Here is a 70034-nt window from a genome sequence, read left to right on the forward strand (position 1 = left end):
CATCGTCTATGCATTATCGAGCACATACATTACAATGAATGATGGCATTCGTTCCTTTTATTATTTTTTATTTTCTTTCAAATTTAATTGGTAGTTCCATTTCCGGTTTAGAAGGGGGACATAGGTACATAAATAGATATGTATTGGGTACACAAGGTTTGCAGGGAAACGCAGAATTCAGACATTTTCCCACAACACCGAGTCTGCGCTGATGCCCTTTGAGGTGAGGACGAGGATGAGGGGAAAACGAGTTTAGAGACTGGTTGGAGACCCCAAAATACAGTCGAGCAATCGTGTGGAGCATTGAGTTCCCATTTGCTTGTGAGCTGCAATAGCGTATCAGAGAATATCATCAATCTTCCCTTGATTACCATGTGATCCCAATCACCTCAGAGATTTTGAAACACCCTTCCAAAGGGAGGAGGAGCTCCTTGTGAGCCAACGGCCATCCATATCTAGTGCCCAACTGTGTCTGCGGACGTCCTCCTGCAGTTGGGTTACTTTTTTATTAGGAGGTTGGTGGCAGGATTTGCACTCCAGCCACCGTAAAACCCTTCATTCCGCAAAACACAAAAACGCAAAAAAATCTGAAAACCCACTCTGTGGGAGTACCTTCTGTGAGGCTTCCCTTCGCAGGGCAGCTCACCGGATGATGGGATTGGGGCAAAGCCTTCGGGATCCCCAATCTTTGATGATAGGAGGGAAACCACGGGGTAACATCCCTGGGTCAGATTGCGGGAGAGTGTGTCGGAGTGGTGCTGAGGTGTCGTCCACCAGACGGCGGTCTCATTGGTTTAACCTGAGGCGGTCCCTTCGGGTGGGTGCCTGGAATGTCCTATCCCTAAGAGAGGATGATCACCTGTCTCTGTTATCATCAGGGCTCAAGGGTTTGGACATCGGGATTGCAGCTCTCTCTGAGGTTCAGAGACCGGATTGCGGCGACATAATGGTGGGTGGTTACACCTACTATTGGTCTGGTTGCTCTGATGGTTACCATACCCAAGGAGTTGCTGTAGCTGTGTCCAATAAGCTGACCCCAATGATAATTGAGGTAACACCGGTCAACGAGCATATCATGAGATTAAGGATTCGTCACTCCTTAGATGCCATTTCCCTGGTCTCTGTTTCTGCTCCTACTGAGGCGAGTGATCTCACCATGAAGGATGCATTCTACGCCACACTCGAGTCTGTGGTTGATCAGTGCCCCAGACGAGATACACTTCTAGTCTTGGGGGATTTCAATGCTTCGACTGGAACTGATAGGGATGGTTATGAGATGTGTGTTGGTCCCCATGGGTCAGGAACTATGAACCAAAATAGCACTAAGTTCCTTGACTTTGCAAGAAGCCATGGACTTAGGGTGGCTGGTTCATGGTTTCAGCGCCCACAACCTCATCGCTGGACTTGGTATTCCAATGCTGGTGGTGTGGCAAAGGAGATTGACCATGTCCTCATTGACGGTCGTTGGAGGATGATCCAGAACTGCAGGGTCCACCAGAGTGCTCAGTTCCTCAATACTGACCACAGGCTTGTTGTAGCAACTCTAAAGCTGCACCTTAAATCCTGGAGAATGGTACCATCCCAGCCTAGGCTGGATGTTGGCAAGCTCAGGGATGAGAGAGTAGCTGAGGAGTTTGCGAACAGGCTGAGTGGACACTTGGGGGGTCTGGGTGCTTTGGGGGGTCCTGAAGAGTTGTGGAGTCCCTTCAAGACCACCGTCCTTGATGTTGCCGGTGGATGTCTTGGAACTCACAGCAGGGCAAAGAAGAATTTTGTCTCTCAAGGGACACTGGATACCATTGACCAGAGTCGCAGGGCCAGGCTGAATGGCAGAGCTGAGCTGTTCAGGGAGCTGAGGCTTAAAACTGTACGTGTACTAAGGGTGGACAAGGAGGCCTATGTGAGAGGAATCTGTGAGGGGGTAGAGCATCACCTGTGGACAGGTGATTCTCATCCCACTTACAGGGGAATTCGCACATTGCGTTCATCCAAGCCCATCCCTCTGAGCACTGCAGTTAGAGCAGAGAGTGGTAGGCTCTTGACAGAGGAGTCTGAAGTGAAGGCCCGCTGGGCCGGTTACTTTGAGCGGTTGTACCAGGCTGATCCCCCAGCTGTCGAGTTGGACGCCAAGGGTGTTACAATCCCTGTTGCTGACTCTCCAATCAACTGTGGTCCACCTTCGCTTGTGGAAACACGGGCTGCGGTGAACCGGTTGAAACGGGGCAAAGCTCCAGGGATCTGTGGCATCCATGCCGAACTTCTCAAGGCTGGTGGAAATGCTGCACTCGTGTCGTTGCATGCAGTTTTGTGCTCTACCTCGAACACAGGCATCATCCCAACTGACTGGAAGAGGGGCCTTGTTGTCCATCTCTGGAAAGGGAAGGGTGATCGCCAAGACTGCAACAACTACCGAGGGTTGATGCTGCTCTCAGTGCTGGGCAAGGTCTTTGCTCGGATAATTCTTGATAGGGTTCGCCACCATCTGCTTGAGCACCAGCGTCCAGAGCAGTCAGGCTTTACACCAAAGAGGTCAACGATTTACCGTGTCCTTGCTCTTCGTGTCCTCACCGAACACAGACGAGAGTTTTGGCAGGGGGTGCTTGCAGTCTATGCTGATCTCTGTAAATCATTTGATTCAGTGAATCAGGATGTCCTCTGGAGGATTCTTGGTCTTCGTGGGGTGCCACCAAAACTGATCGATCTGATGTCTGAACTCTACTCTGGTACTGAGAGTGCTGTGAAGTGTGGTGGTACCATCTCTGACTTATTTCCAGTTGTTACTGGAGTTCGTCAGGGATGTGTACTGGCCCCCACACTTTTCAGCACTTGTATGGACTGGATTTTAGGGAGGATGTCGGAGAGATCAAGCTGCGGTGCATCGTTTGGGAATATCAATATCTTGGTCCTTGATTTTGCAGATGATGCAGTAATCTTTGCAGAGACTTTAGATATCCTTTTGGGGGCCCTCGACGTGCTGAATGAGGAGTCGGAGCCGCTGGGATTAAGGGTTTCTTGGGTCAAAACTAAGATCCAGGCTTTCGGTGACATCTTGGATGCTGCTGTCCGGTCTGTGCCTGTTTGTGGTGAGGATGTTGAGGTCGTGGAGAGATTCACTTACCTTTGCAGTGATATTCATGTCTCTGCTGGCTACGAGTCAGAGGTCAATAGACGTCTGGGTCGGGCCTGGGGAGTCATGGATTCACTGGATCATGGGGTGTGGCGCTGCCAGTACCTGTGCGGGAGGACGAAAGTCCGAGTCTTCAGGTCCTTGGTACTTCCAGTCTTGCTCTATGGATGCGAGACTTGGACTGTGACCAAGGATCTGAGACGGAGACTTAATTCCTTTGGTACCAGGTCTCTTCAGAGAATCCTTGGCTATCGCTGGTCGGATTTTGTGTCCAACGAGCGGTTGCTGAGAGAGACTCGGATGAGATTTGTTACCTGCATAGTCCGTGAGCGTCAGTTGCGCTGTATGGACATGTGACTCATTTTCCTGATGCTGATCCTGCTCACCACATTCAGCGAGGAAGCCTCGTGAGTGGAGGAGGCCAGTGGGCCGACCACGTGCCTCGTGGTTGCAGCATGTTGGTCTGCATCTTACGGAGATGGGGATGGGCCTGGCATCTGCCTGGGGGATGGCCAAACGGAAGCCCCTGGAGTACCGGCGGAAAGTGGACGCAGCGACGCGCTGTTCTGGCACATGCTCCCATACCTGACCTGACCAATCACATTTTTGTTAGAGGTTCCACTTCCATCTGATACCCCCTTCTCCTCATTCCTTTTGATTTATTTTGATAAATCCTGTTGAGTGTTGATGTTTTGTTGAGGTGTTTACTTTCAGCAATTGAGTAAATGTGTCGATCATTGGGCGAGGTGAAGTCGACGGCATGAACAACCCCGCAGCAATCGGTTCATTGCCTTGTTAGGACATTGGAGGAGCCGCTTCATTGTGCTCCGTGTATGACATCACAATCAAAGTCGCTTGATACCTGGTCACTTACCACAAATGCTGCAAGGGTTTATTGATATTTCAGAGAAGCTGTGACGAATATAGGAAGTATCACCCAAGACACCACAAAGCCCACCAGACAAAGCAAGACACCACAAGATGGCGGTATAGGATAACTTTGCTGGAAGATGGTTGTAAGCTCAATTTGAAGGATGTTTCGACCTGCGCAAGTTGTTCGAGGTTTTTGTACGATTGCCGTTTCACCAGAGGCTGTTGGCAGTGCTCTTGAATAATTTTCTGACACATTATATCCCTCCATGATATTATCAACAACTTCACAGCTTCAAGCATTTCAGAGTTCATTCAGACAGATGCCCTTTCCCGTTCTGAAGAAATGTTTTCTCACAATCTGCATTCGTTAAAGAATAGAAGAAACTCCTGTAATATTTTGCTGAACATGTACCGAGATAGTCACTCTGATTACACAAGGCTTGTGCATGACTTACAATTGAATACATCTATGGACAAGAATGGCACTCAGTCGAGCGCATCCTTCCACCAGGCTGAACATTTAAATATTTTGTATACCACTGTTCGGCCAGATCAACATCAGGACCTTAAGCAAAATTGTTTCAGTTTGTTCTTGTCACCTCTCAAGCTCATCCACTAAGTTTCGTCCGAATCCGTCCACAACTTTTTGAGATATCGTACCAGATATCGTGTTTGGCTCAATCTCTCAACAGACCCAACTCAACAAAGTCACAGACCCAACCAGCCCACCAAGTTTTGTCTCTGAATCCGTCAGTAATATTTTGAGATATTCTGCTCACAGACAGACAAAACGGGTGAAAACATAACCTCCGTCCACCTTCGGTGGCAGAGGTAACCAGAGGTTGTGGAATGAGACAGAGGAATGCTGGACTTTGTCAAGGCGAGTCGTAGTCTGCGTCGCTGGACATATCGAATAACATTTTGTTATTATTTTTGAATTTTTTTTCAGCAAATGAGGGTCCACGGTGTACTAACCACCATGGAAAGCAAAGTAAAGCTGATGTTTCAGGTGTCAATCCTTTGTCAGAGCAACAAAGGGTTTGATCCCTCCTAACTCTCCAGTTCTTCGCTGTAAGAAAGTGACCCTTGGTCCTCTCACTGTTCATTCTGCTGAAAAATTGTTCTGCATTTATTTTGGAATTTCTTTCATTCTTCTTAACACCTCCATCAGATCCTGATGTAATCATTTCCTTTCCGATGAAGTTCTGTCTCCTTCAGCCGCTTCTCATAGTTTCTACACGGAACCCTTTCTACGTAGCGAAATCGTTCCTCAGATGTGGCGACCAAAACTGAACACAATATATTGCAGATCAGGCTTCACGAAATTCGTGTACAGAATTTACATGACCTTTTTTATTACAATAATAATAATAATTATTATTATTTTTTAAGAGGGGTGGGAGAGGGAAGGACAAAACAGTTGGAAACAGGGACATGAGGAGATCTGTGGAAGGGAGAGGGATGTGGTGGGGAACACGGGGTATACAAGACGAACACCACAGGGACATTGAGGAAGGAAACGGAATTTGAAGGAGTTGGGTTTGAGGTCGATTAACGAGGGTAGAAAAGATCATGGTTTTGGATAGGGGAAGATATGAGGTGGTGGTGGTGAACAGCTGTTTTGAATACCTGGTGGGAAGAGTGGGATTGAAGAGTGTGTGTGTGTGAGTTTGTTCCAGAACTGGGGGGAAAAAGAGGAATAAATGAGTGAAGGTGAGCAGTGATTCTCGATTTTGTCAGTTTCGCCAGAAGGGGGTTGCTGGTGGACCTTGAGAACCCTGTAGAAAAATTAGGGGGACGCAGCATGGGGTGCAAGACTGGAGAGGAGTTTGTGTAAGACAGAAGATCACCGACCTGTACACGGTGAGAGAATGAAAGACCCAATGACTCGGCTTCATCGCAGGAGATACCAATTATCCTAAAAGCCTTGGTTTCCACAGCATGAAACCGAGCGAGGGGTGAGGCAGGAGAACCAGACCAGAGGGGAGAGCAGTACTCCAAGCTGCGGATGGAAAACTTTGGAAGTGGTTAAGAGCTCAGGTGTGCCAAGGAAAGGACTTTGTATGACAATTGAAATGAGAGAGAGATAGAGAGAACAGAAGTTGTTCTGTGTTGTTTCTTTTGTTTTATCATTTGTCCCCCAATGAATACATCCTAAAACCCTGCAAGCTTTAACTATAGCTGCCTGGCTCTGATCTGTCGACTTACCCTCCGTATCTATTGCCATCCCCGATCCCTCTCCCTTCTCATGCTCCAAAATTGCCACAATTTTGATTATTCCTGTACATCCTCAGCACCTTCACTGCCTTACATTTCCTCATGTTGAACTGCATCTGCCAATCTTTTGCCCATTCTATTAACATATCGAGACTTTCCTGAATTTGATCACGTCCCTCTCTGCTATAATCTTACTTCCAAGCTTTGTGTCATCTGCAAATTTGGCAAATCACTGTTGACCTCACTGTCCAAATAATTGCTGTATGTTCGAAACAATAACATTCCTCGTACTCGACTTCACCTTGGCCATTGATCGGCACATTTACTCCACTGAGTTGCATGTATGTGTGTGTGTGTAGTGTGTACATATACATATATCGCATTACAGTACTTACAACCTCCCAGCCTGAAATCCTCCAACTCATAGCCACTCTTTGCTTCCTATCATGATAAACTAGTGTCCAATCCAGTTAGCTACCCATCCAGGCACTCCACAAGCCCTCATCTTACCAAACAGCCTTCTGTGTCATCCCTTTTTGAAGAACTTGAACTGATTTCACATTATCGTATTTTCTGGTGTAGAAACTGCCCTTTTTTATCGGGAAAAAAAAGGTAAAAGTGACGTGTTTCCTGCTGGGATTTTAGACACGGATTCCCAGGAGCATTGGCCACATGCATCTTGGTTGAACTTTTCTCCATTTACTCCCGGCGCTAAATTGGCTGAGCATTATGTTGACTGGGAGACTGCCGTCGTTCAATAGGAGGATGAGGAAGGTCGAGCTTCCGATGATCTGCGGCTGGATCATCAAGGTGTGGGAGAAGATACCGTCGGACATCATCAAGCGAGCATTTCTGAAATGCTGCATCTCCAACAACATGGACGGCACAGAGGACGACATCATTTGGGAGGAGGAGGCTGCGAATGACGGCTACAGTGACGTGGACTTGTTCTACCCTGATTCGGCCAAGGAGTGACGAGCCGTCTTCGACGAGGAAAGCATTGACGAGGATTTCCTCGGGTTTAGCTGCAAAGCTTCATCAAACCCAAACAGCCCCTTTTCAGGGCCACAAATGCACAAGAAATATTATGATACCAGTATGAATCCCTTTTCTTCCTTTTTTCTAGGAATTAAAAACAATCCTCTATAATATTGAATAATAAGAACGAAAATAAAAAAAAACTTCTTCGTATCCTCTCCTCTCTCTCTGCAACTTCTTGAAAATGAGAATAAGACTGTTTGACGAAATTAAGCGGACGTGGGAGTAAGCATGTTGATACCTCCATCACTTTGTTCCTTACAAAGTTAATGTACAAATGTATTTAGATCCAGATCGGAAAATAAAATGATCATTATATTCATTTATTTTGAGGATGAAAAACAGGGGTGCGGTTTATACACCAGAAAATACGGTATGTAGTAAACCGAGTTTTCTTGATTCCTTGATGCAAGTTCTGCCCCTCTCCTCATCAAGAGGGTGGGGCGGTAGCAAATTTCAGGCAAAATGGGCATGCGTAGTTCAAGCTCTGCCCTCTGCTGAGAAAGAGGTGAATATGTCTATTACTTGTGTTTTTTTTTTTTACCCAAGGTCATGCCCCCTCCCTGGAAAGAAAGAAAGAAAAAATCCCAAAATAAAACGAGCAAAAAAAACCACCATAAAATTTATTTTGCATTTTTCTTATTACCTCGACCACCGAAGGTGGAAGGAGGTTATGTTTTCACCACTGTTGGGTCGCCGAAATAGGTGACCCTTATTGTCAGTAATTCTGTCTGTTTGTTTGGATGTTTGTTCGTTTGTCATCAGCATAATTGTAGTAAATGTGGGCGGATTTTGACCAAACTCGGGTGGTAGGTACATCTTATGACCTCGTGCTTTGGAAATTGTGATGGTTGCTAGGGACGCTTTGGTTCCCTAGCAACAACCGAAAAACCTTCAAAATCGGTACCGTTCACGCGAAATCAATTCCGAAAGCCATTATCCCATTTAGGGTTATGAAATTTGGCATTAATGATCTACAGGTGATGCTCTATCAAATATATTCTGTTTTTGTGATATATGGAATACTTTACCCGCAGCGCCCCCTACAATTTAGGGTATGCGCAAAAATTGGCGAAAATTGAAGGCCCCCAAGGGACCAGGTGAGTGCATCGATACAAATGAAACTGCAGGTTCATGGTACTCAATGAGTACTACAACTTTGCCTCAGGACATATTGACCAATTTCGCTTCGGTTAGGGGTCAAAGGTCAATTCGTGCAAAAATCGATAATATGCGAGAGCTGGAGGTGCCTTCGCGCCAAATGCTACTCCTCCTCGGGTTATGGTCGGATGGTCATGAAAATTCACACTAATTGTCTGGAATACATTGTGCACAAACGATTGAGCTGGATTTTCGATTTAGATCTTTGTTTACCCACAGCACCCCCTCGAACTTTGGGGATTTCCGATATCAAACCGCATTTTCGGTACTTTTCATTTAAATGGATACCGAGTAGTTATCAGCGGATGGAACTGGATGAGATTTGCTATGCCTAATCTTAAGGTGATTCCCTATCCGCTATATGACATCCATTTTGCTCTATATCCTATAGTTTCCATGCTCGGCGACCCATCGCCGCCTACCGGCTTGTCTGTTTGTTTGTTACTTACGAAATCTAAAGAATTCGTAAGTATATTGATGACTTCCGTCATCTGTTTGTGTGTTTGTTTGTTTGTTTGTTTGTGTGTTTGTTTGTTTGTAGGTACGATAACTCAAGAACGGAAGAAGCTACCAATGTCAAATTACACCACGTGATTCAAGAGGGTGATGGCTAGCGCTGATTACATTTTGGTCAAAATCGGTCAAAGGTCAAGGTCACAGTGAGGTCAAACATTCGATTTTTGATGGTTTGGTACAGAATCATCGTAGAAACTTCTGGTTTGCGTCGCTACCTTCTCGAGAGACAGATATTATTAGACAAGGTCAGAGGTCAAGTTGACGATTTCGTAAGTACCAGTCTATGTCTGCTTGTTTGTTTGTTTGTTTGTGTGGAGGATATATCAAAAAGTTGTGGATCGATTTGGATGAAATTTGTTGGTCAGGTTGGGTGTGTGACAAGGACAAACTGATTAAATTTTGTGAAGATCTGGATCTGGCTACTGGAATTTTAAAAGTTATTTTTTACCATTGAGAGAGATAGGGTTAAACCGATACATATCAAGATATCTCAAAAAGTTGTGGACGGATTCGGACGAAACTTGTTGGACATGTTGGGGGTGTGACAAGGAAGAAGCGATTCAATTTTGGTGAAGATCTGGAAAAGAGATTTATTAAATTTTTTTAAGTGATTCTTCACCATTGAGAGCTGTACAGCATGATATTTCAACAAGGACAAATGTGTCCAAGAGCCGCGTCCTAAAGGTTTTGTCTTCACCAGAAGAAGAACAAGAAGAGGAAGAAGAAGAAAAAACAACAACAACAACAACTTCCGATATTTCGTCACGTGCCTTGATTGAGCCAATAGCGACACCCGTCATGGACGATCGTCGTTCATGACAAGAAAATAGTGTATTTACGAAATTACAATACATTAAATGGAATAATCTTTAAATAGTAACGTGAACTTTTCGAAACCTTAAAGCAAATGTCCGAATATATTTAAAAGTTCATGATAGACGCTCTCAAAAGGCACTGTCTATGTGAGGATGTGTACAGATGTTTAGTATTTAAGGAGATCCGGATCCTGTATATAAAAGAGCCGAGTCCTAAATGTTTTGGAAGAAGAAGAAGAAGAAGAAGAGGAGGAGGAAGAAGAGGAAGAGGAGGAAGAGGAGGAAGAGGAAGAAGAGGAAGAGGAAGAGGAAGAAGAGGAAGAGGAAGAGGAAGAAGAGGAAGAGGAAGAAGAGGAAGAGGAAGAAGAGGAAGAGGAAGAAGAGGAAGAGGAAGAGGAGGAGGAAGAAGAAGAAGAAGAAGAAGAAGAAGAAGAAGAACGCCGAGCTCTCTTTGAGCCACGTTCTCTACGTGAGACGTGGCTGAAAATGTATTGGGCCCGATATGTTCTCATGGATCAGACATTGCGTGGCAGAGGTACGTGCTCTACCAAGTGCCCTTCTAGTTTTTTTTTGATCTTGTGTTGATAAATTGGTGTGGTGTTGATATGGCACAGGCATGATGGGATGAATGGCCTCCACCTCTGTCTCATCTCCTTGTGATTCCTTGTGGTACGTAGTACAACAGGAGTATGTATATTAAGTACATAGGACGAGGACAAACAAGTAAATTCGATGCAAGAGGTGGCCATTGGGCCCATCATGCCGCACCACATTAACACCAGACCAATTTTATCCGTCAAAACCACACTGTCTAATTGGGGCAATGAGGGGAGGAATGTGGATGAGACAATGTGGCATGCCCAGGGATATCCCAAGGGTGCCAAAATAAAAATGGGCAAGTATATTTATTTCCATTATTTAAATAAAAGAAGAAGAAAGTGCAATATATATATATATATATATATATATATATATATATATATATATATATATATATATATATATATATATATATATTTGTTTTGTTATTGTTATTGTTTTTACTTTTGTGACAATGTGAGTGTACGTATCAAGTACGTAGTGGAGCGTAGTTCCACCTGTGAAAGGCGCTCTTGACACGTACAATGTGGCACACATATAGTTGTACATCGCACCCTCGGCCGGTTCTGGATGCAACTTGATGTTAGAACATGAATGTTGAGTATTAAACAGCTTAGAAATGCAAATAACGAGTTGAAAATTGTCAGTCATCGATTTTTCGATGAATAAGGATTCGCCTTTCATGAATTAAACAAAAAAGCCTGGTGTTGGTTTGACGGTTAAGGTGGCTGGCTTAAGATCCCCGGGTCTTCAGGTCAAGTCCTTGTTAACCCGTTGAATCGACACCAGATGGGTTGACTCAGCCTGCCATCCTTCTGAGGTCAGCAAAATGATTACCAGCTTACTGACACCGCTGTCCCCACAGAAAATGATGCAACCAAGCAGCCACAGGCTGCATACAAAATATATGAATAATTACAAAGTTGATGAAAAACAATTAAATGGAGCTCAAATGTGAAAATTGCTCTTTAAATATTTTGCACTATTATGAAATTCCACTAATCATAAAACTACTGTTAAGTTGATGTTCAGATATAACTTTTAAAAGATTTTTTTTTTCGGAATATACAAAAGAAAATCCAAAAAGAAAAAGGGATTTTTTTTTTGTTTTTATTTATATTTTTTGGACACACACACTTGGCACATGTTTGCTCCAGATCCACACACTATGTCGATATATCAGACTTTCAAAAGTTTTGATTTTGGCAAACACAAGGTTTGAGAATAAGAATGAGAAAAGGAAACGCTAACTTGTACTTCAATTTATTTTCTTCACATTTTTCATATTCTCAGCCCACGTCCTGTGAATGACATTTCAGTGGAACCAAGCAACTACATTACGCGATCTTATCGCTTGCAGGGTGAAACACAAAATGGAAGTCATTTGGTTCAAGATCATTGCTAAGACAAAGTCTTGTGTGATGAGACGGCACAAGCAGCAGGTGGGTGAATCATCGTAGCCTCGTGGCAGCACATCGCAGACGTGATAAGTTTGTACACCCTGTGCTGTGCCATGCATTGCAAGCTGATTTGGGGAAACGATATGGCTCTGGGAAGGTAATGGCAATGCATTCTCAATCACAGGGTTTTAACAAAGCTTACGCAATGTGTGCCGTTATCTGTTGGGGGGGGGGGGGTGTTGTGTTGTTCAGCTTATGCAGCCTGCTTGGGAAAAATCACCACCACAACAAAAACACCAAAAAAATCCTTTCACTGCAACTTTCTTTTGTAATGAAACAGTTCTTTTTATCACCTTGTGCTATTTTGCAGTATTGAATTGAACTTTAGGGACATTATATGAGCTTTGTCGTCTGGGTTTAATCCTTCACCTGGCGCTGCTCAAGCAACTGCAGATTCACAGCATGGGGTTTGAGCCCAAGTCCAATCCGACCTGAACTAATTTGTATGCTGTCAGGTATTCCCTTTTCGCAAGTCGGACTGGTTTTTATGTATGTGTACCGAGACTAATAAACTAGCGTGGTTTGGCTCGCTGTGCTCGCCTCTCCGCATGTAGTTGCGGAGATTGACGTTACAGATTTGCTGTGTTGGCATGACTTACACCAATCGTAATGCAAACATTTCTCTTCCACAAATTTATTTATAATATTGCTGATATTGTATTACTTTGAAATTTCATTTGTGATATATAAAGGTTGAAGTGGTCTAAGTGATCAAGGGTCGAAGCTGTCTTGTCTCTCTGAAGGGTATAAGGGGATGAAATGTTGTTCAGGTCTAAGGGGACTTTTGGGACTTTTGGGACTTTTGAGTCTTTGGTGACTTTTGGGTCTTCAGAGTCTTTTTGAGTCTTGGTTGTCTTTTGGGATCGAGGGAAGGAAGGATGGACGGACGCACGCCGAGACCGAGCTCTTTTTATATTGTTGCGGTCCGGGGGTCGGGTGAGAAGATTACTAGGTGGGGGAAGCTATCTTAGCTCCCACCAGACTCCCCGGAATTGTAGGCCGTCGCGCACGGATAATTCCGTGACGTGGCGGGTCGCTAAACCGACCGTGGACGCCAATAACTCAACCGCGTGACCTCATGTCCTCCCGTCTATGGTTTAATCGGGCTACCTAATTAATCATGTGATTTAATTACCAGGGAACACGCCCTCGGTACGCCTTGTCCGAACCGGATCACTCTACCGGATCGGATCATTTTTCCGGATTGGATGCAGCTGAGCGACACTGCCAAGGACGTGCCGGAGGAAAGGAACGGATCGTTGGGAATAAAGACCCGGCTAAACTAGGATTCAGACCCTGCTGGATCAATGGAAATAAAAGACAAAAACGAGCAGGGAACATTCCTAATAATGATTTATTACAATGGGCGAGGAAAGGTATGTGGCACGATCAGGATTTATTGGGGTGTGTTGTGCAGAGATAGGGGAGAGAGGTGTGGTGCAGCAAATAAACAAGCAACTTACAAAAGTGGACACAGAGCAGACTTAATGTGAAAATAATAACATTAATAACAAAAACTATCTTCTGCGGTCTTACATAGACAGGCGCCAGGACACACACACACGCACACACACGGACACAGAAAACCCGATGAAGAGAAAGTATTGAAACAGGAAGGGAAAGGAGTTGAGGCTACGATCTCTGTACCTTTGTAATTGATTGCACGATGCACCACCAATACGTTTTGGGGGGGAGGGGGAGGGGGTGGAGGGATGCTCCGTGGTGCAGTACCCGACAGCTGGCGCATCGTCTCTGGCTTCAGCAGCACGTGTGGAGACCGTATTCGTGAAGAAGGGGCTTCAGTGGAGAAGAGGCGGAGTCCAGATTTCATGGATAGAGTAGTAGGTGGGACCAGGTAGGCGGGTGGGGCTAATGTCGTGTGGGCGGAGATGAGGAGGTGGAGTCCAGGCAGCAGGAGGTGGGTCGTGCAGAGTCGAGGGCGAGGCGAGAGAGGCAGAGGGACTGCTCCGACCTTTATAGGACTTGCAGCGTAGGGCAGGGGGCCACCTCGAAGCGAAGCATCATCACCTGAATCGGGCGCTCCGATTGGCCCCGATCCCTTACGCGGCCCACTAACTTTGGCTGGAAACCACACCACTTAGTATCCGGCAAGGTCATCTCAGACAGCGAAAATACTCCCCTCCGACCCCACGACATGACACGAATCGCCCACACAGAAATTGGTGAGCGAATTGTCCCACAAAAACCCCTGGGCCTTACCTTGGCGACCGGCCGAGTGTCCCGCATGCCCGCTCGGGAATCCGACCAGCGCCAATCAACGCGCACCCTCCACGCATGCCAACGTGGCCTGCACTGTACAACATTCCCTTGCTCGATTGCAGCTTCGCTGGCCATAGAGACGAAAAGACGCTCACCATCCGTGGGGAATCCGCTGCTGCCAGCGAGGGCTGAAGGTACATGTTATGGATAAATCCATGCACGTTTCGTGAGCAGCATACGTGTCTGCCTTCGAGAACATTCCATACAGTGCACGTGGTTCGGCCATTACACATGTGGCCAGCGCTCACGTTCGCCCGATTCTACTAGCGTGTGCACGAGGCGAACACCGATATGGGTCAAATATTTGGTTGAAAAGGAACGCTCCGCTTCTACTTTGCACACTTTCATCCTGCCCAACGTGGCGTGGAGTCGCCTTTATCGGCCTCCGTACGCGTTTCGTGCAGCGTGGGCGTCGTGCTGGCTGTGTTTCCTGTGCTGTGAAAAACACCATTCGTGCAGCCTCTTAAGAGATATTCATTCGTATGCCTTTTTAATGCAACCGGCAATCTTCCCCAGATCATCAGAAGCTCGAGTCGGTAATCCCGCACTGCCAAGTGCACTGTATGACTCGCTGCACACGTTGGGTTTAGGGCTCGCTTGAACGAGGGCTCTGTGCCGTTAATGCCGCGCGCCATCGTTTCCTCACAGCGGCGTCGCACGCGCTGGCATCCGTGAGGGCCCACCTCACAGCGAAGGCGCACGTGGCTCAGATTTACCTCAGGAATAATCAGAAAAGAAGAGTAGGGACGAAATGAAGAAAAAAAATGATGTAAGCAAACCTAGTGTGAGATCATCGCAACACACGCCCCTATTGTCCCGCTAGACAAAAGGGAAGGGACTATCTACATGTATATTAATAGAATAACTGTCGTGGGACCACTATCTGTTGTATGCATGCGGTTCTGAGAACCGCAACAATATATATGTATATAGATGTCAGTGTGTCAGTCCGTCTGTCTGTCCATCTCCTCCATAACTCCAAAACTATGAAACCTAGTGGCCCCAAACTTTGCAGGCATATTAAGGGAACTCCAAGGGAGTGCATGAATGAAAATTGGGCGTTTGAATTAATTTAAACACTCCATTTGAAGATATAATTAATGGTCTTATTTAACTAACCTTCATCAAGGCTCATCCTTGGTCACCTCACTGTCCCTCGCTTCACCATGGTGGACACTTCACCATTTTTTTTTTTGGTCTGCTCAACAATGCCTTGACTTGGAACAGGCCACAATGGTTTCTTCATGATAGTTGTTTTTCATTATTATTATTTTATTCCCCCCCCCGCCCCCCCACTTTCCTCACTTGTATTATCGAATGCCTGATCATAATACCTACGAATCACTGCATACATTGCAATGCTTAATATAAACACCCAGACCGCCAGCGTTCGTGGAATCAAGAGTCCACATCGTCGCTGGATGCCCGCCCATCTGTGCAGTGGACCTGTGCTGCGCTATGATATTCTTGGTTTGATTTGATTTGATTTGCAATCCTCCGTGGATCTGTGCTACCTCATGATGTTCTTGGTTGACTTCCTTTGTAATGGTGGTTTTGTTATGTTCGTTTTGTAGCTTTGGTTGAAATGTTGAGTGTAATGTTGATTGTGGGAGAGGTTCAGGGAGATATGGAGGGAGAGAGATATGGGGAGAGAGATAAGAAGAGAGGGAAAGACAGAGATGATTTAGATCAAAGAGAATCACAAAGGGATTCAAAAGTTCTGTACAAACACAACATATTTCCCTTTCCACTGATATGAGAGGAGAGGTAATTTATCTCAACCAAATATTTGAGATTAAACTACACTCGGGATCCCTAATGTGTTTTGGCGCATTTCTCCCCATGGTCTCTGAAAACCGTAAACACACACACACACACACACACACACACACACACACACACACACACACACACACACACACACACACACACACACACACACACACACACACACACACACACACACACACACACACACACACACACACACACACACACACCTCAAACCAATTTACCCAATTAACTACGCGATTTCGACTACCGGGGAACCACACCCTTGGCACGTCTTGCTCGAACCGGGTCACTCTACCAACTGCGGTAGAGTTCCAACTACCGACTACCAACTCCGGTTCGGGTGCAATCGAGCGGAATTGCCAAAGCCGTGCCGGCTTGGATGAGCAGATTAACGGGAACCAAGAACCGGCTAAAACTCAGATCCAAACCATGCTGGACCAATGAAAGAAAGGACGGAAACGAACTGGGAACATTTCTACAGTAATTTATTTACAATAAAGAAGACACAGAGCAAGACTTATCGCGGAATATACAAGTAAGAATTTACAATGTTCAAAAACACTTACACAGTTTCTACTTACAAGACGGGCCCACACACTGAGACGCACACTCAGATGATTTATTAATAGACCCCCACAGCCAGAGAGGGAGAGATGAGCTGGGGGTCGCAGTTCGTTTAGGTACCTGCACGTTGAAGGGAGGGGGTGCTCCGCGGTGCGGCACCAGCTAATGGTCGTGCGGCTCGGCCCACAGTCACACGCATGGGGTTCGTGCCCGTGGAGGAATCCGAGCAGAGCAGTCGGATTCCCAGGGCAGAGATCAGGGTCGCGGACGGGACCCAGGAAAACTCCAACAAACGCCAGCCAAATGCAGAACTCCAGCTCAAAACCACATGACGCACACCAACCAACTCCACTCCTCCAAAAAACTCTCACTCTTGAGACTCCTCTCCACAGAACTCCTCTTGCACTGAGGATGGTGTCGTCTTTTTATGGACCTCCTAGAACGTGCGGGGGCTCCGAAACATTTCACCGTCCGCCCTGATTGGACGGGGCTCCCATGGGTCCACCCTTTTCTGTGCGGGGCCTCGGCCAGGCACCGGCGAGGCCCGTCCACTCCACGCGTGTGGACTCGACGAGAAAGAATTGGAGCGCTTGGAGAAGCCGAATAGGAACTGCGGACTGGACATTTTTGCCCCATATGTTGTGGCCAGCGAGGCGAGAGTTGCAAGCGCTGGAAGGTACCGTGGTTGGTTGTTGGTTTTTTTTTTGTTGGAGGGTTCGTTGGATGGTTTTTTGGATGGTTTGTTGGATGGCTGTTAGATGTAATAACCTACCTAAAAGGACATCGCAATGCACACCTTTGATTCTCCCACTAGACAAAAGGAAGGGACCTGTCTCACATGTACGTAACGGAATAACTGACTCTTGGGACATCTGTATGTTTGAATGCATATGGTTTCCAGATCCATAACAATATATACATACAGTTCCAGTTAAAAGTTTGACCACACCGACTCATTCAAGGTTTTTTCTTTATTTCTACTCTTTTTCTACATTGTCGAATAATAGTGAAGATATCAAAACTATGAAATAATATTGTGGGGCCGGGTCTCGGTGGCGAGCACGACCGCTAGGGGATGCAGTAGAGTCGGCTCCACCGAACACCCGGAATTTAGGTCGTACCTTTCAAATAAATCCGAAAGGTCACGGGTCCCTTATCGGACCGAAGATCGCCAATAGGTTGACCACGTGGGATAGGGTCAATTGCCAATTTCAATATACCTAAACACCCACGTCATCCAAACTGCTGGGGAAATTCACCCTCGGCAGGATCTGCGCAATCCAGGCCGTTACCGAGCCGGATCCGAGTCGTACCCCAAGCGGAGAGTACCAGATTCCTGCCGGACCGATTGTACAATTACGGCAATTAATGAAGCCTCCTAATTCGTGTTCGCAGCACGGCAAACCCATGGAAGAAAGGACAAGGACGAGCTGGGACATTCAACAAAAAGGGGGATTTATTTACAATAATCGGGGGATGAGGGGAAGAATAATCAGGAGGGGAACACAGAGCAGAGTCATCACGACTAAGCAAAGCAAATAATGTACAACAGAAGCACTTAACAATTCTCCTTTATAGATGGGGTCCATGGACACACACACACACACACACACACACACACACACACACACACACACACACACACACACACACACACACACACACACACACACACACACACACACACACACACACACTCACAGATGCCCAGAAATGGACCCCGTCGGGTCTTTATTGAAGGCCTCCAGCTCGAGGAAAGGTCAGCTGGAGACCAGAGCTAGCTTGGACCTGTCCACCTCGTGTGGTCTTTGATGTTCTTGCTTGGCGGGACTCGAACCCGCAACAACGATGCCACTCCAAGCTCCAGGGACGGACAAGGCAGCGAGCGCCAGCAGGCAAGGCGAGGCAATCCGAGACGGTCCGGCAGACAAACCCCTACTAACTCCAGTCGGATAGCGCTGATCAATTAATCTTTCACCGTCCAGGGGGGAGGGGACTCCCTCTTGTAACCCACCCCCCTTACTGCACGGTTTTGGTGTGCGATCCACTCGTTGCCCCTGTGATTGGCCAAAAGGGGTGCCAAGTCTGCTGATTGGACCGTGGGGGGGGGGGTGGCGGGCATCACGGCGGACCGCCCCTCAAACAGGAAGATGAGTAATATTGTTCAGCGTTGGCTCCCATTGGTCGAACGACTGCAAACTCGCTTGCATCTCTCTGATTGGTTGAGAGAGATGCCAAGTCCTTCATTGAACTCTGCCCACCACGAGCGTTATGGCGTCAGGATGGAGCGAGGCGAAGGTGTTGTTGTTTTTGAAAATCTAAAAGGAAACCCTGACTATTAAAATAACTCTGCAGTGCACAAACATTTAATCACCCATTAGACGCAGGGGATGGATTCTAACTATACACATATACTTAACGAAATAACACCTACGGGGACCTGTCTGTTGTGTGCTCATGGCTGCCAGATTCGTAACAACACATATGGAATGATGTCACCAAAAAAGTGTTAAACAATTCAAAATATATTTATATTTTAGATTCTTCAAAGTAGCCACCCTTTGCCTTAATGACAGCTTTACACACTATTGGCATTCTCTCAACCAGCTTCATGAGGTAGTCACCGGGAATGCTTTTCCTTCAACAGGTGTGTCTTGTAAAAGTTAATTTGTGGAATTTCTTTCCTTCTTAATGTGTTTGAGCCAATCAGTTGTGTTGTGACAATTTAGGGTTGGTGTACAGTAAATAGCCCTATTTGGTGAAAGACCATTATTGTGTCTGTACTGTAGTCATCCATATTATGGCAAGAACACCTCAACTAAGCAAAGAGAAACGACAGTCCATCATTACTTTAAGACATGGAGGTCAGTCAATCCGGAAAATTCAAAGAACTTTGAAAGTTTCTTCAAGTGCCGTCGCAAAAGCCATCAAGTGCGATGATTAAACTGGCTCTCATGAGAACCACCACCAGAAAGGAAGACCCAGAGTTACCTCCACTGCAGAGGATAAGCTTATTAGAGTTACCAGTAAATCCCAAGTAAATGCCTCACAGAGTTCAAGTAATTGACACATCTCAACATCAACTGTTTAGAGGAGACTGTGTGGATCAGGCCTTCATGGTCGATTTGTTGCAAAGAAACCACCACTGAAGGAGACCAATAAGAAGACGAGACTTGCTTGGGCCAAGAAATAAAAGCAATGGATATTAGACCGGTGGAAATGTATCCTTTGGTATGATGAGTCCAAATTTGAGATTTTTGGTTCCAACTGCCATGTCGTCGTGAGATGCAGAGAAGGTGAGCGGATGATCTCTGCATGTATGGTTCTCACCGTGAAGTATGGAGGAGGAGGTGTGATGGTGTGGGGGTCTTTTGCTTGTGATGCTGTCGGCAATGTATTTAGAATTCAAGGCACACTTAACCAGTATGGCTACCACAGCATTCTGCAGCAATACGCCATCCCATATGGTTTGTCTTTAGTGGGACCATCATTTGTTTTTCATCAGGAAAATTATCCAAAGCACACCTTCAGAAGGTGTAAAGGCTATTTGACCAAGAAGAACAGTGATGGAGTGCTGCATCAGATGACATGGCCTCCACAATCACCCGAGATGGTTTGGGATGAGTTAGACCGCGGAGTGAAGGAAAGGCAGCCAACAAGTGCTCAGCATCTGTGGGAACTCCTTCAAGGCTGTTGGAAAAGCATTCCAGGTGACTACCTCATGAAGCTGGTTGAGAGAATACCAAGAGTGTGCAAAGCTGTCATCAAGGGAAAGGGTGGCTACTTTGAAGAATCTAAAATATAAATATATTTTGAATTGTTTAGCACTTTTTTTGGTTACGACATAATTCCAAGTTTGGGTGTTGGTACTTCAGAATCTGGGCAAGGTTTTAAACTACCAGTTGCTGGCCTTGACATCTGTTTTGAGGCCACCAAAGGCTGCTATAAAGTGTATATTGGGATGTGGGGTCGGGCAGCTGCCTCTGGCCTCCAGGAAAAAGGTAACCAACATGAGGTCGATAACTCCATTGCTTTTCAATGCCCAACATGTCCCAAAACCATTGCCGGGAAAATGCTTCTCTAGCCGGGCAATGCCGGGTATCACCCCACCTCCCTCGCAATGTTGGTTAGCCCCTACAGATATATGTATATGTATATATATATGTATATATATATATATATATATATATATATATATATATATATATATATATATATATATATATATATATATATATATTGATGGAGATGGCTGTTTGTTTGTTCGTGATTTATGCTGATTGGATGTGTGAGGCGAGATGCAATGTGATTGGCTCCAGGCAAGATTGAATAATGCATTGTATCGGCTTATTAAAAGGTGATATTCAAAATCTAATTCAATATTTGACGATCAGAACTCGTGGCCGAAATAATTGTCAAAATCTGGAGTGAAATCAAAAATGTAAAGTGATTATTTTATTTTCTTTTAATTCCCTCCTCCCCCCCCCCCACCTGATATAATTAAATAATATGATCTGCAGGACGTGTTACAGAATACACGTGCCCTGCATGTTGGCGTGTACTCATTGTCTGGACGCACATGGACTCATTAAATGGAAGCGTCACTTCCGCTTGAGCTTAGCCTGTGGAGTTGTAAGAGGACATGGTAAAATATCTCCAGAAATCATTTTTTTCATTCTTTTAAAGGAAATGATTGTATGCCTGATTTTATGTTGCACCCCAGGGCACCAGTAGTGATCTTTTTGGATTTGGATTCTACTTTTTTTTTTAATTAACTTTTGTTGCTCCCGTAAATGCCATTGTCTGTTTTTTTTTGTTTTTTGTTCTTGCTCTTCTATGAGCCTCAATGGTGGATGAAACAAGAAAAAAACCCCCAGTATTCTTTAATTGTGCATCCTGTATTTCTCATCTTCATGTCTCTCAAGTAGGAACTTCAAAAGCTCTAATTCTGTTGGCTCCAAATGGGAGAACACAAAATGTTATTTACCCAGAAATCTTACATTTAATAATACCTACAAATGGTGCATATTGACTGTCTACCATATGACTGTCCAACACTGCAGCCAAGAGAAGCCAGCATGAGAATCCCGAAACATGAGAACTTGAACAAGCATTAGATACAGCTTGGAGGCAAAAGCGATGGTGAGAACAAGTCTTTGGATCTAATGAGCAGGTCCAGAACAAGCTTTGGATCATATGAGCAGGTCCAGAACAAGACTTTGGATCTCGTGAGCAGGTCCAGAACAAGCCTTTGGATCTCGTGAGCAGGTCCAGAACAAGCCTTTGGATCTAATGAGCAGGTTCAGAACAAGCCTTTGGATCATATGAGCAGGTCCAGAACAAGTCTTTAGATCTCATGAGCAGGTCCAGAACAAGCCTTTGGATCTCATGAGCAGGTCCAGAACAAGCTTTGGATCATATGAGCAGGTTCAGAACATGCCTTTGGATCTAATGAGCAGGTCCAGAACAAGCCTTTGGATCTCATGAGCAGGTCCAGAACAAGCTTTGGATCATATGAGCAGGTCCAGAACAAGTCTTTGGATCTAATGAGCAGGTTCAGAACAAGCCTTTGGATCTAATGAGCAGGTCCAGAACAAGTCTTTGGATCTAATGAGCAGGTCCAGAACAAGTCTTTGGATCTAATGAGCAGGTTCAGAACAAGCCTTTGGATCTAATGAGCAGGTTCAGAACAAGCCTTTGGATCAAATGAGCAGGTTCAGAACAAGCCTTTGGATCTAATGAGCAGGTTCAGAACAAGCCTTTGGATCTAATGAGCAGGTTCAGAACAAGCCTTTGGATCTAATGAGCAGGTCCAGAACAAGCTTTGGATCACATGAGCAGGTCCAGAACAAGCCTTTGGATCACATGAGCAGGTTCAGAACAAGCCTTTGGATCTAATGAGCAGGTTCAGAACAAGCCTTTGGATCTAATGAGCAGGTTCAGAACAAGCCTTTGAATCTAATGAGCAGGTCCAGAACAAGCTTTTGGATCTCATGAGCAGGTCCAGAACAAGTCTTTAGATCTCATGAGCAGGTCCAGAACAAGCTTTGGATCTCATGAGCAGGTCCAGGACAAGTCTTTAGATCTCATGAGCAGGTCCAGAACAAGCCTTTGGATCTCATGAGCAGGTCCAGAACAAGTCTTTCGATCTCATGAGCAGGTCCAGAACAAGTTTTGGATCTCATGAGCAGGTCCAGAACAAGTCTTTAGATCTCATGAGCAGGTCCAGAACAAGCCTTTGGATCTCATGAGCAGGCCCAGAACAAGCTTTGGATCTCATGAGCAAGTCCAGAACAAGCTTTGGATATCATGAGCAGGTCCAGAACAAGCCTTTGGATCTCTTGAGCAGGTCCAGAACAAGTCTTTGGATATCATGAGCAGGTCCAGAACAGGCTTTGGATATCATGAGCAGGTCCAGAACAAGCCTCTGGATCTCTTGAGCAGGTCCAGAACAAGTCTTTGGATCTCATGAGCAGGTCCAGAACAAGCTTTGGATCTCATGAGCAGGTCCAGACCAAGCTTTGGATATCATGAGCAGGTCCAGAACAAGCGTTTGGATCTCTTGAGCAGGTCCAGAACAAGTCTTTGGATATCATGAGCAGGTCCAGAAGAAGCCTTTGGATCTCATGAACAGGTCCAGAACAAGTCTTTAGATCTCATGAGCAGGTTCAAAACAAGTCTTTGAATCTCTTGAGCAGGTCCAGAACAAGTCTTTGGATATCATGAGCAGGTCCAGAACAGGCTTTGGATATCATGAGCAGGTCCAGAACAAGCCTCTGGATCACATGAGCAGGTCCAGAACAGGCTTTGGATCTCATGAGTAGGTCCAGAACCTTGGTAGCTTGGTCCGGCCTTTCAGTGGGATACAAAATGTAAACTGCTCAGCCTGGCAGAGGTAGGCGCTCTACTCAGTGCTGTTCTAGTTGTTCTCTGCCCCTCCAACAAGGTCGAAGACTGGGGACATAATACGAGCTCCGTCCATGACCAACCATCCATACATGTACTTTTGTGTACAAGATATTTCAAAAACCGTTGAATATTTGGCTTTCATATTGCAGATATTTATTCATCATGACATTATCTCAACCAGATTCGATCACAGTGGTGATTGGCTGAATCTTAACCTGATTAGCCATGGCAACTGTCTCGGTACCGTGTGTGTGTGTGTGTGTGTGTGTGTGTGTGTGTGTGTGTGTGTGTGTGTGTGTGTGTGTGTGTGCGCGCATGTGTTTGTGTGTGTTCGCTGCCACTGTTCACTTGTACAAATCGGAAATGGCAGGAACTTGACATCTCTCAACCACAGATAATTGTCGCATTTCCAGTACGAGCAGTTCACCCGCCCAATGGGCGATTTCGTTCCAAGCATGCAAGCATTCTTCTGACGAATATCTTTATTTGGGTGGTGTATCTCTGCAAGTGACAGCTCTGTATGTGCAAAAAAACAAAACAAAATAAAAAACCTTGGTTTTGTGCATGAAGCAAAAAGATACCTACTGCTTATAATTCAAAACACACAGCACTGGAAAATGTCCGGACAGGAATACTGCACTGGAAATGGTGGAGACTTGTAATACCCTCCCCTACCTGGAGGCGGTGCTACGAGAGAAGAGAGACGTTTGTTTCCCATCTGTTTCCTGTTCCATGGAGAATTGTTGCAAACTTTGTTTTTTGAGAAATGCACATTCTTTCACATCCGGAACGAGTGCACATTTGCTATCAACACCAATTTCACCTGCCAGTCTTGGGACTGTGAGGAGAAGGTGGATGTGGGAGAGTGGTGTAGAAAGAGCCATGCAGCTTGTGAGATTTTCTTATTTGTGTTCTTGGGTGGTTGGATAGCCTAAACTCCTAGAGGTACGCACACTCGCCTTGGAACTGTCGAGCCTGGGTCCTAATCTTAGCCAAGCTTGCAAGATAGCTTAGAGGTCGGCACACTCGCCTCGGAGCTATCGAGCTTGGGTTTGAATCTCAACCCAGCTGTAAACTATCATCCTGGTGTTTCACAGGCAGGGCGATTCAATGTCAGCGCCTTCCCTCTGATGGATGTTAAACTGGGAATCCCATCTGCTAACATTTGTCTGTACGTGTTAAAGATCCCACGGTGTCCTTCGCGAAGAGTACGTGAGCCATTTGCCATCAAATTGGCCAAATTAGAAATTCCTGCCCAAACCCGAAGAGGGCATTGCATCAGTGGCACATCCATGCCCCCCCCCCAACAAATGATGTTAACTGAAGCCATGCTCTGCAAATGAAAGAAGAAGAATTTGTGTTCTTAAGCTAGACAGTAGTTCTTTCTTCGCCACACACATCCGGTATGTTCAATAACGTCGAGTCATGACCGGGTTTGAACTTCGAAATACCACTCGTAGCACGCTCGGGCAAGCAGACATCCCAAACCGAGCTACAAGCTCGGCACGACTTGATGTCGAGGCGTTATAATTACCTTCTTACAATTAATCGTGCATACTTACAAAGCACACTAACAAGAGGCACTATGGCTTACTTGTCAGGCATTTCATCCACCTCTGCCTGAACAACAAGAGCAATTGTGAAAGCATTATATAAATGTGATCCCACGTTAACAAGAAACTTCCCTCGAAAAGCGTGTTTATGGTTGAAGACATCATTGGTCACCAAAGCTGAAAATAGATGAGCAAGAAGCTGTGACTGTCATTGTGGTTTCATGTCATTTATTTCTTCAGTGATCTTCTGGTATTCGGACTCGTTTTCAAGCGAAATGTATAACTTCTCCTGATTAACAGTGGAGCCACCAATGCGTCACATTTGGCCGTCCATGCTATATTAAATAATTATTTGCATTTCACTCGGGAACACGACATGGGACGAAGTACAGCACTGTACATTATGTGGATCATATGAAAATTTGATGGATTTCATATATATCCATTTATAATACCGTATGTCTGGTTTCAACGAAAGCAGGTTTATATGAAGCAGAGTCGTCAGCGTTGGCATTGAAAGAAGGCTGTGGACCCCTTGCGAATAGAAGCTTATTGCACAAACACAAGCACCAGTGGGAGTGCAAATCACGTCGAGAGATAAAGAAATATCTCCAATATCTTTCAGAATTTGTTATCAAGATATGTACAGTTGTTGACAGCACAACACGGCTACCTTGTATAACAGTTCCATTTATTCCCACCATCTTGAGGGGTCAGTAGGGGGAACGTTTTTATTTTTGACAAGTATGTTGATCGCTTCTGTTTGTTTGTCTGTCCGTGCCATTGTATTTAGTTCTGTTTTGCCAAGTGTCGGTCTACGAATGATTTTATTCATTCTGCTGTCTGTCTGTATGTCAATCACCGACGGTCCCAATTTTAAACCAATCTTCACGAAATGTGAAGGGGGAATTGATTATATTTGTGTTGATTGAAAATGAGAATCATTATATACAGACCTTAAGACACCATTTTGAGTGAAGAATAAAACATTTCAATACTTGAAGGGCACTCTGTGGAGCGCATACCTCCACCCTACAATGCCTGATCTACGAGAACGTATCTGGTCCAATACATTTTTGAAATATCATGCTACATGTCATTTTTGGCCCTATCTCTCAATGGTGAAGAATCATTTTGAAAATTAAAGAATTCTTTTATCCAGATCCAGATTCGGATCTTCACCAAAATCATATCTATTCGCCCTCGTCACACACCCAATCTGCCCACCAAGTTTCATCCGAATCCATCCAGAACCTTTTGAGAAATCGTGATTTTATATATATATATATATATATATATATATATATATATATATATATATATATATATATATATATATATATATATATATATATATATATATATATATATATTTCAGTTGAGCCCTATCAATGGTGACGATTCGCTTAAAAAAATTCTAGTAGCCCGATCCAGATTGTGATCTTCACCAAAATTGAATCAATTCTTCCTTGTCATACCCTCAATGTCTCCACCAAGTTTCGTTCGAATCCGTCCACAACTTTTTGAGATATTGAGCTATATATTATTTTTGGACCTATCTCTCAACGGTGAAGAATCATTAAAATAATTATAGTTGCCAGATCCGGATTCGGATCTTCATCAAAATTTAAACTTTTCATCTTTGTCAGACACCCAACCTGCCCACTAAATTTCATCTGGATCCATTCACAACTTTTTGAGTTATTCTGCACACTAACGGGGAGATAGACAGACAAACAAGAAAAACGTCGTGCTAAGCGTGACACTTGCAAAATCCACCCCCCCCTTCTCCAAAGGTTGCTATGGATACATCAAATTGTCCATTTCATGAAGATGAAAATTGGTGATCTTAATTAAAGCATAGGTCAATCGGATGAAAATTGATGATCTTTCATCTTGAAATTGATTTTAGAAGTTTCACCATGTGTTGACCTTTGACCTTTTGACCTCAAAAAGTAGTTGCTTTCCCAATTCAGTGATGTAGTATGCAAATCCTGTTCAACTTTTACGTTAATAGGATGTAAATTGATGATTTTTGTAGTTAAAAATTGATGATTTTATAAGTCTGGCCTGGAGTTGACCTTTGAGCTTTTGATCTCAAAAACAGTTGGTTTCCTAATCCAGTGATGCAATATGCAAATCTTGTTCAAATTTCAAGTCGATCCGATGAAAAATTGACGATTTTATATGCATATATGCAGATCCTCTTCATATTTGACCTCAAGATGACCTTTGACCTTTGACCTTAACATCAGTAGGCTTCTCAGTTGAGACTATCCCTTCAACTTGGTAAAGTTTCATGACAATTGGTTTAGAATTACGACCTGTCGGTGATAAAGCAATTGACAGACAGAATAACGAAATTGACTGACGAAGATACTTAAAAAAAAAAGAGGGAAAAATCAAGAAGTGTCAATTCTCCAAACAATGAACGTCAATTGCATTTTATTCATTTATTTATTTATTTATTTATTTAATTATCCATTTATTTTTGCACAAATCATTATGAATGCCAAATATAACTTGGATTAGTGCTGCCCTTTGAGATTCCTCCCACAGAGTTGTGATCCATTCTTTGGTAGGATGTTGAAGACAAAAGGGAATCTCCATCCAAGAGTTGTGGCCCGTGTTATTGTGCAATTGAATTATGGAGGTACAACACTTCACAAGAGATAGAAATATCATTCATTTCTGACATTATTTCACACTGAACGCTCACCATAGTCAAGGTCTCACAGACATGCTGCAGCATTTATAACTAGGTGCTCAACACGGTGCTCCTTGTAGTTGGAATTCAGGTGGGAATTGGAGGATGATACTTTGGGGATGTTTTTTGTATGGAAAGTCGAGGCTCGTGAAAAAGCTACAACAATGAACGGATCAGGATGTAACAGAACAACAGGAGCAGTAGAAAGAGGGGGGGGGGGACAACCAACAGGAAGGTTGAAGGATAAAATAAAGGGGGACTTGGACAAATAACGGACTTAGGGAGGAATAAGGGGTAGGGGAGGTAGAATGGGAGTGAACAAGATAGATACAAGAGCGAACTTGCAAGATGGAAAACCTGGAAACTTGGCAGGAGGTGGGCTTAGGGGCGGTTAACCAGGGTGGAATAGATCATAGTTTTGGATTGGGGACGATCTGAGATAGTGGTGATCAGCTGTCTTGAAGACCTGGAGGGTAGAATGAGATTGGGAGTTTCACCAGAAAGGGGTTGATGGTGGACCACATGCACACTGCAGAAACCTGAGGGTGGGGAGGGGTTATGAGTTCAGGTGTGCCATGGAAGGACTTTGTGTGATGGAGGATGCCCTTTTGGCGACTAGCTTTTGAGGCCAACTTTGAAATGTAGTTTGTCCAAGAAGGATCATAGCTGACAGTGAGACCCAGGAGTTTGATTGACTGAACTTCTTCAAGGGTATTTGTTAAAAAAAAATAATAGATGGGATCATTTGCCATACACTCCTTTGGAAGAGGCAGACAGAGTGAGTGTGTGAGATTGTTCAGGATTGAAAGATGTATTCCAAGTGTATGACCAGCTTATGATTCTATCACAGTCTGAAGAGAGGGATGTCACGTGAGAGGATGGAGTCCTCAGCAAAAAGATAAAGGGGGATTTTCAGGAGAATCGGAGAGATCATTTATTAAGATCAGGAATGGGACTGGGCATAGAACACTGCCTTGGGGAACTCCAGCCTTGACAGGGAAAGGAGATGAAAGGATTCCGTTGAGAGCTATACATTGTCTGCAAGAGTGGAGGAAGTCAGTTAGCTATGTGTGGAGTTGTCCTTGGATGCCATAGGCAGAGAGTTTGGATGCCAGACTGCATCGAAAACTCAAGATATGTCTAGAGAGACGTCCCTGATCTCATGTCTGACATTGAGGTCCTCCATCCATTATTGGCAGAGTAGAAGCAGCATGTCCAAGGTAGAGTGACCAGTTCTGAACCCGATTTGATGATCTGAAATGAGGTCATTGGTGAAATGAAAGGATTTCATATCAATTGCGATGATGGATTCCTTGACCTTGCTGATGATTGGAAGTAAGCTCATTGGTTTGTCGTTAAGGATATTGTTTTTTTTTTTTGTACCTTTTTGTTTAATGCAGTGATGTTGGCTAATTTTCAAGCAGATGTTACATGACCTCGGGCAAATGATATGGTGAAAAGGGCAGAGAGAGGATGTGCAAGGGCAGCAGCACATTTCTGGACATGTAAGCTGATTCCATACGGTCCAATTGCAGAATCAGAGGTGGTCGCAAGAAACTTCTCCACCTTTAAGGTGCAAAATACAGGGTCCAGGAGCATTTGGATATGACAGCAAAGGATGGGTACCAAGAATGAGAGGTTGGGGGGGGGGACAAGATTTGGATGCAAACAGAGTTGAGGCATACAGCCTTCTCACGAGCGGAGTCGGCTCTCTGGTGCCATTTGAAGGGACGGAAGGGGGATAGACAACATAAACAGACTTATCAAGGCATCACCAGATTTTAGAGGAGGGAGACAAGTTTGAAAGTTCATTCTTAAGGTTGGACAGTTGGTGTTTTCTGGCTCTCCTGAGAGTGGACACATACTTGTTGCAGGATTTTTGGAATGATCTGATATTGTCTTTGTTAGGTCTGCTTTCCAGGAAGAGAAGGCAAGTTGTTTCAGACCAGAGAAGTCAGTGTACCATGGGTGGGGAAAAGGGTAAGATAACTGAAGACTAGATGGGATGGTTCTGTGCGAGAGATAGAGAGAGAGAGAGAGAGAGATAGAGAGATAGAGATAGAGATAGAGATAGAGATAGAGATAGAGATAGAGATAGAGATAGAGATAGAGATAGAGATATAGAGAGAGAGAGATATAGAGAGATAAAGAGAGAGATATAGAGAGGGAGAGACAGAGAGAGAGACAGAGAGAGAGAGAGAGAGAGAGAGAGAGAGAGAGAGAGAGAGAGAGAGATATAGAGAGAGAGATATATAGAGATATAGAGATATAGAGATATAGAGATATAGAGATATAGAGATATAGAGATATAGAGATATAGATATATGGTTTCTGTGGAAGAAGTCCCAGGCTGAGTTGATATCAAGGGTGGCATGTATGGGAGACCAGTCCTGAAGTGACATAGCTGCTTGCAGTTTCTGCCTACCTGCATGGGTGAACTGCCAGACTTGCCGGTGCTGAGGCAGCTCTCTGACAATCGCCAGATTGATGTTGACTCTCAAAAGCACATGATTTGATTTTTTTCCAATTGGAGCAGAGAAGAGCAGGAGACATTTCTGGGGAAGTTTGTCATCACCTACTCCGAAAGGGGAGGATTTGCCATTGTTTGAAATCTGGATCAGAAAGTTCACAGATTGAGTCAGCCCCATGGAGTCACAGTAGTCCTTTGCTGAAGTTTCAAGGCTCGTGAGAGAGGCACCATCACCCAACCAATTTGCATGGTGATAGCTGAAATTGCTACATATGAGGAAGAGAGAGAGTTGGGATGAGTGATGAAAAGTTGGAGCATGTTGTCTGAGAGAGATGTAGATAAAGTCATCACTCTTTGGAGGATGGTACAACACACAGACACACAAAAGGTGGGAGCGGAGGGGAAGTCGCAGACAAAGGTACTCCTTGGGGGTTGGAAGGTGAAAGATCAATGCACAGACGGTGATAAATTGAGGTAAGGTGCAACTCCTCCACCAGGGTGGTGTTTAGGCCTCTTAAATCCGAGGAGACGATATCTGGGGAGAGACACCAAGGAGTCAGCGATGTAAATGTGAGAGAATGCATTCTGTTAAACAGATGATGTCTGGTTTGTCAATTGGTGGCCTGGATTGAGAGAAGTCAGTTTGGAGTGGAGGCCTTGGTTATTTGATGCTTGCACAGTGAGGGAGAGAATGGGGGGGGGGTGAGGCTTGGTGGGTGAGAGGGGGCATTATTGTGTGTGGGAGCTGAGAAGGGGCACAATGAAGGGGAAGGTTTGAGAGGTGGGGTGAGGGGGAAGCTTTGAGGGAGTGGGGTGAGGGGGAAGCTTGGAGAGGGTGGGGTGAGGGGGATGCATAAAGAGGGGACATGAAGTGGAGGGATGTTGAAGAGGGGGACACATCAAAGTTGTGGGATTGGAAGGACGCAGGATTGTTGATGTGGAGGAGGGAACTGACACGGAGGGGGTTTGACACTAAAATCACGTGAAGCTGATTTGATTGTTATGAGCAGACAACCTCTGCAAACTGAACTTCTCAAGATTCCAAAATTGGACACACAGAGATATCGATTGAAGGAATTTTTTTGAAGACATGGAGAAAGGTGTTGTTGTAGGAATGGGAGGAGGGGTGATGGAACAACTGCTTTGGTGAGAGACAAGTTTGGAAAATATGCCTTGTGAAGAAGAAGAGGAAGAGTTCATCACCTTCACCTTGAGTAACTTGGAACCGGAAATGCTTCAAATTGCAGACTGACATTCATCAGAATACTCGACTGTAAGGGCTAGTGTAGGTCATTAGACAGGTCAAATGATTTTTTTTTTTAAATCAACTGTAAGTGTGTTTTCAAGATAGCTGAGACGTATGTACACTCACCTTTGTGCCTTGATTGGGTTTGAATCCCAACTCAGCTATAAACTGTCACAGTGCCATTTCACATGCAGGGAGAGGCATCAATATGTGTACTGTTACTCAGGTCAGGTCAGGTATGGGAGAATGCGCCAGAGCATTTGCTGGAGCAGCGAATCGCTGCATCCACTTTCCGCCGGTACTCCAGGGTCCTCCATCTGGCAATCCCCCAGGCAGATGCCTGGCCCATCCCCATCTCCTTAGGATGCTGATGAAACTGCTGCAGCCATGAGGCATGTGGTCGGCCCATTGGCCTCCTCCACTCACGAGGGTCCCTCGCTGTGAGAATCTCAGCATCAGGAAAATGAGCCACATTTCCAGACAGCCGCAGTTGACGCTCATGGACTATGCAGGCAATAAAATCTCATTTGAGTCTCAGCAACCACTCGTTGGACACAAAGTCCGACCAGAGATGGCCAAGGATTCTCCGAAGAGAGCTGGCACCAAAGGAGTAAAGTCTCTATCTCAGATCCCTGGTCACAGTCCAAGTCTCACATTCATAGAGTAAGACTTGGAAAAACCAAGGACCTGAAGCCTCTGACTTTTGTCATCCTGAACAGGTACCGACAGCGCTACACCCCATGATACAGTGAATCCATGACTCCCCAGTCCTGACCCAGGTGTCCATTGACCTCTGACTGACAGCCAGCGAAGACATGAATATCACTGCGAAAGGTAAGTAAATCTTTCCATGACCTTAACATCCTCACTCAAACGGGTACAGATAAGATAGCAGCATCCACGATGGCAATGAAAGCTGGGATCTTAGTTTTGACCCAGGAAACCTGTAATCTCAATGGCTTGACTCTTCATTCAGCACCGCGCGGGCCCCCAAAAGGATATCCATAGTCTCCGCAAAGATGACTACATCATCTGCAAAATGAAGGTCAGAAATCTTGACCTTCCCAAACGATGCACCACAGCTGGATCTCTCCGACATCCTCCCCAGAATCCAGCCCATATAAGTGCTGAAAAGTGTGGGGGTCAGCACACGCCCCTGGTGAACTCCAGTAACAACTGGAAATAAGTCAGAGATGGTACCACCACATCTCACAGCACTCTCAGCACCAGAGTAGAGTTCAGACAACAGATTGATCAGTTTTGGTGGCACACCAAGAATACCTAGAATCCTCCAGAGGGCATCCTGATTCACTGAATCGAACGCTTTGCAGAGAACAACGTGGGCTGCAAGCAGCCTCTCCTGAAACTTTCGTTTGCATTCGGTGAGGACCTGAAGTGCAAGGATACGGTCAATCTTTGACTTCTGGCATAAAGCCTGACTGCTCTGGGCGCTGGTGCTCAAGCAGATGGTGGCGAACCCCTTGAAGAATTGTCCTCGCAAAGACCTTGCCCAGCACTGAGAGCAGTGTCACTCCTCGGTAGTTGTTGCAGTCCTGGCGATCACCATTCCCTTTCCAGAGGGATAACAAGGCCCCTCTTCCAGTCAGTTGGGATGATGACTGTGTCCAGGCAGAGCACAGAACTGCATGCAACAACACGAGTGCAGCATTTCCACCAGCCTTGAGAAGCTCAGCAAGTATGCCACATATCCCAAGAGCTTTACCCCATTTCTGCCGGTTCACCGCAGCCTGTGTTTCCACAAACGAAGATGGATTGCAGTTGATTAGAGGGTAAGCAATATGGATAGTAACACCCCTGACATCCAACTCAACAGCTGGTGGGTCAGCCTGGTACAGCCACTCAAAGTAACCTGCCCAGCAGACCTTCACTTCGGACTCCTCTGTCAAGTGCCCACCACCCTCCACTCTAACTGCAGTACACTGAGGGTATAGCTTGGAGGAATGCAATGCACAAATTCCCATTTAAGCAGGACGCGAATCACTTGACCATAGGTGATGCTCTACCTCCACACAGATTCATCGCTAATAGGCCTCCTTGTCCACCCTCAACGCAAGTACAGTTTTACGCCTCAACTCCCTGAACAGCTCAGCTCTGCCATTAAGCCTGGTCCTGCATTTCTGGTCAATGGTATCCAGTGTCCCTTGAGAGACAGAATTTTTCTTTGCCCTTCGGTGAGTTCCAAGACTTCCACCGGCAACATCAAGGATGGTGGTCTTGAAAGTACTCCACAATTTGCAAGATTCCCCAAAGCACCCGGACCCCTCAAATCCTCACTCAGCCTGTTCACAAACTCCTAAGCTGCCCTTTCCACCTTGAGCTTGCCAACATCCAGCCTTGGTTGGGATGGTGCCATTCTTCTGGATTCAATCTGCAAATTTAGGTTGCTACAACAAGCCTGTGGTCGGTATTGAGGAACTGAGAGCTCTGGTGGACTCTGCAGTTCTGGATCATCTTCCAGCGACCATCAAGGAGCACATGGTCAATCTGCTTTGCCACACCACCAGCGTTGGAATACCAAGTCTAGTGATGAGCCTGTGGGCGGTGAAGCCATGAACCAGCCACCCTAAGTCCACGACTTCTTGCAAAGTCAAGGAACTTCGTGCTGTTCTGGTTCACAGTTCCAGATCCATGGGGACCAACACATGTCTCATAACCATCCTTATCAGTGACAGTCGATGCATTTAAATCTCCGAAGACAAGAAAAGCATCTCACCTGGGGCATTGGGGGTACCCATGGAGCTTGGGCATGGCACCCATCAAAGTGACCAGACCAATTGCATGTGTATCCACCCACCATGATCTCACCACTATCGAGTCTCTGAACCTCAGAGAGTGCTGCAATACCAATTTTCAAGTGCTTGAGCTCAGATTATAACAGAGACAGGTGACCATCCTCGATTAGGGATTGGACATTCCAGGCACCCACCCGAAGAGACCGCCGTCTGGTGGAGAACATCTCAGCACCAATCCGTCACACACCACTGCTATCTGACCCACAAATATTACCCCTGTGCCTTTCCTCATATCACCAAGAATGGGGGTCTTTAAGGCTTTGCCCCAATTCCGTCATCCGTTCAGCTGCCTTGCGAAGGGCGGCAGCATAGGAGGCACTGCCACATAGTTGGTTTTCAGTTTTCTTTGCGTTTATGGGCTTTGTGGAATGAAGTGTTTTATTGGGGCTGGAGTGCAAATCCTGCCATCAACCTCCTAAAAACAAACAAACAAGTAACCCAACGGCAGGAGGAATTCTACAGACACAGTTGGTCACTTGATATGGATGGCCGTTGGCTCACAAGGAGCTCCTCTCCCCTCTGACAGGTTTTGTTTTTAATCATGCTGGATGTCCATATCCATACACCCTCCTCACCAGGAAACCTGGTGGGGGAGACGGTTCAGTTGCCGACAACGCGACCATGAAACAGGTTAGTCCAGGCTTACATGATACCTGTAGCAAGTCACAGATCTAATCTGACTTGACTTGACAAGACCTGACAATTTAAAGGGCCTTGTGGTTGGTTATAAAGGTTGTTACGGGTCTGAAAGGGTCTTTGCGTTTGAAAGGTTTTTGGGGATGTTGAGGGTCATTGGGGGTCTTAGCATTATAAATGGTATTAATGGTCTTATGATTCTTATCGGTGTTAAAGGGTCTTTGGGGTCTTAAGGGTATAACAGGTTTAAAATGGTCCAATGGAGTCGGAAATGTCTAAGGTGTCTGAAATGTCTAAGGGGTCTAAATGTTGAAAAGGCTCAAAAGGTCTGCATGTATGAAAGGTATTGTCATGGAAGCAGGGTCTGGGGTTATAACCAGGGAGCTCCTTGGACCTTTACCCAACCTCCGGTCCTGAGGCCACTGGCCACAGATAACTCTGCAGTATGAGAGCTTTCTAGGCAACCGTAGCCGCCCATCAGAACTGCCGAGCCTGGCAGGGTTTTCGCTCCTTGGTTATGCGTTACCTTACCAGTGGCCCGACACCTTCAATTTGGGGTCATGCCATCAACAGCCACCCGTCTATTTTTTATGTACAGCCGAGCGAACCGTGGATGGCTGTTGGCTAATCACTGAGCCAATCAGTGGGGCAAAACTTCCCATCTAACTCAACTTGCACATAATGTCATACCAATGAAGCAAAGGACAAGTGAGCAGGCTGGAAACGTTTAACAAGCACAACAAGGTTTATTCAATCACTAATGTCAGGTATTTATGATAGAAATCATGAGCATGTATTTACAATGGATGGACAGAAATCACAATGAAAAGGCACAAGATAGCAGTAATTAGTCTAAAAACTTTCGGAGCCAACTTACACGGTCTTAACCTAGTCTATACACAGGGTATGGTACCCCATCAATCGTTCCAGGGAAATGTAGATAGAAAGTAGATAGAGTGCAGAGCCTGGGTATGTTCGTCTCCTGTCTCACCTTACACATATTTGTGTGTATTGTCATATTTGTGTGTATTGTCATATTTGTGTGTATGCACGGCGGCTTGCCGCCGCCATGCATACACATATTTGTGTTATACACAAATATGTATAACACATATTTGTTACACATGCACATATTTACCTTCGCATTCTGCGAAAGGTTATGTTTTGGTCGGCATGTATTTATTTATTTATTTATTTGTAATCTTGTGATTCGTATAACTCAAATAGTATTAAACCGAACTGCATGAAATTTGGTGGGATGATTGGTTATTAGCCAGGAAGCATTCGATTAGATTTTGGGATCGTTCGGGTCAAAGGTCAAGGTCAAGGTCACGAAAAGGTCAAAATCGTCTTTTTACGATAACACGGTCAATTTTTATTCAATTTTCATGCAACTAAACGCCAAAATGTTCAGAATTCAACGCCTCATCTTGTGATATGCAATATGACACAATGACGCCCATACTCTTGTTACCGGTTAGGGGTCAAAGGTCAGGGGGGTCACGACCTTGAAAAATATGCGGTTTTTGTCATAACGCGGTCAATTCTTGTCCGCTTTACATGAACCCAGCACCAAAATGTTCAGAATTTAATGCCCAATGTTGTGACACAATGACGTCATAACACATGTCACCGGTTGGGGTAAAATGTCGGGGGGGGGGTCACGCCCTTGAAAAATATGCGGTTTTCGGCATAACAGTCAATTCTTATTTGATTTTCATGAAACCAGCATCAAACGAGATTGCCTTCTCTTGTTGAAACGTTGTATTCACCGAGCTTGCGAGTGAAGACTCGCCAAAACGACGTGAGTTGATTGTTGTTTAGTCCGTAGCCCCCGAAAGTCAGGGGGGGGTCATGACATTATAGACATGTGGTTTGTTTCATAAGACCATTCATATGAAAGCAGTTCCCCACATTCATACCAAGAACAAAAAAAGTAGTGGCGGCGAAGGTATGCGCTCTATGAGTGCCCGTTCTCGTTGTTACATACACAGACACATACACATATTTGTTACACATATTCGTGTGTGCATACACATACATTTTTGTTACACATATACACACATACACCGCCTTACACATATTTGTGTGTATGCACGGTGGCTTTCCGCTGCCGTGCAGCGTGCCAGCTCCCCATTGATGGCTCTCATGGTCTGAACAGGCAAGGCAGCTTGTGCCACTTGCAGACTCCATTGCAATTTGAAAAAAACCATTGAAATTTGGCTGATCCCTTTGGGCTCACAGCCTACTCATGGCCCACTGCCTCCCAACACCTGAGGTGCTCTTCACAAGAAAACACTACCTCCAACGAGCCACACTCCCAGCCAATCAATTAACTTTTGCACCTTTGCAAATGAGAAACTTTCTACCAACAGCACCAACCTCAGAACGACATCCTGTACCAAAACATTTGAATCTCTGAATCTTCTACTTGAACGACAATGCAGGTGAGGGTTCATCTCCCGAGGAGGGGATTTGAGGGGTATACACTGCCCCACAAGGACCCACCTTGTGTACCATTCATTCAATCTTTATTATAAAACATTTCACCAACACGTCATCTCTCTCACAACATGCGTTCCTCCATTCATCCCTCAATGGTTGAGACCACGAGGAAGAAGAAGGAAGGTGCTAAGCTCTTGTTCCAATTGCAAAAATAATTACTGGATGGTATTCATAGAATACTTAACCCATGCAGTCTTGAGAAGGACTTGGTGGAAGCCAAATATTGTGGTGGCAAATTTGTAATTGTATCTTTCTACATTTTTGCGGTAAATGTGTACAAGTTATACTTTGAAAAGTCTGCTGGAGAGTACATTCATAAACCTTTACAAAGTAGCTTTTATTCTCATTCTCAAGTGTTTTCATAATTGGCAAGGCTGATAAAAACGCCGGACGAGATGGCTAAAGTTTCAATCTGAAGATCGTCAAAACGCCCAATTGTGCTTCTTCTTCTACTTCTTTGATTTTTTTTCACCAGCCGAGCACAAAAAAGGCTGAAGCGATTACAAGGATTCTAATTTCTAAGACGAGGAAGTGACATTGTGTCTGGGTATTCGGCTTTGTTTAATTCACCATGTAAGGTCTGAAGGGGCATGTAACAAATGGTCATGTGACATGGTGAAGTTTCAATTTCAAATATATTGTGATGGTTTGGGAAGACCCCCCCGGAGGTAACATGAAAACTTCACAGGTTGGTCCATGAATCGTGATCCTTTACTGAAACGGGTGCATATTTTGAGCCCTGGGAGGACTCCGTTCCATCATTTGAAACCCACATATGGAGATAAAAACGAATGACACACACCGACACACACAAGCACACTCAATGAATATGGCTGCAAACAGCTTGGTGGGACTTGACCCCTTGTTACCAGGAAAGAAGATCCACGCTTTGGTGAACTCCTTGTAAAGTTCTCCGTTGAGGACGAGAGAGGCCGAGTTTGGTGGTATCGAGGACCGCACCAAATATCACGACTGATGGGAGTGAAAACCAACCCGAGGACTGGCAGCTTTGGTGAGGCAGAGGGCCACACATGTGGCACCCAGAGTCACGCTGATTGACATGTGTTTGGGATGCTGCCTGGCTTTGTGGCTTGTTGGGTTTTGCCGACCCCATCACACTGAGAACGAAAACCAGAGCTTTGGCAACTCCCTTTCTGCCAAGTTCCACCTGCATGGGACCGAGTTCCGTGGGACCTAAGACCCCGTCAAATGCAAGGATTTTGATGGGAGCAAGAGCTGAGCTGGGGCGACAGCTTTGGTGGGGGTAGAAGGCCACACGGGGGGTTGCCTGGAGTTGCGCCGATCGACATGCATTTGGGACGTAGCCTGGCACCTTGGCCTTGTTTTGCGGCTTGTTGGGTTTTGCCGACTCTATCCCGTCAAGGAAGGATGAGACCGAGAAGGAAGAGACTGAGACTGAGGCCGGGGTGTACCCCGTTTTCCACACGGGAGGTCGCACGGATCGACTTTGTCACCACTGGGGACAGAGTGGGAAATGGAGCATGGATAAGGAGACAGCTTGGTCCATGAGTCGTGGTTCCTTGCCGGGGTGAAGATGGATGCTTCAGGACCAGGGAAGGCTTTCAGAAGCTTCGTCTTAGGAGGCTCACGAGTGGAGATGACAACTGGTGGTGGTGGTGGTGGTGCGTAAACCCACACACACACATCCATGAATCATGATTTACACACAAACATACACGAAGGTGGATACTTTGAGACATGGAATGGCTTTGTTCCACCTTCTGAATCCCACATATGGAGTTAACCAATGACACACATTCAACCCACAACATGAATATGGTTGCAATATGTGCTATCATGTTTTCTGTCGAAGTGATGGTTCATTTTGTTCTGCTTTCTAATTTATAAAATATGTTGGATCTGGGTACACAAAGAACAGTTCACTCCACCTCCTTAACAAATTCAACTGCTGGAATGTCAAGTGCCATACTTGGCTCAGCTTTTGCATATGGAAACTTTATTTTCACTTCTCGGTTGAAACCTTTGGACTTCAGCATACGACTGAATCATAACTTATCGAATGATGTTTTGATCCACAATTATTCACATGCTCTTTCGGAGTGTGCATTTACCTTTACTGTACCTGCAGCTAGGAAAAGTAAAATCTTATGCGAAAAGGCTATTATACATGAGTTATATGTCGGGATAGGAGCAGTGCGTGTGCGTATTGTTTCTGGACACATGGTATATATGGTCACGCACACATATCCATACACAGTGCTGTGTGTGGGTCCACAATCAATATAGTTTGGGGATGTCTCCCTATTACTACATGAGAATGGAAGGGGAACAGAAGGGCTGGGAATGAAAACTCCGACTCGGTATCCGGCATCGCGTTTCAACGGACCTTGAAGTTTTGTTTCTTCATTAATTTCTACTTTTTGCTCAAAATCGTTTTTTATTATTTTAATTTTTTTGCGAGATCTAAGGCTCAAGTTGGAGCGTCTGCATGTAATGGAGCTGTGTACACCTCCAGCTATTACTTGCATTCCAACAAACAATATTGCAAACGTGCTCTTCATGCTTAAGCGTTTGCTCAAGAGGCCTTGCAGTAACATTTTCAGATGCCTCACTCACTACAGGTGTCGTTTATGGATGGCTGTGGGGGGAAGAGACTAACTTTATCCACACAAGATGACTTGTAATAAACCTTTGCAGGAGGCACAACAGAATGAGAAGATAATTCTCATGATGACCACCGATTGATGAGACAGTTTCCTTTGAAAGGGACAGGCGTCAGTACAAGCAGACAACTGAACCAGCTTATCCTACCAAATTGGTCGTTGGTACCATTGTTTTTCTGGGTGGTGTGGCAATGCTGTTGATGGTGGCAATGCCTGCCGTACACTATAGGGAAGGAATGTGTAATTTTGCCAGCTTTATTTTTTGTAATTTATGTGTAATTTGTAATTTTGCCAAACAATGGCATACTATTTGATGAAGGTACAATGTAAGGATTTATAACGTCCACAAGCGAACACTAGCAGATGGGGGCAGCCAGCTTAATATCCCCATCCAAAGCCTGACGTACACTCATTGATACTATAGACTGCCTGTGAAGCACCAGGATGACATTTTATACAGATTATGGTTTGGTCAGGACTTGGGGAATCGAACACATGAGACTAGACAGCCCCCAGATGAGAATGCTGTGCTGTTCATCTCACATGTGGGCATGTTATAATATCATCTCACATGTGGGCATGTTATAATATCATCTCACATGTGGGCATGTTGTAATATCATCTCACATGTGGGCATTTTATAATATCATCTCACATGTGGGCATGTTATAATATCATCTCACATGTGGGCATGTTATAATATCATCTCACATGTGGGCATGTTATAATATCATCTCACATGTCGGCATGTTATAATATCATCTCACATGTGGGCATGTTATAATATCATCTCACATGTGGGCATGTTATAATATCATCTCACTTGTGGGCATGTTGTAATATCATCTCACATGTGGGCATGTTATAATATCATCTCACATGTGGGCATGTTATAATATCATCTCATATGTGGGCATGTTATAATATCATCTCACATGTTGGCATGTTATAATATCATCTCACATGTGGGCATGTTGTAATATCATCTCACCTGTGGGCATGTTATAATATCATCTCACATGTGGGCATGTTGTAATATCATCTCACATGTGGGCATGTTATAATATCATCTCACATGTGGGCATGTTATAATATCATCTCACTTGTGGGCATGTTGTAATATCATCTCACTTGTGGGCATGTTGTAATATCATCTCACATGTGGGCATGTTATAATATCATCTCACTTGTGGGCATGTTGTAATATCATCTCACTTGTGGGCATGTTGTAATATCATCTCACATGTGGGCATGTTATAATATCATCTCACTTGTGGGCATGTTGTAATATCATCTCACTTGTGGGCATGTTATAATATCATCTCATATGTGGGCATGTTATAATATCATCTCACATGTTGGCATGTTATAATATCATCTCACATGTGGGCATGTTGTAATATCATCTCACATGTGGGCATGTTCTAATATCATCTCACATTTGGGCATGTTCTAATATCATCTCACATTTGGGCATGTTATAATATCATCTCGTATATGGGCATGTTCTAATATCATCTCACATTTGGGCATGTTGTAATATCATCTCACATGTGGGCATGTTATAATATCATCTCGTATGTGGGCATGTTATAATATCATCTCACATTTGGGCATGTTCTAATATCATCTCACATGTGGGCATGTTATATCATCTCACATTTGGGCATGTTCTTATGTCATCTCACATGTGGGCATGTTGTAATATCATCTCACATGTGGGCTGTTGCGTCCCCGACTGCACCACTCACATTCCCAGATCACTGCATTCACGACGATGCCGAGAGGGGAGATGAAAACAAGATTCACAATCAGAAGTGTATAACAAATGTTTGGTAATGGCTTTCCAGCAATATACTGTGCTTGTGACATGTATGGGGTAAGGGGTGGGGGTCCTGGTTTTCTGGTACATGATTTACACGATGAATGTACAGAAGCTACTTATCCTTGCTTCATATTCCATAAGTCTTGCTTTATGCTGCTTGGAAATGGTTTTCTTCAAAGGCAGTGCCGTTGGTGTGGGATTAACACATAAATTCAAATTTAATAACCACACCAACAAGCCTATTTCATTCCTCGAGAGGAAGGATTTAACTCCGGACTTTCGTAATGATGGCATGACAGCATATCTTCTCCCCCAAACCGAGGTGTGAAATTTACAATCGCACCAAACGCAGCTTTTGGACGCAATTTCCCATTTTTAGTGATGTCGTCAATCTCACAACTGAAGCGTTAGAGTTGTTCGGTTGTTGAGTTTGTGCCCAAAGGTGCATGATAACTTTTTTTTTTGAGAATTATTGGGCAAAACGTTTGAATGAGAAAGCTCTTCCAGACTGGTGTTGGCTTCGTGGTTTGGGTGGCTGGCTTGGGATCTTAGGACCTTGAGTTTAAGCCCCTGATGGCTGTTGAATTTACACGAGGTGGGTTTGACTCAGCCTGTCATCCTTCTGAGGTGAGCAAAATGAGTGCCAGCTTGCTGGGATGAATGAGCCATTTGAGTATCCTGTGTTGGAGTGGCGACCTGTCCAGGTAGAAGTAGGAGGAGGAGGAGCTCTTTCAATATAATGGGATCACGCAATGATTGGCGTTGTGCTTCAGGGTGTGTGTGTGTGTGTTTGTGTGTTTGTGTGTGTCAGATGAAGATTGAACAATGGACGTTTCAACATAACTACCCTGTGCACACGAAGTGAAAAGTGGGGTGCTGCAATGGGTTTAATTCGTTTATCTGTTTTGTCCGTCTACAAACGTCATTTTATGATTGAGGAACAACTTAATTTTAATTGCATTATATATTTTGAACAAAAATCGGAAAATGAACCTGTAGTTTAACAGTACTTTGGCTCTGAATCTGTCCCGATCGCACATGCGCAGAGAGGAGTGATAATACTTTTACTCTGTCTGCCTGTCTGGCAGTCAAACAAAATTGAAAATCATTCCAGACAGGAATCTTACTATTGTTAAGGAAGTCATAAAGGACACAAACAACAGGCATGAAGAAAGAATGTAATGTGTTAAATAAGGTGATGTAAAAGACGCTGCATCAACGGTGGTAAACTTAAATTTTTTTTTTTCTAAAACCTTTAAAACCCAAATTCTATTTCAATTTAATTAATTATATACGTGAACACTGAAGAACACAATTCGCCTTTTTGACACTTTCAAAACCCTTCAGTTTAGCAGTCATTGGACAAAATATTCTGGCATTTTACGTCATTGCGACAAATCAAATTTGCTTGGCTCAAATCAAATACGATTGGGTGGCATCCATTTTTGGTTACCCGCCGACCCCACACACGTCATTATTTTTCAAGACTGTGCAGGGAAAGGTGTTCTATGAATTCTCTAGTTTACTAAATGTTTGTTTTATTTACAAATAAACATACTTGCTTTTCTGAGTCAGAGGAAGACGACTGCAAATATTCTTCTTCTCATTATTAAGTGAAGGGCAAAGATAGCGAAGCAGATCCGACTATAACAGCAACTGTCAAGCAGTAGTGGCAGGCCCGTGTGTACAGAATTTTGTAGACGTTTAACTCGCTCTCCTACCTGTAATGTTGATCTATGCATGTATTGTCCCAATAACCAATGATTCGTGGCGTTTGCTTTTATCATTTGTCAACTCGTTTTTCAAAGAACAAATGTTTAAAACAAACAAATAAATAAATAAATAGCAAACAATTCTTAGTTCATGAGCGCCAGCCAGAGTGACCACTATATTTGTTATGTCTGTCTGTCTGTCTGTCCAGAGCATAACTCCGTGGACTTTGATCCGATCTTGATGAAACTTGGTTATGTGTTCGACATCAATGTCGAGTTGTGTTTTCCTGGATGAGGGCTTGCTACGGCCATTGTGGGCGGAGCCACCCCCAAAAAATAGCAATTTTTAAGGGGTAGTCGGATTAAAAATCTATCTTCTCGGGAATTGACTGAATGGAATGGGTTCTTCGGTATTCGAATAGCAAAATGAATTATCTAAAACGTGTCATTTTCCGATTTTTTTCATTTTCGTCCCAAGATCAAGGTCACAAGGTCAAAAACTTAGAAATTTGCGAATTTTGACATAAAAATCATACGACCGCCCAAACTTTGAGAGCAAGGATGACAATATTTTTTTATGCATAATCTTGAGGTCATTCCCCACCTAAAGTCTTGAAACCATTTTGCTCTATCTCGAACACCTTGCCCGTGGCGCCCCCTTCAAGTTTGTTTTTACGCTGATTTCATCAAAGTATGGATAATTCGAGGAGTGCGAAATGCCATATAGCCTATATGACGTTATATTGTTTCTGGAATGTTCCGGAGGAAGTTTTGCACCAAAGGTCATAATCCTTGACCTTTAACCTTTAAAGTTCACAAAGGTCAAATTTTCAAATGCAGAAATAAAATGATAAATTTTGAGGATTTTTCCTCATTTCTCAAGCCAGCGACCAAAGTGGTTGCATCAACACAAATGATGAACAAGAACAATCACCAATTGGTTGGTCGGTCTGCTCTCACCATGAATATGAATATGGTGATCTGTTTTGAGGTGTTGATTGAAGGTCACTATAATTAATTATAACTTGGTCAAAAATTATCACATTGTCTCATCCTTGACTTCTGAAACAATCGACATCATCAAATACCGCTCGTGAACCATCGTCGTCTTCAAACTAGTTTGCACAAAAATTTGTGAGGAAATTTTCGCGTTTGTAAAATTTGTCTGAATTTTTCTTTGTATTTCAATTATTGTCCTAGTATTTTAATCCATCATCGGCCTACTTCACACGTACTTCATTCGCACAAGTAAGTACACCACAAACTAGAATGACAACATGGAAAATGAAGTTGAAATGATTACTTTGTGCTTTTGTGGTGCGCAGCAGCACACGGGAATATGATGGATGCATTTGTTCTGAAGCTTTCCAGCGCTGACAATCCAAATCGCAAAAATACGTTCTACATTTCCCACCCGACAACCCTTCAGGTGAGGAGCACACTTTAGTGGTGGAATACCACAACGATATTGATATGTAACCACGTCCACAAAGCGTCAATTTCACGTGCTCGAACGATTTGTGGATGTCACAACAGCTCGATGCAATGCGATGCAACCCCAGCAAAGCCAACCTGCTTTGTCTGTCTGTCGAAGCCATTTCTGTCTCTGGTGTCATCATCCTTTTATGTCGTGTTACAGGCATGCCCCTCACATCCCCAAAAGCCAATCACATGGCTGTCTGTGACTGCAAGGCCATAACTTGTTTGGGTATGGTTCCACTTGTTTGGGCAAATCCCGAAGAGATCATCGAGCTATACGATTGAACAACAAAGATGACTGCTTCTGACCTATGGTGAGTTTTTAGTTACATGCCTTTTTTATAATTAAAATTATCATCCCAGTTCACATTTCTCTTCTTCTTACTTACCTAACATTGCATATATTAAACGATTATATAATAAAACAATAATCGTACATGCACTAAGCAAAAATTACCATACATCATCAAACATTCCACTCAATTGAACCAAAACAACAGAGTAAAATACAGAAATTCGGTGTGTGTGTGTGTGTGTGTGTGTGTGTGTGTGTGTGTGTGTGTGTGTGTGTGTGTGTGTGTGTGTGTGTGTGTGTGTGTGTGTGTGTGTGTGTTCGTTTCTGGAGATATCAGTTATATTGCATTTTCAACAGGGCAACATAGATCTCACTTCTTATTCACTATTAGGCACGGACATAGAAGGAATTGCTCACAGTAGGATGCCATTTAGCCACAGTAAAGCTAACCTCATCATGTTAGGTGTAAACTAACACCACAGTTTGGACATGTGCACGACATTCCTTGACATTCTCGGTATAATAAGTTGCCCTATCAGCAGTAAGACTGTATATCAGATCAAAAATGCGTCGGGAAATCGTAACAGCAAAATGGGATTGATCACATCGTAAATAATGTTGAAATTCAGAGCAACATAGCACACGGTTACTCACGCCCAATGGCGGCAACAACATGTACGCTAAGATGATGAGTTGTTGAGAGACGACCTTCACAGACCCCGTGGCTGCATCGATGATACCTCGCACAGTCCTTGGGAAGCAAGGTGTCAGGCAAAAGCTCAATTGACATTGTCAGAAGATGGTGGTCACTGACACCACTAGTTCGGCCAGGGAACGGATCATCTTAAATGCCAGACCAACATCCTTTTCATGAACAACGGTACAAATTCCCTTTTTCAATGAGATGACGTCATGCACAAATTTACACAAATACTTGACATCCATGGACTTTCACGCAAAAATCGGTGACATTCTCGACGAGTTGCTCGCAAACTGCCAAAAACAACGGAAAAACTTCAATTATAATTGAAATACATCTGGTGGCAGTAAAGATATCTTCAGGTATTCTCCAGCAACAACCCGAGGGGATAATGGTGGTGGGTTAAGTTGTAAGGGAGGGGTTTGGAACAACCTGTGGGGATAGTGGTAGTGGGGTAATGGAGGGGGATTTAATATAATATATAAAGCTCTTTCTAACCACTGACTTACTCACTCACCGACTCACTAACTGATATTAAAGATCGGTACCTTCCGGGTGACGTAGAGAGCTGAAATTTTGCGTGCCGATGGACATCGAAGCCGGTATTCCAGGAAAATTAACAATCGTCGGACAACATCCACATATGAAAATATAAATTAATGAAAAAATAAAATGCAGGTGAGCGACCAAGATAATGTGGGGAGGCATGGTAATTTTGTGTGCTGACAGGCATCGAAGCAGATACACCAGGGAAAATCACAGAACTGTCGGAAAGCATCTGTAAATGAAAATATAAATGAATGAAAAAAAGAAAGAAAATAAATAAATGAAAAATCAACCATGGTTCATATGCTTACACAATGTGTAAACACACCCCTCTAGAAATATATTAAAATTGACATGTTCATGTGCTCAGCTCACTGTCGTAGGACATGATCAAAGGAAGTCCACAGGGAGTGGAAAGTAAACGGAGGAAGTCTAAAGAAAAGTTAGTTATCTCCAAGTCGAGCAACAAGTTTCTTCTTCTTTTTATTCAACAGCCATAATTATTCCCAAGTTCTTGTGGTGTTGGTCCATGGAAGCCTTGCCCAAGTCTTTCACAAACCGACTGGCCGGTCCTCACGCTCGACTTAGGCTCGGGCAGTAATTTGGAATTTTGCCAGGGTGCCAGCAATAGTTTGTCTACTCTTTGCAAAGGACACCGTGAGATCTTTATTGTTCACCAAGTAATGCCGGCAGCTGAGACGCCCAGTTGAATGTTTATCCAAGGACATGACACACATTGATGGCTGTGAAACACCAGGGTGACAGTCTATAACTGGGTTCGGATTCGAACCCAAGCTCGACAGCTTAGATAGTGTGCATACCTCTAGGCCATCATGGCAGTCCTCAAATCGAACAACAATGTTTTGTGCAAAAGCCCAAATTTTGGCAAGGTTTTCCAACTCAGAAAGTTGTTCCGGCTATGTCATGGTAAGGAAGGTCATGATTTTTTATTAGCCCATCCCCTACGCAGTGGAAGATGGGGTTTTGCAATCACTTGTGTGTGTCTGTCTGTCTGTCTGTCTGTCTGTCCAGACCATAATTTTTTTTTTTTCCTTAAACTTCATTTGAGCTTTTGTTATCAAATTTTCAACAACGCTTTATTATGAGAATATGGAGAAAAAAAAATAATTTTGTTAAAATAATTTTCATTTTTTCATTATTATTACCTCTGCCACCGACGGTGGAAGGAGGTTATGTTATCACCCCTTTCTGTCTGTTTGTCTGTTTGTGTGCAGAATATCCAAAAAAAAGTTGTGCATGGATTCACATGAAACTTGGTGGACAGGTTGGGTGTGTGACAAGGAGGAATTGATTTGATTTTGGTGAAGATCCAAATCCAGATCTGGATACGAGAATTATTTAATTTTCTTCAGTAATTCTTCACTATTGAGAGGTAGGGCCAAAAACGATATATAGCAGGGGTTCTTAACCAGGGGTATCCATACCCCTTGGGGGTATGGGAACTAAATGCTGAGGGTATGGGACTCTATCTCTGAATATTTGTATATATTTGATTTATTAATTTATAGTTGGTTAGAATGTTAGATTATAACTAGCACTGTTATTCAGTATTCACTGTTATTCAATGTTTGTATAATTGTAATTTCTCGGTTATATGTATGTATGTATATGTATATATATATATATATATATATATATATATATATATATATATATATATATATATATATATATATATATATATATATATATATATATGATAAATGCTTATGATTGCCTTTCATGTTCTCTTCCTAGCTATCCATATCTAAAATAAATTCAAGTTATTGACATCTTTGGAATTCATACTGTCAACTAATAGGACTGGTGATGATGATGATTTTGACAGCCAAGCAAAGGGGGTATGGGACCATGTTGGGCAATCCATTGGGGGTCAGGAATCATTAAAAGGTTAAGAACCCCTGATATATAGCATGATATTTCAAAAAGTTATTGGGCTCGATATGTTCTACTGGATCAGACATTGTGTGGCAGAGGTATGCGCTCAACCGAGTGCCCTTCTAGTTATTATTGTTATTCGTCGAACCTTTTTTGGCCTTTTTTTTGCTCAATTATTTTGTAACATTTTTTTTTGCTCTGCAACCACTTGTCCAATTGACACGTTTTCAGGGTAGGAGTGACCCTCTTTGGAGGATATTTTAATGCTAATTGTGATGTCATAGGTCACATGGTATGGCAACCACATTGGATTAAACACAAAAAAAATTAAAGCATTATAATCCCTAAAACCGTTAATTTCAAAATTTTAAAACTTGGCACATCTCATTCTACTTCCAATGGGGGAATAAAAGATTGCAAGGATGACATCATCAGTGAAGTGGTAGACCAGCCATAAATGTTTTAATCAAAATCCTTGTTTACCTTTGAGATTAAGTGTGTATGTCCAGGCCGTAATATTTTTACCAATTGAGGTTTTGTCGTCAAATCTTCAACAAGCCTTTATTATGAGATTGTGGAGAACACATTAATAAACATACAATATATATATATATATATATATATTTTTTAACTGTCGTTTTCGTCAAGTTTAGTTCGAGTCCAAAGTGGAAGCGGATGGGCTTTGCATTTTGAGGTGCTTTCTCGGTTTCTTCTGTTTTGCTTTGACAGCAGGTGAGCACAGTGGTCAAACAAGTGACGTTGAACAGGCTTCCACATTAATCTTGACTGGTTAAAAACCACAGCTGGTTCACCACCGCCAAAGTTGGTTGAAGCACTTGATATGAAACATTCATCTGTCATCCTCTTAAAGAAGAACTATTTCAAAATGAGAAAAAAAGAAATGATCCGAATGTTTCTCCAATCAAATGGATAACCTTTTTTTGTTATTTAAACCTGCCTTACAAGACACTCGGCACATGCACTTCACCAATCACATCGAATCCATTTTATCACTCATGAAAAACCCCATCGGTGTCATATTGGCATAATTAAATGCTTCATAAATGGTTATCGTCAAAAATGCTTTCATCATTTCCACCTGGTTTGTATGCATAGCTTTTGTAGTCAATAAATTCCAACTCATTCATTTAATTATACGGACCACTTTCAAACTACTTGCAGAAGGATGTCTCAGGTTATGTAATGTATGCAAGCATTGATGGTTTCCGATGACATTGACATAAATTAATCAACAAAGCAATTTCTTCTAAAGACGTAGACACACCCTATCGTTGAAAGATGTCTGGCTTTCTGTTCGCAGCAAGGGATTTGCCAAGTTATATTTCACCTGCACGGCACCGACATCCGCAACATGGCTGTCTGGGTAATTGAGTGATTGATTGAATTGCTGCTTATTGGGCAAAGGGAATCACTTGTTTGCACAGGGGAATCTGGGGAGATGCTTTCCTTTCTCCAACATACTTTGTTGCGGGCATGGAGAAAGGATTATCATACTGCTCAAAGGCACACTCAGAAGTGCCTTCGGTTGAAATCTGGAGATACGACAAAGCACAAGATGAGTTCAGCTAAGATTGAGCACCTTTACTGGGACATAAGGAGACACGTCTTTGACAAAGAGCTTGATAACATGAAGATGTGTGTTGAATCAAATCAATGATTGTTTATTTTAAATCTGAGAGCAGTGAAGGAAAGGTACTCTGTGAAGGATTAAAATAGAGAAACACCACATCTTTCTCAATAGGAGCTGGTTTTATGAGATTCAAGTGACATCCAAACGAGTGGAAAGTGGGAATGTGAAAAATGACAAATCTTCCCCCGGGCCAATATGGAGGCCTAGACATTGTGTGTTGTAAGTGGCTTTGTGTTCTGCAGCACTGATTCTCCCTGTCAGTGAGATTGAAGCAATTTTGAATTTTGTGGCTCGTTACCTCAAGGGAAGTGGAAAAGCTTGGTTGGTAGTGTGCTCACCTGTGTGTTCTCATGTTGTACGTTTGATTCATGACAAAGCCAGATTCAACGAGGAACCATCATTCATGTTATTTTCAGCTGGCATCCAGACACATAGGCTTCTGGACTTAAAAGCCTCACAATATGGGGTTAAACACCACACCTTCGGGATGGTGCTTGGGCCAAATGTCAATTTCTCTGCAAGATATCTTTATTATCACAGTGTGTGCGACTCCTTAGGTGTAAGAAGAATGTTTTCAGCATAATTCTTACGTCCTTTCTTGCTTTGTTCATTGTCATAAATTATATGACATGTGAAGCTGCTCCAATGAACATAGTCGATGTACAAAAATATCAAATTTACCATTTATTTTTTCATCACCAGCTGTTCACCACCATCTCAGATCATGTTCTATCTGCAACCATGTGATCTTTTCTACCCCCATTAACCCTCACCAAGCCCACATCTCTCCGGGTTTCCAGTTTGTCCTCCCACTTCTGTGATTGAGAGTTTGTGGCTGTATTCATCTTGTTCACCCCCCTGCGTCCTCTCCTTGCCTTCATTCTTCCCCACGGACACATCGCTTATTATTCCAAGTCTCCCTCTATTTTGCCACTCGACCCTGCTGTTGGTGTGTTCCACACCCTCTCTTTCTCCTGTTGTTTTCACCATGTTACTTTCTGATCTGTCCTGCATTCTTGCTCCTCCATGAGCCTCGACACTATGTACAAAAATCACATATCATGATTCCTATTGCAACCTATCCCTTACTCCGAATCTGGAAGAGAAGGGCTTATTGAGCTCTCTTGCCTTTGTTTGGGTTTGTAACAAAGCATTTGCAGGAGAGGAGAGTTAAACCTTTACCATGGCAGGGCAATATTTATATTCAACACCTCGGTCATGATACCAAAACTAGGACATGGTTAGTGAAATCAGTCCATTTATTTATGAGTGCTGCTCCTGCCCATCTCGGAGGGGGGGGGGGTTTGGGGTTGGGGAGCACACCACATGTGTAATGCGCTGATGAAAGCAACTCAGATGCTGAATCACCAGGCCTAAGCCTTGTCCTTGTGACAGATTTAGTTGGTTGTTTCTCTTGCCTGAGAGAAGCTTCATCCTTGTGGTTGAGGCATTGGCCTTGTGATAATTTCTGTTGGTTGTTCCTTCATGATTAATTGGAACTACAGCAAGTTTTGATGATTGGTGAAAATAAGTAGTTGAGAATATTTTAAGCCCTACCTCATCAGGACCACTGCCCTCTGTAAATCAATATATTAATCCAGAAGGGTATTCAATATATATATTTTTTAATTTTGGTGAGCACTTTCATGATGAGGTGAAAAATCTTATGTTCTCTTTCAAGAGTAGTTAGTTATTATGACTGTTAAAATCAAAATTCCTACCATTTGATTCTGCACTAAGAAGGCATTCTTTGCTGAGACACTGTGAAGACGACTATCCTCCAATTAAAGAGCTCTGCTAGATAATGGATTACACTATCAATTTATATTGTGTTTATGGTAATCACAACTAGCAATATTATTTCAAGTATAAATGTTGCTCCTGAGACGAAGAGGATAAGCCCATCACGTGCTTTGTATTTCGACTCCCAGACGGAAAGCTGTGCGTATCTGGGATAAAATCTCTTTATAAGTGCAAGCAACAAGTGCTTCAATACTCCATGGTTGATTATCATGAAAGTCTTAACAACGCTTGGCAACAGGGACTGTTGCAAGATGACCTGGCCATTGAAAGAATCAATATTCCATTACGTGCTGCTTAAAGCTGCTGAGGCATGTTGTCCATACGGGCGCAACCACATTCTTTGGAATCTCAGCACTTGGTTGTTTGATTAAATTCCTCATGGGTGCAGGAACCATTTATTATTTTACAATATTCTCCATATTCTAACTACAACACACACACACACACACACACACACACACACACACACACACACACACACACACACACACACACACACACACACACACACACACACACATACACACACACACACACACACACACACACACACACACACACACACACACACACATACACACACACGAAAAAGAAATATATATATTTAATATATTTTTTAGATATATATATATATATATATATTTTATATATTTTATATATCATATATATATATATATATATTTAAACAGATGTTTGGTTCTACAGAACTTTAATATGGATACAAACAAACACGACATAATAATAACCGAAGCTTTTCGTGCTGCACTCTTCAGGGTAAAAATCGCAGCAAGTGAAAAAGGAAGTGAAGGCGTCTACCTTATTGAGACCTGCGTATCAAGCACACGCCTTTACTAGTGGGGCAACTTAGCATAGCAATTGTGCATTTTATGAGGAAAGCACCAAATTAGGCACACTAGTAGCCTATCATATTATGAACAGATTTGGATATTGGGCCATCTCAAAATTTTTGATGGCAGTGGAAAATGGCTGCCACAGCCATCAGCGGCTGAATTTGAGATGGCCCAATATCCAAATCTGTTCATAATATGTTAGGCTACTGGTGTGCCTAATTTGGTGCTTTCCTCATAAAATGCACAATTGTTATGCTATATTTAGCTAAGTTGCCCCACTATACTTCCTTATTCACTTGCTGCGATTTTTACCCTGACGAGTGCAGCATGAAAAGCTTCGGTCACTATTATATTGTGTTTGTTTGTATATATATATATATATATATATATATATATATATATATATATATATATATATATATATATACAGTTTAGATATTTATGTATATTTATATATTTATTTATATTCATTTATATGTGCAATATAAATTTGTCTGGTGGGATTCTAACTCTGATGCATTGGAGAAGGGTATGGATTCGACTCCCTTTCTGTCAGGATGCATTGGCTTGGAAATTCACGATTGATTTGCACATTTTATTTAGGTTATAATTTTCACATTTCATTCATTCTGATGGTCAAACATGGCTGTGGATCATTTACCTCAGGCATCCACCTTTTTTTCCTTTGACGTTCGACACCCATCTCTCTTTTACTGATTTTTGACATCCACCTTTTTCCATCGACGCCCGGCGCCCTGTTCGGCAGCTCCATTGATGCTGGCTGGCTCCTGCTCGTGTCAGGCCTATGGGGAGGCAATGGCCGTCGTTGATGTTTTGTAAGTGTCCCAAGTTTTCGCTCGGAAATTCCGGCAAATTGCTGCCCTGTGGCGCCTGTCGAGAGTCCCGAACATGGCGTCGTAAGCCAGGCCAGTGTTAATTGGGTGTTGCGTCTTGTTCGATGGTAGGGAAGGAATGATTGCGAGAATTGACGATTGTTTTTTTTCCCCACAATTTTTTCTTGTTTCCCACAATTTTTTCCTAAAGTGCCTTAAAGGTCTTAGGGGTCTTTGGGGGGTTTTAAAGGGCCTTTGGGGTTTTGGGGGTCTTATGGGTCTTTAAGGATATTTAGCGTCTTAAAGGATCTTCCGGGTCTTTGGGGTATTAATATTCATAGGGTTATTAAAAATCTTGAAGGGTCTTAGGGGTCTTAAAAGGTCTTCTGGGGCTTAAGGATCTTCAAGTTTCTTTGGGGGTATTGAGGGTCTTTTGGTTCTAAAGGGTCTTGAGCATCTTAGGTGTCTAAATGGTCTTAGGAGTCTTCAGGGTCTTAAAGGTCTTGGGGATGCTTGCGGTTTCCAAGGGTCTTCGGGTTTTTTTGGGGTCTTAAGTATCTTGGGCATCTTAAAGGGTCATCAAAGGTCTAAGGAGTGGGGGGGGGGGTCTCACAGGCAGCTATCAGTGCTTCACTCATGCTTCAACAATATACTGCATACATTATGTTCATTTTCATATTATGTGGCATCACAATACATTAACTCATGCACAATAATGCACATATAACAGCACATTTATTGGAAACACACACACACACACACACACACACACACACACACACACACACACACACACACACACACACACACACACACACACACACACACACACACACACACACACACACACACACACACACACCTGCTCGTTTCAGCACACGAACGAGGGAACCACAAACAAACAGGTACAATTTTGATGTGGAGACCATTGGGATTCTGTAAACAACCACAAGCGATGTTCAGGCTAATATTAAGTGTCATATATCAATGTAATAAAATTTCCTTTTGTGTTTGTTACTCTGGTCTGGGGAGTTTAATCCACGGTGCAAAAAGGCACCTTCGCGCGGCCATCACAGGAAGGTTATAAATTTTTCATCTTTCAACAAAAGGTGGGTTTGGAAAGGGGTGCCCTTATACGATTGAGTTTTCAGCCTTCAAATTCCCAGGCCTCTGTGGAAATCAGCTGCAGAGAGCAGTCTTCTTATCCATCACAAGAGACAGAAAGAGAAGGAGAACCAATCATCAATATTGCTGAGCACGAGAAGGCTTTCAAGCTACATGCCACGGATGTTCAACTTGCTGGGCAGATTACACATCAGCACTTTATTGATGAAATTTGAAATAAAGGCGAAGGATCTCAGAGACTGGTGGAAATTACTGGGGAAAGAAAGAAACGAATTATCATTCAATCCATCCTGTCGGCATGGTGTCTCATACAGACATAGCCAACTACTTTATCTTGCGTCCAGCTAGGTGGTAATTAAATTCTTGTTGTTGCCTGCTGTAATAAAGCTGTCATAGACTCTGTTCCTGCTTCTTGATTAAATAGCCTTGATTTAATGAATGTCCATCTCAGTCTGACACACAATTGTTCGAAGGAAATGCTTTCACAGATATTACAGGAAATAATTAAACATCATGCAGAGAAAACGATATTTTTCCCACAATGATGCAATCGATACACATTGAAAGATTCACACCTGTGCACCTATATGTGACTATATGTTACGTATCTATACGTCGTGGAGGATCTGAGACACAAATCACGCGCACACGCTCGGACAAATACACGAGACAACACCAGACTTGACTTAAGACGTTCAGCCGCTGACTGGGGTGGGGAAGGAAAGTGATATGACTTTCCTAGACACTATGGGTACTGGTGACGACAGCGTCGTTATGACGTCACTTTACTCTCTTGCACTTAGCGTGATAATTATTGAATAATTTTTGAGTTTTGGAACCCATCGTGGAGAAAGGAGTTAAATATTTCACCATTTTATTCCTCTTCAAATCCCTACTTCACATTAGACCTACATTAAATCCATTTTACCAAACCACGACTTTGTATCCCCACAAAATGAATCCATTACTGTTCATTAACACTTTGTAACAAAGCAATGCTCTGTGTACACAACTGTGCAAATTCATTTTTAGCTCACCTGGAATGTAGTTCTGGGGAGCTTATGGGAAGGCGCGTCTTTCGTCCGTCTGTCCGTCCACAAATACTTGCGACTTCTTCTCTGGATGAAATATTAAACAATGAATGTATCAAAGCTTGTTCATGGCCTCAAAAAGTCAGGTGGTCTTGGGTGGGTCTATGGATGAAGTTTATGGGGGGGGGGTGGGAGGGGAGGTGGGGTTTGCACCACAAAATGTGTATTTGCTTTTTTCTCCAAAACACGATTTCGATAAAACTTGACCACAACCTTTATCACCCGTGATGCACTAAAGTTTGCTCATGGTATTAAAAAAAAATCCATAGGTATTTACTTTCTTCTCTGTTACATATTTTGTTGCGTTACATATACATATTACATATTTTTCTCCGTTACATATTCATCCATGCCTACCAGTGGTGCTCCGCTTATCTTATCCAGCCGCTACCAGGTGAGCGCCCAGTATTGCCCCAATGTTTCTATGTTGAATTTTTGATGGTTGCCCAATTTCTGAAGCAGAATGATGGCACCCTTGTGAACAATCGCGAATTGGTGTCTCTATAGGACCATTTCATTTTCCCGAAGCCTCGATGCTTTGGAGTTCCATTGGTCCGAAAGACCTCGCTGTGATGCAATTAAGGATTAGCCAAGCGACATAGCTCTGGATGGTTAAACCATTGCAATTGAGACCATTCATTTTACCCTTTCGCAAATTCGACCATTCTCTGTGGATGTAAACGGGAGAAAATACAAAGCCAGCACATTTACAAAATTAACCAAATTCATTAGCCTTGTCCACCCCTGAAGGGAAAGGAGCTCGAGGCCATTGTATTTGGTCTGTGTGTCAGTGAGTCTGAGAGTCCTCATTCTCAGACATAACCTAATCGATATACCACGTGACACTTTAAATTCCCATAAAGTTGCCTAATTTACCCGTAATAAGCATCGAAGAAAGTACATATTCTGTGCAGCATCTATGGCCATGGCTAATTATGATTCAATATAACATTCACAGCATTTGCAGCCTATTTAAGAGCGGGGGGGGGGGGGGGTTCACAAAGTTGTGTAATTTAATCATTAAATTTTCGATTTTATGCAAGCTTACATCTGGCCTTCCTCATCCTGCCCTCTGCCCTCCCCAAGCCACACCAGGTTGCACAAGTTCCTCTTGAAATCCTCACGTGCTCACCCTCCCAGAGTCGACAGGTTGCCCACCTGCATTTATTCGATTGTACAATCATCTCCCTGTGCCCATTCTCTCATCCTCATAATTTCATCCTTTCAAACACAATGCTCATCACTTAATCGCTTCTAAATTCACTGATCCTTTTCCATTCTGTTTCTCTCTGGGTCATCATGACTAGTTTTTGTGTTACTCCTCTTTCCCTTTTGGTGTATGTCCTCCCCACCCACCTCTGGCACTCGTTGGTCGTTTTAAACTTGCTACCTTTTGTTGTTTAGCTCCTTAATGAGTGTAGACCCTTGTATAAAGCAAAAGCCTTTGGAAAAAAGTACTTAATTATATGGTTTGGACTGTTTGGCAGCAGCACCTATTCGCTGGGTTGCATCATCTCTGATGGTGCGACTCTACCACTCATGCAAATCACCTAAAAGATGGGGATCTAGATTCTGTACAGGGTACTGGCATACTTTGGCCCACTTTTCTGAAAGGTACCAAGGGATATATAGCATCCACCAACAAATGCTAGCACACATGTCCTCTCCTTAATGTCCGCGTAGCACAAACAGTGGGGGCAATGGGTCTGCAGGCGGAGACAAGCAAGGCATTGATGGAAAGGAAAAGAGGGGAGAGAGGAGGAAAGGAAACACTGCAACATGCAAGTTAGAGGATTAGGTTAGGTACAGTTAATGAGGGTATGAATGATCATGGTTATGAATGGGAAATAACATGAGATTGTGGTGTATTGCCAACTTATAGTTCTGAGATTCAATCACGTCCAGAAGGCAATTCCAGAAAAAGTATAAAAGAGAAACAAAATAGTGTAGCTGGAGAGTATTGAATTTTGGGAGTTGAACCAGGAGGGGGAAACTGGAAAGAATGAATGCATAAGGTGGGAGATAAGGATGGTCAGAAAGCTGAGATAGCACAGGGGGCAAGACCAGAGGAGAAGTGGTAGTAAACAGAGAGGCCACCACCTGCCTACAGTATTAGATCAAGAAGAACTGTACTTCTGCCTCATCGTGGGAAATACCATTAATGTTGAGATATTTAGATTCCTTCGAGTTCAGCAGAAACAAAGGATATGCCAGTGACCGGTATCCTTGGGGAATGCGGTACTCCATTGAGCAGACAGGTCTTGTAGGCTGTCGTATGTTCTGATTTTTCCAGGAATGACTTGGAATGACAGAGTATGTTCAGTTGCTCAGGAGAGGTCGTAGATGATGCTAAGGTCAAGAAGTTCAAGAGAACGAACCACTTCCAGTGGCTGACCATGGAAATAATTGCGGGTTCGTTTGACAATTATTATGGAGTGATGGGAAGACTGAGGTTTGCCAGGATTGAAGGACATGTTCCAATTATCATATCAGAATCTAATTAATTACACGTCAGAAGAGAGTAAAACAGCTGTTGTCTACCTGACAGTGGTATGAGGAATTATGCAACACAATGTGGAGTCATCTGCAAAGAGGAAGGGATGGTTTTCAATTCCATAGGAGAGATCATAAACGTAGATGGTGAACAAGATTGGGCTCAAGACTGCCTTGGGGACACTCTAGAATTCACTGGGGGAGGAGAAGAGGTACCATTGATGGTCCCTCATTAATAGTCTGAGTGGAGATAGTCAGAGAGCTGGGTATGGCAGCGGCCTTACATGTTGCAAAGAGCAAGTTTGGCAAGCAGAACAGGATACCAGACTGTGTCAAATGCCAGAGATACGTCCAGGTAAAAGTTCCAGACCTCTTGTTTAAGATTTAGGGCCTGCGACCATTGCTGAGAGAGAAGCAGTAGCATTTCCAGAGTTGCGTCTGCGACAGAATCCAAAATGATCGTCAATAGAACAAGCGGTTTGAATCGAAGAAACACTTGATGTCACAGCGATGATGGATTGTATGACTGTTTATAATTGGAATTTAACCCACAAGCCTGGAGTTGATTAGGATCTGATTTTGCAACCTTACTGTGGATGGAAGTGTGATGTCAGCAGCAGCTGTCTCTCAGGCAGATGGGGGAGGGGGGAATGGGACGTGGCATAGGGGGTGGGTGGGGGAAGTCCATGGTGATTAAGAGGCTGAAGAGAGCAGACATTCTATGTCTTCATGTACAAATAACTTGTACATGTTGCTGCGTTTGAGCCTGGGGGGGGGGGGGGGGGTGTAAATGCTGAAATCTATCTGTCCGAGTTCTTCCCGACATCTTTGTTCTGTGTTCCTTTCACATTTCTTTCAAATTATTATTATTTATTTATTTTTAAATAATTCGCTTTATTAATTCTAATTTTTGCTTTTTCTTCTCTTTCATCTCGATATTCCTCTCTTTCATTGTCTATCTCTCGAAGGAGAAGTGAATTATTGCAGAATTTTTTTTCTGTTGGGCTCACTTGGCTGTGCCTGGATGGGTTTGAGAGTTGGGGAATAGCGGCTGAAACGCGAATCCGATCCAGGTTCCTCCTGATGACTCCATCTTTGGTCCACTGTTTCATTATAAAGTACTAGCAGAAGTATCCGGTGTTGCCCCGGAAAATTTAATGAAACACTGTACTCTGATAATTAAATTTGTGCTGTTGACAACAAATCACTACAACCTCAACATACTACTATTCATGTTCCGATTCTTTTTCAAAATATAACATTCAATTTAAATAAGTTGTTCCTCGATCATAAACCGATACGACAGACAGACAAAAGGATGGTACGACATGAACCAATTGCTTAAAGGGGAACCCAAATGCAAATATACATATATTTTGAAAACCATTTTGAGAATCATTAATCATAGTGGGGAAACTTAGCATAACAATTGTGCATTTTGTGAGGAAAGCACCAAATTTGGCACACTAGTAGCCAACATATTATGAACAGATTTGGATATTGGGCCATCTCAAATTCAGCCGTTGATGGCTGCGGCAGCCATTTTCCACTGCCATCAAAAATTTTGAGATGGCCCAAAATCCAAATCTGTTCATAATATGATAGGCTACTAGTGTGCCAAATTTGGTGCTTTCCTAACAAAATGCACAATTGTTATGCTATATTTAGCTAAGTTGCCCCACTATCATGGTTTAATTTGAAGCTGAAAAAAATTGAAATATTTTTGCCAATCACAAAGTGTCGCAAAAAGCCCGAGAGTGTCGATTTTCGATTTTTCCAGTGATGTCACATCTGGAATCCATATTGATCTGAATGGCAGCTTTACATGGAGACATAAGGCAGGTCGAGCTCGGATTCCAATACTGATTCCACAGTAATTTGCAAATCTCGAGTTTCTCCGAATGTTGAAACCGATCAGAAGGATTTTGAAGAAATTATTGGAGACAAAATTAGTTATGGAAACTCTTTCGGGGGAATTGTGGAGCCGAATTGTTTTGAGCCTCATGCGAGTGATTCAGAGGAAGAAGGCAGAAATGTGCGTGAAGATGAAAATGCCGGTCGTATGTTGATTACAGATTGGTAGCTTTTGTTTTTCCATTCAATTGGCGCTTTATAAGGGATTTTGTATAAATTGATCAATCGGTTACATTACTCGAGCAGAAATCCCTGTCATCGCACGACAGCTTGGACACCGCCCAGGCACACTCGGACACCACGGATAAAATAGTCGATTAATGCTTTGTTCCACTGTTGCAGGCTGACCAGTTGTCTTGTATGTTAAGGGATCATCCCATGTCATCCCGTGTTATGGGATCCCCCCCCCCGTGTGTGGGGGGGGGGAGTTGTTGGAGGGAGATGGGTGTGAAGTGGTGGTGGGCATTGTTGGGTGATGGTTGGTGGAGGATTATGGAGGGGGGAGTGGTAGTGCGGTGTGAATGGGAAGGGGGACCCTGAAAGTTTTAGTGTGCGAGGTGAAATTCTCTCAGATGAGTAGGTTGATGATACATACTGTACATACTTCTCTCCAGTATAAATATATGGTGGTCATTTGATTTGTATAAATTTGTGTTGATATATTAGATAATTATTTTCAGGTGGTCTTGTGGTAACTGCCGGGCAATGGCAACAGGTGTTTGATTCACCGCTCAAATCGTCCGTGTACATATTGCTATAGCTCGGTAGAGATGGTGTTACAGTTTCAAGTGATGGCTGTTTCTTCCGCTCATCATGGGGATGGCATCCTCTCTCAACTGTCGGATAACCACAAGATCTAGCCGTTTCTGTTGTTCCATAAGTGCTCTGTACATTTTTTCCGAGCACAAAAGTGAACATTTTCTTGGCCCAATCCACATGCGGGTATTTCGTACAAACCTTGTCCAATTTCTGGCAAACTTAGGGTGTTTCGGCCTTTGGTGTAGCATGAAATCATCTCTTTTTGTATTACTATACAACAACTAAGGACGCATCGACTTGGCATATTTGTGGAAAATCGAAAATTATTCGCCATCTGAGTTACGTCGTATCGCCATGTAACCCAAAACAATCCGGATATAACGGTCAACTTCCTGATGTGACGTCACGGATAATCTGAAGAAGAAGAAGAAGAAGAAGAAGAAGAAGAAGAAGAAGAAGAAGAAGATGATTTGGCCTTTTTCTCACAAATTTACTGACTTTGGAAATCGGAAAAGACACATCATATCTACATTGTAGGGTATCTCGGGATAGATTGGCGTCGAGGTGGACTGAGCGTCTGAGTTCCCCTTTAACCCTGCTTTTTGTTTTGTGTGCGCAGGGTAATCAGCTTGCTGAGTGCTCGTCAAGTAGCTCAAGCTCTCAAACAAGCGCTCCATCGAAAAGGTTGATAAGGAATGACTGGCGTGGCAAGTGATAACAAGCTATTTGGTAATGCAACACACCTCTAGTTTATTTTCTCTCATTGTGCTTCTCATTCTGGTATCTTGAATAAGACACAAAATGATCTTTCACAACTACAGCTATTCACTGCGATCTTCTTCTTCTTATTATTTTTCTTTCTTCTTCTTCTTCTTCTTCTTCTTCTTCTTCGTCTTCTTCTTCTTCTTCTTCTTCTTCGTCTTCTTCTTCTTCTTCTTCTTCTTCTTCTTCTTCTTTCTTCGGTTTGCTATCATTTTGTTGGGGCATGGCTATGCTGCTGATGCAGTGCCCCCATACTTATTTTGCCGACCTCAGAAGGATGGCAGGTTGAGTCAACCCCACCTGATGTTAATTCAGCGGCTAACGGGGCTCAAAATCAAGACCCTAAGATCCCATGCCAGGCACCCTAATCGCTAAGCCAACACTGGGCTAGTAAGCGGCTAAGCGCAACTTGCGCACGTTATTTTACAGTTATAAACACGAGTTGGTCGAAGCGCTGGTACACGCATGTTGAGATCTTTTTTTTTTTTTTTTACTGTTTTCTTGTTTAAGAGACAGGTATTTTTAGCCTATCACAGCCAAGGGGTTAAAATAGATTCGGGACAAAGTGAAACAAAAAAATAATATTCGGGGCACGTGCCCGATGTGCCAGTGCCCAGCGACGCCCCTCTCCCCCTCCCCTGCAACTGCACAACATTTTGCATTGAGAGAGCCATTTAGGAGAATGGAAATGCCAATGAAAGGTTATTAAAATGCCCAGGCTTCTCACATGGGATGGGACTGGGAGTGGGAGTGACAGAAGTGCATAGATCAGGCAAACAGGAGAGGAAGGGGAGGACAGAGAAATGAATTGATGTCTGTGCTGAGTAAGGATAATGAAAATGGCAACACGACATTCGAGCAGCAGAGCAAGTTCTCAAAATGATGAAGGAATTAACTTTCATTAGATTATAACTTCATCACGAGAAACTGGAAATCCTGCTTTTAAAGTTTTTTTTTTAATGTTTCTGGAGCAAATATCTTCAGGATCAGGATTTCTTTGTATGCAGCACACAATAAAAATTGCATTGGGTTAAGAAAAATCGATACTTGTATGTAAGTGTGATGCAGAGGTATTTATATTATCACACAAAGTTTGCTGTTGTTTGGATGGACGTTAAAGCTGGGTTTCCCATCTGACAGCACTGGTTGAAGGTCGACATGAAAGATCTCGTGGTGTCTTTCAACGAACTCAACAAATACATTCCTGGCCAAATCACATTCAGGCAAATGTCAGCCCTAGCCAACCGCTTCTTGAAAGACTCGGGTCAAACACCTTCCCTGGGCAACCCCACAATAAGGAGGGATGGATGGGGTCGTGAAAGGAAGTATTAGGATCGAATCAGACAGCCAGGAAGCGATCAAGATCAACCCAATTTCAACTACATTCCCAAACGATTTACACCCGTTAATTGTGTCTGTCTGTCTGCACAGGTCATTGTCAAGTCAGGCCAGATTAGATCTGTGACTTGCTCCAGGTACCAGGTAAACCTGTACTAACCTGTTCCATGGTTGGGTTCTTGACGACTAAACCGTCTCCACCACCAGGTTTCCTGGTAAGGAGGGTGTATGATGTGGACACCCAGCAGGATTAAAAACAAAACCTGTCAAAGGGTGGAGGAGCTCCTTGTGAGCCAACGGCCATCCATATCTCGTGCCCAACGGTCTGTAGACGTCCTGCAGTTAGGCTATTTTTGTTTGTAGGTTGGTGGCAGGATTTGCACTCCAGTCACCATAAAGCAAATTCACTCTGCAAAACAAAAAAAACCGCAAAGAAAATTGAAAACCTTCTCCATGGGAGTTGCTGAAGCTATGTTAAATGTATAAATTAAATATGTATAATGTTAAATGTATAAAGTTAAATGTATAAATGGATAATGCATGTTTTCAAATGTTCAAACTGACGACCATCACGTTCCAAACACAGCCGATAACGCGGACCAATGGATTCAACAGCTTTACGAATCATTTCATTTGGAACTGCAAGACATTGTCTTTCAATTTCCTCTTTCAGCTCATCGACTGTTGTTGGTTTTGAGCCGTAACCTTATCTTTGAGATGTCCCCATAAAAAGAAGTCCATTGGAGTGAGGTCTGGGGAACGCGCAGGGAATTCAACATTACCTCTTCGCCCAATCCATCTGTTCGGAAAAGTTGCTTCGAGATAGGCCCTTATATCATGGTGGCAGTGGGGAGATGCTCCATCTTACTGAAAGTAAATCTCTTCGTCACCAAATATCTCTTCGACACGTGGACCGACGGATTCCTGCGGCAAGTTTAAGTAAACATCCCCAGTGACAGTTTGGTCAAAAAAGAATGGCCATAGGATGCCCAATGCTGATATCCCACACCACACTGTAACCCCTCGTAAGTTTAAATGGTGTTCCATAGTAACATGCGGATTTTCAGGAGCCCAGTAGGTGCAATTGTGTCGGTTAATTGAGCCATTTAACTTGAAGCTGGCCTCATCGCTCCAAACAATTTTGGATGGAAATGCTGCATCTTCTTCACATTTGCCCAGGTACCACTCACAAAATTCAGCTCTCTGGTCAGGATCGTCTTCATTTAGAGCGTGCATTAATGTTGGAATGTAACTTTTCCAATTAATTCGCTTCGAAATGCGATGGGCGCTTGATTTTGAGATTCCTGTCTCAAGAGGCATTTGTCATATAGATTTCCGTGGGGATCGGTGGAGGGTTTCTAGCAATTGATTTTCCTTTGCGGGGGTGGTTGATGACCATGGTCTTCCTGAACGCTCCTTATGGACGTCATGCACAGTTCCATCTGTTTCAAACTTATCTCAGATGCGAGCAATGGTGTGTCGCGTTGGTGGATCTTTGTGAAAATGTCTTCTAAATTGTCTTTGCACTTCCATGTTTTCGTGCTTCCAGTAGCACTTTATGGTAAATTTTCTTTCTTCAACACTTCTGCCATTGTTAGGGTCAATTTGATCTGAAAAAAAATGAAAAATTCAATGACTTATGAGGAGCCAAAATGTGAGTACATTTTTTGGGACACCCTGTAAACAGGGGGCTGCAAAAATAGGTATACAGTAAGGACTGTACTTGTTTTCATTACTGTATACCTACTTTTGCAGCCCCCTGTATATATATATATATATATATATATATATATATATATATATATATATATATATATATATATATATATATATATATATAAAGTTGAAAGTGTGTCTGTCTGTGTGTCTGTGTGTGTGTGTTTCTCTGTGACCTATGCACGCGAAAAGTACTGGACTGATCCTCAACAAACTTCACATGCTGACAGAACATGTACACAGGAGTGTCCCGATGTAAAATAATTGTACTTCCGACTTCCGGTTTCCGAATTATGACGTCAATACCTGATTTCGTAACGTTAATTTTTCAAGTTCAGCCGATTGACATGGGGCCCAACGCCATTTGCAATAGAATGAAAAAAGAATGCTACAGTCAATTGAAGACAATGACTTTCGACTTACCGATTTCCGAATTATGACGTCATCACCTGATTGCGTAACGTTAATTTTTCAAGTTCAGCCGATTGACATGGGACCAACAGAATTTGCAAGAGAATGAGAATTAATTAAGTCGCAAATGATGACATGAAACCAGCCTCACATTGTTGAGGCATTATGGTTTTTTATCTGATGTGGCAATAAATCTTAACATTTTTGAACTCGAGTCTTCTGCATATAAAACATGGCGGGGAAAATATAATATTATAGTGGTGATGAAAAAAAATAATAATGATGGCAACCTCTCCAATTTTACAATTAACTGTGACATATACTCCTTCAGACCCACCGTCATCCACGGGATTCCTGTGCGGAGCACGTGTATCCCTGCTAGTATATATATATATATATATATATATATATATATATATATATATATATATATATATATATATATATATATATATATATATATATATATATATATATATATGTATATATATATATATATATATATATATATATATGTATAATCGAAATATATATGCAAATATATCTGCATATATATATATCTGGATATATTCAATCAATGTACATATATCTGGCGAATTCTGCATCAGCCTTCTCTTGCAAGGCAAGAGGTACTGGGTGTGCTTTGCAGAAAATTGGCTTCACTTCTTTCTCAACATTGAGCTTGGCAGTGAAACCCTTCAATGTCCCGAGTTCATCCTTAAAGACGTCTGGGTATCTCGCGAGGAGATGCTGTCATATAGTTGGTGGCTTGAAAGCCTGCAGTCGATGGATGTGTTCCCAATTGAGTTTGACAACATCGAGCCAGTTTCGTCCGAGAAGTGTGGGTCCATCCCCGTGGATGATAAAGAGTTGTAATTGGTGAGTGTTGTTGCCGTCGGTTAGTGTGACATCACATGACCCACGGGCTTGTATTAACTCACCAGTATATGTAGTGAGTTGGATCGGGGACCAATGGAAGCTGGGTTGCTCAGAAGTCCCCCACAGGTTACGGATAGCTGCTTCACTCATGAGTGAGACGGCAGCACTCGTGTCTCCCTCCATTTCCACGGTCAGTCCGTCCGTCTATATCTATGATAACCAGTATAGGAGTAGACTGTCTGCCAGACTTTGTGTGGAAAACGTCATCCGACTTAACACTGTGACTGTTCGGGCTGTCTCCATCAGTCACGTCTTCCTCGTTATGCTCTGAGTCAGGTTCTGCTTCAGCAATATATATATATATATATATATATATATATATATATATATATATATATATATGTATGTATGTATGTATATATATATATATATATATATATATATATATATATATATATATATATATATATATATATATATATATATATATATATATATATATATATATATATATATATATATATATATATATATCTATATATATGTATATATATATATATATATATATATATATATATATATATATATATATATATATATATATATATATATATATATATATATATATATATATATATATATATATATATATTGTTGCGGATCTGGAAACCATTTGCATTCAACATACAGATGTCCCAAAAGTCAGTTATGTCGTTAAGTATGTGTGTAGTCAGATCCCCTTCCTTTTGTCTAGTGGGAGAATCAAAGGCATGCATTGCGATTTATTTTGAGTTCGGTTATTAAATCTTTACATCCAACGAACCCTCCAACGAACAACCAACAACCATTCCATTCCCCATCACGATCCACTACCCACCCGCTGTCAACAAGCACTCTGACTTGCCAAGGCAAGTTTACAACTCTTGTAGCCGTTCCTTGCCGCTTCCACAAACGTTGTAACTCTTGCACGACGGCCTGTGCAACATTGATACTGTCACTCGTCAAGTATGAACCCGCGTGGAAGACTGGCTGGGTTTCCCGGCAGGGCCGATGCAGCATTGATACTGTTACTTGTCGAGTGTGGGCCCGTGTGGAGGAGTGGCTGGGGTTTCCCGGCAGGGGCCAAGGCCCTGCCCCGGAAAGGTGGGCCAGAGGACCTGTCCAATCAGAGGTGAACAGCGAGGTGCGTTCACCAAGGTCCCTCCCTGCTGAGGGAGGTCCATAAATTCCTGAGCACTCTCTGAGGCAGGTGGTCTTTTTGAGGTCTTGAAGAGTCTTTTTGAGGTTTTGGAGAGTCTTCTTGGGGTCTTGGAGAGTCTTTTAAAAGTTCTTTGAAGAGTTTTTGGTGGGCGTCGAGGCAGCGAACATGTCTCTGCTGGCCCTCGACGAGGAAGGGAAGAGCGACCCCGACCCCCCTCCGTGGACACCGGCCATTCACCACCCGAGCTCCACCACGAACCTCGCATCCCACACGTGCGACTGGGGACCAAACCAGTGACCATTGTCAGGTGCCGCATCGCAGAGCATGCCCTTCCTCCGACGGTCAGGTACACCACCAAACTCTGGCCCACAGCTTGTCTCTCTCCATGGCTGCGAGGGTCCAATAAAGACTCTGGGTTTCCTTTCATTTTTATTTGTGTGTGTGTAAGTCTGTGTGTGGGCCCGTCTTTAAGTAGAACTGAATAAATGTTTTTGGATCATTGTAAATACTTCTTGCATATTCGTGTTAAGTCTTGCTTTGTGTCTTCATTTACTTCAAATAAAACTTGTGAGAAATGCCCCCAGTTCATTTCTGTCCCTACTTGAATTGGTCCAGCATGGTTCAGATCTGAGTTTAGGCGGGGTTTTATCCCCAACAATCCATTCATTCCAGGCGGCACAGCCTTGGCAGTTTCCGCTCGGCTGCACCCGAATCGGAGTTGGCAGTCGGTAGTTGGAACGCTACTGCAGTCGGTAGAGTGATCCGGCTCGAGCAAGACATGCCAAGGGTGAGGTATCCCTGGGAGTAGAAATCGCGCAGTTAATTAGGTAAATTGGTTATAGACATATAGACCCTACGCTACGCGGTTGAAATATTGGCGACCACGGTCGGTTAAACGACCCGCCGGCTCGCGGAGTTATCCGAGCGATGGCCTACAATTCTGGGGAGTTTGGTGGGAGACCACACAAACCTCCCCCACCTCATGATCGTTCTCGCCACCGACCCCCGGCCCACAACAATATATATGTATATATGTATGTATGACAAAAACGCATATATATATATTTATATATATATATATATATATATATATATATATGCATATGTATGTAGATATATATGTATATATGAATAGATTATTATACATGTAAGTATATATACATATTTGTAAATACATATATATATGTTTATATATATGTATATATATATATATATATGTGAATGTATATATATGTATATATATATATATATATATGTATCTGTGTATATAAATATGTATGTATGTGTGTGTGTGTGTGTATATATATATATATGTTTTTTATACGTATGTGTATATATACATATATATATATATATATATATATATATATATATATATATATATATATATATATATTTGTTTTTTATACGTATGTGTATATATACGTATATGTATATATATATATATATATATATATATATATATATATATATATATATTTGTTTTTATACGTATGTGTATATATACGTATATGTATATATATATAGATATATATATATATATATATATATATATATATATATATATATATATATATATATATATATATATATATGTGTCTCAATAATATATATATATATATATATATATATATATATATATATATATATATATATATATATATATATATATATATATATTAGGTTGGTAGGAGGTTGGTTATTACAAAATATTACAAAATAACCTAATATATATATATATATATATATATATATATATATATATATATATATATATATATATATATATATATATTAGGTTGTCTGCGGACGTCCTCCTGCAGTTGGGTCACTTCTTATTAGGAGGTTGGTGGCAGGATTTGCACTCCAGCCACCGTAAAACCCTTCATTCCACAAAACGCAAAAACGCAAAAAAATCTGAAAACCCACTCCGTGGGAGTACCTCCTGTGCAGCTTCCCTTCGCAATGCAGCTCACCGGATGACGGGATTGGGGCAAAGCCTTCGGGACCCCCAATCTTTGATAGGAGGGAAACCACGGGGTAACCTCCCTGGGTCAGATTGCGGGAGAGTGTGTCGGAGTGGTGCTGAGGTGTCGTCCACCAGACGGCGGTCTCCTTGGGTTAACCTGAGGCGGTCCCTTCGGGTGGGAATTCGCGCATTACGTTCATCCAAGCCCATCCCTCAGAGCACTACAGTTCGAGCAGAGAGTGGTAGGCTCTTGACAGAGGAGTCTGAAGTGAAGGCCCGCTGGGCCGGTTATTTTGAGCGGTTGTACCAGGCTGATCCCCCAACTGTCGAGTTGGACGTCAAGGGTGTTACAATCCCTGTTGCTGACCCTCGAATCAACTGTGGTCCACCTACGCTTGTGGAAACACGGGCTGCGGTGAACCAGTTGAAACGGGGCAAAGCTCCAGGGATTTGTGGCATCCATGCCGAACTTCTCAAGGCTGGTGGAAATGCTGCACTCGTGTCGTTGCATGCAGTTTTGTGCTCTGCCTGGAACACAGGCATCATCCCAACTGACTGGAAGAGGGGCCTTGTTGTCCCTCTCTGGAAAGGGAAGGGTGATCGCCAAGACTGCAACAACTACCGAGGGGTGACGCTGCTCTCAGTGCCGGGCAAGGTCTTTGCTCGGATAATTCTCGATAGGGTTCGCCACCATCTGCTTGAGCACCAGCGTCCAGAGCAGTCAGGCTTTACACCAAAGAGGTCAATGATTGACCGTATCCTTGCACTTCGTGTCCTCACCGAACACAGACGAGAGTTTCGGCAGGGGCTGCTTGCAGCCTATGTTGATCTCTGTAAAGCGTTCGATTCAGTG

General features: G+C 43.1%; 1 long non-coding RNA gene across 2 annotated transcripts; it reads left to right on the forward strand.

Moving 5' to 3' along the window:
• The first annotated feature begins 10245 nt into the window (after positions 1 to 10245).
• On the forward strand, positions 10246 to 50045 carry LOC147028699 (uncharacterized). Of its 2 annotated transcripts, none has more exons than XR_015056935.1 (6): positions 10246 to 10282; positions 11641 to 11789; positions 44792 to 44895; positions 45106 to 45259; positions 47722 to 47879; positions 49115 to 50045. It is a non-coding gene; the product is annotated as an uncharacterized LOC147028699 (long non-coding RNA). The 2 variants fall into 2 exon arrangements; XR_015056936.1 differs by having other exon boundaries at positions 49118 to 50045.
• Positions 50046 to 70034: the final 19989 nt, after the last annotated feature.

This window comes from Eptatretus burgeri, chromosome 4 (genome assembly GCF_056783735.1).
Source record: "Eptatretus burgeri isolate ZD-2024b chromosome 4, Ebu_testis_v1, whole genome shotgun sequence".
Taxonomy (NCBI): domain Eukaryota; kingdom Metazoa; phylum Chordata; class Myxini; order Myxiniformes; family Myxinidae; genus Eptatretus; species Eptatretus burgeri.